General features: G+C 31.6%; 1 protein-coding gene and 1 long non-coding RNA gene across 5 annotated transcripts; both read left to right on the top strand.

Moving 5' to 3' along the window:
• The first annotated feature begins 17,816 nt into the window (after nucleotides 1-17,816).
• On the top strand, nucleotides 17,817-20,072 carry LOC139895757 (uncharacterized). 4 transcript variants are annotated; one of them, XR_011776012.1, is made up of 6 exons: nucleotides 17,817-17,883; nucleotides 18,063-18,127; nucleotides 18,686-19,176; nucleotides 19,277-19,426; nucleotides 19,572-19,742; nucleotides 19,823-20,072. It is a non-coding gene; the product is annotated as an uncharacterized lncRNA (long non-coding RNA). The 4 variants fall into 4 exon arrangements; XR_011776011.1 differs by having other exon boundaries at nucleotides 17,823-17,977; nucleotides 19,598-19,742; XR_011776010.1 differs by having other exon boundaries at nucleotides 17,823-17,977.
• Nucleotides 20,073-23,405: 3,333 nt separating this feature from the next.
• On the top strand, nucleotides 23,406-50,270 carry LOC139899684 (uncharacterized). The gene is made up of 5 exons (XM_071882531.1): nucleotides 23,406-24,115; nucleotides 36,033-36,825; nucleotides 36,900-36,992; nucleotides 47,074-47,214; nucleotides 49,764-50,270. Exons 1-5 carry the CDS (start codon nucleotides 23,406-23,408, stop codon nucleotides 50,268-50,270), a joined length of 2,244 nt encoding a protein of 747 aa, XP_071738632.1.
• Nucleotides 50,271-72,089: the final 21,819 nt, after the last annotated feature.

Raw genomic sequence — 72,089 nt, 5'->3', positions numbered from 1 at the left:
ACGAGGGAAATTAAATCCAAGGTATATTGGACCATTCAAGATTATTGATCGTGTCGGACCAGTAGCTTACCGACTTGAGTTACCTCAACAACTCGTGGCTGTACATAACACTTTCCACGTCTCGAATTTGAAGAAATGTTTTGCTAAAGAAGATCTCACTATTCCGTTAGATGAAATCCAAATCAACGAAAAACTTCAATTCATCGAAGAACCCGTCGAAATAATGGATCGTGAGGTTAAAAGACTTAAGCAAAACAAGATACCAATTGTTAAGGTTCGATGGAATGCTCGTAGAGGACCCGAGTTCACCTGGGAGCGTGAAGATTAGATGAAGAAGAAATACCCGCATCTATTTCCAGAAGATTCGTCAACACCTTCAACAGCTTAAAATTTCGGGACGAAATTTATTTAACGGGTAGGTACTGTAGTGACCCGAACTTTTCCATGTTTATATATATTAATTGAGATTGATATTTACATGATTAAATGTTTCCAACATGTTAAGCAATCAAACTTGTTAAGACTTGATTAATTGAAATATGTTTCATATAGACAATTGACCACCCAAGTTGACCGGTGATTCACGAACGTTAAAACTTGTAAAAACTATATGATGACATATATATGGATATATATATAGTTAACATGATACTATGATAAGTAAACATATCATTAAGTATATTAACAATGAACTACATATGTAAAAACAAGACTACTAACTTAATGATTTTTAAACGAGACATATATGTAACGATTATCGTTGTAAAGACATTTAATGTATATATATCATATTAAGAGATATTCATACATGATAATATCATGATAATATAATAATTTAAAATCTCATTTGATATTATAAACATTGGGTTAACAACATTTAACAAGATCGTTAACCTAAAGGTTTCAAAACAACACTTACATGTAACGACTAACGATGACTTAACGACTCAGTTAAAATGTATATACATGTAGTGTTTTAATATGTATTTATACACTTTTGAAAGACTTCAATACACTTATCAAAATACTTCTACTTAACAAAAATGCTTACAATTACATCCTCGTTCAGTTTCATCAACAATTCTACTCGTATGCACCCGTATTCGTACTCGTACAATACACAGCTTTTAGATGTATGTACTATTGGTATATACACTCCAATGATCATCTCTTAGCAGCCCATGTGAGTCACCTAACACATGTGGGAACCATCATTTGGCAACTAGCATGAAATATCTCATAAAATTACAAAAATATGAGTAATCATTCATGACTTATTTACATGAAAACAAAATTACATATCCTTTATATCTAATCCATACACCAACGACCAAAAACACCTACAAACACTTTCATTCTTCAATTTTCTTCATCTAATTGATCTCTCTCAAGTTCTATCTTCAAGTTCTAAGTGTTCTTCATAAATTCCAAAAGTTCTAGTTTCATAAAATCAAGAATACTTTCAAGTTTGCTAGCTCACTTCCAATCTTGTAAGGTGATCATCCAACCTCAAGAAATCTTTGTTTCTTACAGTAGGTTATCATTCTAATACAAGGTAATAATCATATTCAAACTTTGGTTCAATTTCTATAACTATAACAATCTTATTTCAAGTGATGATCTTACTTGAACTTGTTTTCGTGTCATGATTCTGCTTCAAGAACTTCGAGCCATCCAAGGATCCATTGAAGCTAGATCCATTTTTCTCTTTTCCAGTAGGTTTATCCAAGGAACTTAAGGTATTAATGATGTTCATAACATCATTCGATTCATACATATAAAGCTATCTTATTCGAAGGTTTAAACTTGTAATCACTAGAACATAGTTTAGTTAATTCTAAACTTGTTCGCAAACAAAAGTTAATCCTTCTAACTTGACTTTTAAAATCAACTAAACACATGTTCTATATCTATATGATATGCTAACTTAATGATTTAAAACCTGGAAACACGAAAAACACCGTAAAACCGGATTTACGCCGTCGTAGTAACACCGCGGGCTGTTTTGGGTTAGTTAATTAAAAACTATGATAAACTTTGATTTAAAAGTTGTTATTCAGAGAACATGATTTTTATTATGAACATGAAACTATATCCAAAAATTATGGTTAAACTCAAAGTGGAAGTATGTTTTCTAAAATGGTCATCTAGACGTCGTTCTTTCGACTGAAATGACTACCTTTACAAAAACGACTTGTAACTTATTTTTCTGACTATAAACCTATACTTTTCTGTTTAGATTCATAAAATAGAGTTCAATATGAAACCATAGCAATTTGATTCACTCAAAACGGATTTAAAATGAAGAAGTTATGGGTAAAACAAGATTGGATAATTTTTCTCATTTTAGCTACGTGAAAATTGGTAACAAATCTATTCCAACCATAACTTAATCAACTTGTATTGTATATTATGTAATCTTGAGATACCATAGACACGTATACAATGTTTCGACCTATCATGTCGACACATCTATATATATTTCGGAACAACCATAGACACTCTATATGTGAATGTTGGAGTTAGCTATACAGGGTTGAGGTTGATTCCAAAATATATATAGTTTGAGTTGTGATCAATACTGAGATACGTATACACTGGGTCGTGGATTGATTCAAGATAATATTTATCGATTTATTTCTGTACATCTAACTGTGGACAACTAGTTGTAGGTTACTAACGAGGACAGCTGACTTAATAAACTTAAAACATCAAAATATATTAAAAGTGTTGTAAATATATTTTGAACATACTTTGATATATATGTATATATTGTTATAGGTTCGTGAATCAACCAGTGGCCAAGTCTTACTTCCCGACGAAGTAAAAATCTGTGAAAGTGAGTTATAGTCCCACTTTTAAAATCTAATATTTTTGGGATGAGAATACAGGCAGGTTTTATAAATGATTTACAAAATAGACACAAGTACGTGAAACTACATTCTATGGTTGAATTATCGAAATCGAATATGCCCCTTTTTATTAAGTCTGGTAATCTAAGAATTAGGGAACAGACACCCTAATTGACGCGAATCCTAAAGATAGATCTATCGGGCCCAACAAGCCCCATCCAAAGTACCGGATGCTTTAGTACTTCGAAATTTATATCATATCCGAAGGGTGTCCCGGAATGATGGGGATATTCTTATATATGCATCTTGTTAATGTCGGTTACCAGGTGTTCACCATATGAATGATTTTTATCTCTATGTATGGGATGTGTATTGAAATATGAAATCTTGTGGTCTATTATTATGATTTGATATATATAGGTTAAACCTATAACTCACCAACATTTTTGTTGACGTTTTAAGCATGTTTATTCTCAGGTGATTATTAAGAGCTTCCGCTGTTGCATAGTTAAATAAGGACGAGATTTGGAGTCCATGCTTGTATGATATTGTGTAAAAACTGCATTCAAGAAACTTATTTTGTTGTAACATATTTGTATTGTAAACCATTATGTAATGGTCGTGTGTAAACAGGATATTTTAGATTATCATTATTTGATAATCTACGTAAAGCTTTTTAAAACCTTTATCTATGAAATAAAGGTTATGGTTTGTTTTAAAAATGAATGCAGTCTTTGAAAAACGTCTCATATAGAGGTCAAAACCTCGCAACGAAATCAATTAATATGGAACGTTTTTAATCAATAAGAACGGGACATTTCATACCTACCCGTTAAAGAAATTTCGTCCTGAAATTTGATTAGGATGGTCATGGCGGACAATAAGTATGTTTTTATGACGCATACGAGCTGAAAATTAGAGTTTTATCATCATATAGTAATATAGATAAAACAATTCGATTTTGTGAAGAGTACGAGTGAAGTTATCACAAAAGAGTGAAATGAATAAATGTAGATTCATCATATCTTTTGACGTAGATATGATTGATTTCCGGACTTCAAGGGATTTAGAGAAAATCTTCGTAATAAAATTTGATTTTTCGATAATTAAGGAAATTAGGATCTTCTTTGATTAAATGCGATAACCTGTCACGATTTCTCTGTCAGATTTTTCGCTATAAATCCACTCCCTTCGTTTCTTTATTTCCACAACTCACCTTCTATTCTTCCTCCCTCAACTCATACTTTAAAGTATTCGTCAATATGCTCCATCCAGTTCTGGTTCTTGATATACTCCTAACTTTCATATCTATCATTCTTCTTTTTCATCTGTCGCCGGAGGAATCTATTCACTTTTACTATACTCTTGGCTTTATAGTATTTTTAGTTCTCCCGTGTCTTTACGTTGCAATACTTATTGATATACACGGTTTGTAATTTATGTGTTGTCGTCGGGCTTTATATCTTTCCTTATTTTTCAGAGTCCCTGCTTCTGTCTTTCTATAATCATCGACATCCACAGTTAATGCTCTCTCCTATTTGCTGCGATTTATACTCCCATTTCTATTTTGGAGCTTCATGCTTTTGTTTTCTTCTTCTTCCCGACTTCAAGTCAAGCAAATAATGGTCCAGAATTCGTAGGTATGGAGTTTCGAATGATCATAATATACAAAGCAGAAAGGAAAGGTAATAGCATGATTTGATTTTTCAAATTACCAGAATATCCAAAAAAGACCGAATCATCAAGAAAAATATTTTCTTGATATGTTTAGAGGTAAAATAGAATGAAACAGTTATGTAACATGGTTCATGATGAGGGTATGATCTGTGAACCTTTATCACCTTCCATTAGAAACTCAGCATGACTTACTGTAATATAATCACGTTGATCAAGTGTCATTATATTATACTAACTCATGCTTCAGTTCCCAACACTACTTCAAAATATTCATAATTTAAACTCGAAGGTTTACAGAATATAGAAACTAAACAGTTTCCTTTATGATGTAATACTGATAACGCGAGGAGATAAATGATTTTAGATAAGAATAGTTATGAAAATATCTTCAGAAATATCGAGGATATTTATAATGAAAGATACAATGATATCTTAGAATTTCTAATATCGAAAGATGATAAAGAAGATTTGTCCGTAAAGGTTTAGAGTCAGGAGCAAGGTATTCGTTAATGACTTCAGCAGATACTGAATCATTTGGATTCTTTGAAGGCAGGTTTAGTCTTTGTGATTTGTCCACAGCCTCCTTCATGGTTTGCTCAATCCGTTTTCCAGTTCCAAACCTTCTCTTTTTCTGAGCTTTGCCAACACACTATTCTTTATCATCAAACTTTTGGCTATTAAGGTCGTTTACAGTTTTTGCTGCTTCATCAGCATTCAAAGTTATCATAACCGAATCGTCGGTTATCAATCTGAGGTGTTTTGAAAAGTTTGAAGGGTTTGCATGAAGATTGTAATTGTCAAGATACATATGATGTTCTAGAATTTTGAATGATACAAATATTTTTCTGGGTTTTATGAATAGAAATGATGTTCTAGCACAGTTTTGAAGTCAAAGTATAGCTTTGAAAGATGTAAGAATCTAAGAGTGATGTTTTCTGTTAAATCTTGGCTTGGATTCTGATTTTTCAAAATCAGAATATGTAATCAAATTTGAATGCGAATGGTTGTTTTGATTTACAGAAAAGAATGTATATCGTTATGAAAGTAGTGAGTATAGTTGATGATTTGTTGAATCAGAATCAAAGAATGTAACATATTAATTGTGAATTTATATATCTTTCGAGTATTGCCTACCCGTTAAAAGTTTCACAAGTAATATTTTGTACCAGAGAATTTTATTACAGTCTTTATGAAAATATATGTATGTATATTTTCTTCAGATGTAATACAGATTTATTGAGTTAATATCATATTAGGCTCATTTGATTTTCGGTTGGATTAGATATTGAATAATCTCTAAAACATTAAAGATTTCATAATCTTCGCAGAGTATTTCACTAATGTAATCAATACTTCGTTATTCTATTTTATTGATATTTCCTCAGTGAATCATGTTGGTGCTTATGGAACTCTTGCTAACTCTGCAAGGTACGAATGATGTTTTCTGGAAAGTTTCAATTACATCGAAAATAAAAGCATAAATCAAACATGTATTTGAATAATACACTTGATTTATTATGAAATGGAATCTATTAATTCGAAGCAGAGATTATAGTTAACGATTGTTAAGTCATTAACGAAGGATGTACATCATAGCATATTAATAACATGAACTAACCGAGTAGTTAAGATTCACACGTAATAGCTTAGTACGAAAAGATTTATTTTGATCTTAAAATTCATATATATATATATATATATATATATATATATATATATATATATATATATATATATATATATATATATATATAATATACATATAATTTCTTTAGAGGGAATGAGTTAATACTTCATAACTCGTTGATACGATATACGCGTTGTTGATTAGTGATGATGTTTGCAGTGATTATGGATCTGGCGGAGCTTGTGATGTTGTAGATGTTGCTGATGCTGACGATGCTGACGGTACTGTTGGTATAGATGATGGTAGTACTGTTGATGTCGGTGATGCTGCTGGTGCTTGTAACCTTTGCATCATATTCTCCAAAGCCACTACTCGAGCGCGAAACTCGTTGACTTCTTCTATTACATCGGGGTGATTGTCGGTTCGGACGGACGGATGAATAAGATCTAGAATTTGAGATACTATATAATCATGACAAGATACTCTGGAAATGAGAGAGAAAATGGTATTACGAACAGGTTCTCCGGTAAGTGCTTCAGGTTCTTCGCCAAGAGGGGAATATGGAAGGGATCACCTTCTTCTTGTCTCCAATGACTAAGTAAGCTACGAACCCATCCCCAATTTATCCAGAATAGGTGATGGCTAATTGGTTGATCCATTTCGGTTACACTGTCTTCAGAGTTCAGGTGAATATCCATATCGGAATAGCTGTCGGAGTTTAAGAAATTTGAACTAGATACAGGATCCATTTTGTGTAATCAGGGAAATGATTTTTGATGTGAAATAGATTATAGGACTTAGATTTGGTATTCTTCAATACATAATTTACATATGTATATATAATACCAAAATCCCATAAATTACGGAGAAATTTTCGAAAGATGTCAGGAAAAGTTTAAAGTAACAGATACGCTAAGATATGAATTTTATCGATACACTATCTATGCAGTAAATGCAGTAGGACATGTCTAGACTTAGGAATGATAAGCAAGTAATTTCCGACAATAAATGGTAAGCAAAACTCGGTAAAAACAGATACGGTCATAGTCCAGACTCACTAATGCATCCTAAAAATTACCAGTTAAACACACTAATGCAAATTCTGGTTCCCTAAGACCTCAAGCTCTGATACCAACTGTGATGACCCGTCTAAATCCACTTGGACGAAGTCATCATTCATTGATTTCATAGTGAGGTACTGACCTCTACATGATACATTTTGTAAAAATTGCATTCTTTTGAAAAGGCACACCATAAATGAATATCAATTTCCAAGGTTTTCGGCATCTGATGATTTCTACATATAGACAATCACCGTAAATAATAGTTTACCATAATACATCCTTTGACAGTACATTTAAAATAAGATACATGGTGATGATTTTGTGAATGCAAAGTTTTTTCGAATAAAGCATGTATGACTCCATACACATAGCTTGTATAACGTATAAGCAAACAGCGGAAGACTTCTAGGAACTTGAGAATAAACATGCTTAAAAGTGTCAACACAAAGGTTGGTGAGTTCATAGTTTTAATGTTGTGCATAATCTGTATATAAAGGTGGATCACAAGATTTCAGTTGTGTCATCCGAAACGTTTATCAAAATATTCTACAAGATTGAGCACCCTGGTAACTATGCTTTAACGTTATAATAAGTACCCCTGTTTTAACATACATGCAACCAACATGTACAATACACGCAATCCAACGTGTACTAAACTCAAATAGCATACGTATGTTTTATAGTTCAGGCTAGGGTTTCTATACCTGGAACAGACGGGGATGTCAAGTCCTATGGATCCATATATAACTACTCGCGCCCACCAGTACTTATAACCGGCAGTTACTAGTTACCAAAGCTAAGGGATTTTCGGTTCAAACTCGGTGTAGAATTTAGTATGTACTTGTATCCATTGCGTTTAAAATAAAGTGCATGTATTCTCAGCCCAAAAATATAAATTGCAAAAGCAATTAAAAAGGGAGCAAATGAAACTCACCTTAGCAGCACACAAATTCATTCACCGAAATGTGACTGAAACTCAAAATGCAAAGTAATCGTAGATCTCAACCTAGAGAACATATGTTGGTCAATAAATGTTTAACAAGCTAGGTCGAGTCATAGTGTATCACAATCTTAAAGCTCGTGACCGACATGTAAAAGTTAACAAAAGTCATCTCAAAAGTCAACCTGACCCAATATGATCTTTAAATCTATACATGTTTATTAACATAGTATAAGTCTTGATAATTGAATGAATTTATAGTTTATCAAACTCAAAATATTACTTATTTCAGGAGCTATATTATATTTGAATTATCATGGCAATCGAACATATTTTATTATTTCACATAGTTTTCCAATATTTGTAAAATCAGATTATAATGTTTATAAAGCTTTAAAACATGATAAGACAGTCAACTTTGACAATTGTTTAACAAAACGAGACGTGCTTTATATAGAAATTCATTTACTCGATTAGTAATATTTGAAAATCCAATTTATCAATCTCATAGACAAGTTGTTTAAATATTAATTTACAGTTTCAAACACAATTTCAATTAACGTTAAACATAATTCAGTTACCATATCTTTTAATCCGTTCATCGAAATCACGCGATTTCTAAATGAAAAGTTAATAATTTTTCGCCAGCTTTCAAAAAACATGCATATCATATACTTTATATCAGTAGCATATGTATCAAATTCGTGATTCATCATAAACTATCTAACGACAAAATTAAAGCATACAAGCATGCATAAACATATATACTCGAGCACTAGACATGGATACACTATTAATATAAAAAAGATAAGATATGAATGCTCACGTATCAATATTGTGATTCAATATTGCAGGATAGTACGTAGACGCAACGGAGATGATAAACACTAGTTTGACTCACGAGCTATACCCCCGAACCATACCCATAAACTCCATAGTTATAACCCATAATTTCATTATCTCTATTCCGCTCGAAAATTCATTTTGAAAATATGCGAGCAGAACTTCGCCGTAGTATTTTATGTATAAATAATAATAATACTAATACTACTAATAATAAGATTAATAATAATATTAATCTTAATAATAATGATAATAATAATAATAATAATAATAATAATAATAATAATAATAATAATAATAATAATAATAATAATTATTATTATTATTATTATTATTATTATTATTATTATTATTATTATTATTATTATACATATAGAGGGAGATATACGAAAGATAGATAGATTGAATGAATGCATCTAGCTAAAACTGATCGAGCTTTTATAATGTGGCCTGTCACCTCATCCCATGCGATCGCATGGATGGGAAGGCATAATCCCATGCGATCGCATGGCCTAAAAATCCAGCTCACAATGTTTTGTTTTCTTATTTGTCGACATATTTTTCGCTGTAGCAAATAGTGTTCACTGTAGCAAATAGTGTTCACTGTAGCAAATAGTGGCTTACTGTAGCAAATAGTATTTACTGTAGCCAAGTCTTTTTTACTGTAGCAAATAGTGTTTTACTGTAGAAAATAGTGTTTTACTGTAGCAAATAGTGATTTTCGAAAACATTGTAGCAAAATATTTTTTTACTGTAGCAAATAGTGATTTTCGAAAACACTGTAGCTTTTTAGGTACTGTAGCAATTCGAAAATACTGTAGTAAATTAGTGTTTTATTTGTTCATCTTAAACGTTTTAGTTAACTTATCTAAATATCAATTGAATCAATAAACAAATGTTACTATCGTTTACTAAATAACTTGAAATTATATATATAAATATATATATATATATATATATATATATATATATATATATATATATATATATATATATATATATATATATATATATATATATATCTTTATGTAATATGCATAAATCAGTTTTTAAATACACATTGTAAGTTATTTATGAATAATTAATATTCTAACTTATATATATATATATATATATATATATATATATATATATATATATATATATATATATATATCTTTATTTAATATGCATAAATCAGTTTTTAAATACACATTGTAAGTTATTTATGAATAATTAATATTCTAACTTATTGTATATATATATATATATATATATATATATATATATATATATATATATATATATATATATATATATATATATATATATCTATTTACAAATAGATGTTCGTGAATCGTCGGTCAATAGTCAAAGGTTAACTGAATATATAACATTAGTTCAAAAAGTTTGAGAATCAATATTACAGACTTTGCTTATCATGTCGGAAACATATAAAGATTAAGTTTAAATTTGGTCGGAAATTTCCGGATTGTCACAATAGTAATGAAGTAAATAATTGGTATTTGGTATAGAGTGTAAAAGTAGGTGGTGTCAAAATTTAGTGTTTGCGTCCGTTCCAACCAGTAAGGAGTCATAGAATCTGCACACATGACCTTTATTTTTTTAAAAGAAGTGATTAAGGAGAGTTGCGCGTGTTGTAGCGTTAACGTTATTGCAGTATTCACCTTTGATTATTCAATCAAGGAAGCAGAGTCAACGGCCTTTGAAGAAAGATGACTTCTATTTTAAGATATTGAGTTGGACAGTCAAAAAAAAGCCCAAAGGCCAAAAAGAAGAGCAAAAACAGAGGAGATGTCTTCCTCATAGGCCATTGACTATCTATCCCCGGAGTCTTTCTCTCCGTCAAAGGGACTCTCTCTTTCTTGAACAAGCATGGCGCTATCAGGACAAAATCCTAGCAGAAACAGAGAAAGAGGAAGAGAAAGAGGAGCGAACAGCCACTAGAACATCGTTAGATGAGCTTCAGTTGCGCCCCTTTGTGAACGAGGGGATCGAAAGGCCAGCCAAAGGAAGTACGGCTGAGTTTCAAGACTACGAGACTAAGAGTTGGGACTAGCCGCATGTCATCTTAGCCATTGTCTCATATTGTACTGTACCGTATCAGACCAGATACATCTATTGAGTGAGAGAAAGGTAATATATTTCATTCTATTTTCTTCATTTTGATATTGATAGGGATCCCCATTCATTCCTAGATTCCCAGATTGATTGTCCCTACCTAACTACATAGTAGTGGTCTAGGGAGCGCAAATGCTAGAGCACGGGAGAATGAAGAGTAATGATTTCAGCAAGAGCAGCCGGACGGACTACTATAGTGAGTCTAGTGACTACTAGAGTAGAGTTAAGTCAAAAGGTATGGTATAGCAGCCTTTCCGAGCGAGCCTCTGGGATCTCCTGTAAACCCCCATGATGTGGTAAAGGGAGGATATTAGGGGAAGCAGTGAGTGGAGATTCCCCTGCGGAGAGCCGGATGAGGGGAGACCCTCACGTCCGGTTCGGAGGGCGGGGATATCCCGACCCTACTATCATTATGCCTTTGCAATGTTACTTGGTTCAACTCTATTTGTGACCTTTTCTCGTATGTGGGGCATACATGGATTGAGACTTATATTCTGAAATTTAGGTTACCTGGGTCAAACTTTCGGATCGATTGTGTCTTGAAAAAAATTAAGCCTTGCAATGTAAAGCGAAACTTAAAAAAAGGTCTAATGATTTTTCTCCAATGTATAAAGTCCTATACAAAGAAGATGCTACTATTTTCTTATATATATACTAGGTTTTAGAGCCCGTGCGTTGTACGAGTGTGTAAATAATCGTGCAAAATCAATTAAGTTTATCAAACGATTACATAGTATTTTTAGAGTTAATATTTTCAATAAAATGATAATAATTGATAAAATTACTAAATTGCTAACACTTTATAAGAGAGTTAGTGTATGGAGTCCGTGCATTACATAGTAGTTTAAAAAAATAGTTAAATATCACTTTGCAAATTTGTTGTGATAGTTTTAGAGCCCGTGCGTTACACGGTGGAAAAAATAATGGTGCAAAATTAATTGATTTTTTCAAACAATTATTTTTTTGAATTCAAGAGCTCGTGGTGTTTAGAAATTTTAAAAGTTCTTTTGAGTTTAAGAGTCCATGATGATATATTAGAAATATATATATTATTACATCTAGTCCCAATTTGTTTTACGTCCCCATCCTTAATGTTAATATGAATCATTTAATGATTATATTGCATTCATACTTCAAATAATATGTGCATGATACGTGATTCTGGTCAGAGGCGAAGCCAGAAATTCAAGATAAGGGGGGCTCTAATTATTTATATATCGTAACTTATAACAAAGGAAAGTGGTCACATCTTTTGAACAATACTATCGATAAATATTGTATGTTACTGAATAAAAGAAACAAAAATCATAATAATCCCGAGTATTTTTTCGAATTACAGAGTATTCTTTTTAAATTACAGAGTATTTTTCTAACATTAAATCATCCCAAACTAATATCACCTGTACTAAAATTATAGAATAATAATAGTTTAACATTAGTTTTTGAGGGTGACTGAGCACCACATTGTCCCCTCTTGTCTCCACCATTGATTTTGGTGGTGGCCTTATACTCTGTATAATAAATGAATTTTTTCAAACAATTATTCTTTTGAGTTTAAGAGCCATGGTGTTGAAAAATTTTAAAAGTGATTTAGGGTGGTGTTAGTAAGTTAACGGCTACAATTTTAGAGCCCGTGCATTGCACAGTAGGTAATATAATCGTGCAAAATTAATTGATTTTCTTCTTTTGAGTTCAAGAGCCCGTGATGTCAGACACGAAGGTTGAAGATTAATACTATGGGGCCAGAAAAAGTTAACCAAAACATGTTGTTTCATATACACAATTATATTCAAATAGGTTAATTAATCATCCAACATATAAATTGTAAATCATTAAAACCGTATACCTCGTCTAAAATAAATAAACTTAGATTTAACTACAATTAAAAACACATACTCCCTCTGTCCTAAATTTATTGTCTCCGGACAAAAAATACACAATTTAACAAAAAATGACGAACACATGTATTTTTTTTTATTAATTTTCCAGTTTTATCCCTTATTTTTTACCAATCTTTTTGTCTTACATGTATAAAGTAGGGGCAGGAAATTTTTTTACCATATTATTTTTTCCATTTATAGAAGTGGAAGGATTACATTAACATAATCAATAGAGGAATAAACTAAGATTAAAACTACAATTAAAAACTAGTGAAATGACCTGTGGAATCACGGGTTTGTTTAAACGAAATAATTTAGTGACATGTTTTAGGTATTAACTGAATGTAAATGCTAAAGTTATTTATTTTAATGACCCGTTCGACTAAAAAACTTGTCGTTGTTTCTACAAATATATAGAGACATGTATTTTCGCATACATATGTAACGTAATTAATATCGTAAAGAGAATTCATATTTGAATATTAATAATATAATAATTATAATTATTATAATAAAAATAAATAGTACTCCATAATAATAAAGTTTGCTCAAAGTTGAGTATTTATAATTTTAATAATAATTATTAGTAATAATAAATGCTTTTTGAATTTTTTTTACAAAAATTAAAATACAAGTATTATATAAAGATTGTACAATATGCTTTAAAATTTGTAAATGTGTTGGTGTTATAGTATTTCCTTTTATAAAAGATTTCATATTATTTTTTTTAATTAAATTTAATATAATGACATGTTTTAGGTATTAACTGAATGTAAATGCTAAAGTCATTTATTTTAATGACCCGTTCGACTAAGAAACTTGTCGTTGTTTCTACAAATATATAGAGACATGTATTTTCGCATACATATGTAACGTAATTAATATTGTAAAGAGAATTCATATTTGAATATTAATAATATAATAATTATAATTATTATAATAAAAATAAATAGTACTCAGTAATAATAAAGTTTGCTCAAAGTTGAGTATTTATAATTTTAATAATAATTATTAGGAATAATAAATGCTTTTTGAAATTTTTTACAAAAATTAAAATACAAGTATTATATAAAGATTGTACAATATGCTTTAAAATTTGTAAATGTGTTGGTGTTATAGTATTTCCTTTTATAAAAGATTTCATATTATTTTTTTAATTAAATTTAATATAAAATAATGACATCATCAAAGATGTCTTAAAAATAATTATTAGTAATAATAAATGCTTTTTGAAATTTTTTTACAAAAATTAAAATACAAGTCTTATATAAAGATTATACAATATGCTTTAAAATTTGTAAATGTGTTGGTGTTATAGTATTTCCTTTTATAAACGATTTCATATTATTTTTTTAATTAAATTTAATATAAAATAATGACATCATCAAAGATGTCTTAAAAATTTTCTTTTTTATTTTGAATTATATTTATGCTTAGAAATTATTTATTTATGACATCATTAGTTTAGAGATTTAATATTAACTATAGATAGAAGTGCATATAAACTAAATTTGTACAATTACAAAAACGAATTTAAACTGTAATACATAAAAGAAGATACCTTCAAAATTGGTTGATATCCAGCCTTACTAATTTGTTTGAAGCAAAAAGAAGAAAAGTAAATTCTTTAATATTAGAGAGATCTAATGTTTCGCAAGAGAATAGTGAGTTTTTTTATTTGAGTTAATTATACCATTGGTCCCTGTGGTTTAGTTAAAATTATACCGGTAGTCCTTTTCTTTTTAAAATTATACCGATAGTCCTTGTGGTTTTCAAAATGAATAGCGATGGTCCAAAACTAAATGTCAGTTAATTGATTAACTGAATAAATTAACTGGCGTTATATTTAGGACCATCACTGTAAAAACAAATAGACAACTTCATTTTACTTTTATTTTTATTTATAAATAAATTTTCAATTCACTGGAACATCACCAACATGTGACGATGACTACCCTATTCTTCCCATTCTTTTATCTTTTTTCATACCATGTTCCTCCCCCCAAATTGTATAACTGAAATCTAAAACCCTTATTCAAGATCCAAATCAATCAATCACAATTAATCATTCATATCCAATAATCGTAAAAAAATAGAACCTTCGACATTGCAGCAAACATTCATTCATTTAAATACACAAAACCCACCTTCACTTATAAACTGTCTTTGTTCATTCCGAATTGACCACATCCGGTAACCTTCGAATCGATCAATCGATCACCTCCGTTACCTTCTCGTTCTTCAATTACCTCCGAAACAACGACCTCAATTATTGACTGCTACAGTTGATTTCAGATCTGAATCGTTCTTACCTTTATCTCGCCGCCACCGACGACCACCACGTTTAGAATCGTCGAAAGCTGTGCAACAGTTGGATTTTGTTTCTAGCGACGATGATGTTTATTATGAGCGTTAACTAAATTAATTGTTAAATGTTTTAAGCAACAGTTTAATTTTGTTTCTATATATTAATGGCGTACCAGCCATTTTTTTAGTTGAAACTGATGGTTGGGTTTTAGTTTTTTTAGTCAAGTTCATAGACTCCCTGTACTAATAATATAAGCTGTAACAATAATTACAAATATTAAATATTAATTTGGATTACTAATAAAAAATGAGTTTTTAATTTAAGTTTGAATTAATTTTGATTTAAGGATAGTTACGGAGTATAAAAAATGAGTTTTTATTTAGAATGATTTTTAGTATTGTTAAGGTTTTTTGTTTTTGGGTGGTTAAAAATTTTAGGTTTATGAATTAATGAAAATGGAGATGGAAATGAAGATGAAGGTAAAAATGATTTTTTGGAAGAGCTTCATCGTAACCTGTCATGTTACTTGTGAAATGAAAATTTATTATACACTCCGTATTATTTTATGAAGTATGAAGTATTATTATATATAATAAAAATGTAGTTGTCTAGTTTTTTTACAGTGATGGTCCTAAATATAATGCCAGTTGATTTAATCCGTTAATTAATTAACTAACATTTAGTTTTGGACCATCGCCATTCATTTTGAAAACCACAAGGACTACTGGTATAATTTTGAAAAGAAAAGGACTACTGGTATAATTTTAGTTAAACCACAGGGACCAATAGCATAATTAACTCTTTTTATTTTTATACCTTATTACTAACAATAAATGTACATATAATAAATAGGGAAATACTAATGACAACGGGGTTGTCATTAGCAAGTTTTTTTAATGTAAAAATAGTGGTATATTTGTAAGTTAGAGGTAGTTTTTTTTCATGAAACTAGATGATTATTTAAAATGTACAATCAAAAAATGCATGTACAAATCTCTTAGACCATCTTTATCCCTGAAGTGGCATGTTGGCGTGTTGCTGGGTGGGGGTGAGGTGCTTGATGAGCGTGCTAGTAAAATGGTAAATAATGGGGTGGAGTGTTAAGTGGCGTGTTGGGTGATGTGTTAAACTCTGATTGGAAGTTTGGTGAAATAGTGGATAAAAAACAATTAAAAATAAAAAAACTGACCAATAAAAAAAAAGGAAAATTGTGGCACGCTGCTTGCTTCTAAGTGCCAGTTTGACGCACGCCAGAAGCACACAAACAAACACGCTAGGGCTATAGGCGTGTTAGGCAAGCACGGGTACTAACACGCGTGCGTTAAACTCGGTCTTAATGACAACCCTTAGGGTTGTCATTAGCATTTCCCTAATAAATAATATACGGAGTAATATTATAATTTATGCTTTATATATACATTATCTATATATACGGAGCAATAACATATGTAATATATATATATATATATATAGGGAGCAATGACTGTTAAATAACCGTCATTCAAGTCGGAATTTTTCGATTTTGATCGGAAAATCTTTAGAGATGGGTGGCTGATGGATGGGTGTCGATTCAGCGAATTAAACAAAAGTTTCATGGGTCAGAAACTCCTGAAAACAACGTCATCACTTCGTTTTATGTTACAAATTTTCCTGAAACATGTGATACAAAGGATTTACGTTTGATGTGTGAATCCTATAGTGTTCTTACTGATGTTTACATAGCAGCAAAACAAGCCAAAGACGTTAAAAGATTTGGGTTCCTTCGATTCAAAGATGTGGCAAACGCTAATAGACTTGCTTCTATGCTTTCTTCTATATATCATTGTGGGTAACCAATATCTTTATGTGTCTGTAGCGAAATTTAGAAGGGGCCCACAAAAGAAATACATTGGAGAAATTAAGATACCCTATATAATCAATCTAAAATGATGTTCATCCCAGTCAAAAATAACAATTTCATTCCTAATGAGGGTGGTCAATCGTATGCTTCGGTGGTTAAAGGACAAAGACCAATTGTTAAGGAGTCTGCTATTTTGGATACAAAAATGATTGAATTAGTAGAAGACACTACAACAAATTAGTCAATTTTCCACGCTTTTTTCTTCACATTTGGTGAAGGTGTGAAAATTAATTATAAGATACTCATAAATATAAGTGTGTACGTTTATTTACACATCTGATAGTGTGAAGAACTTATATTCTTTAATAAAATTCATTTGTGTATGAATAAGTATTAGTCACATTTTAGAATGTGAAAAATTCTACCTAATTATTCATGTTTTTAGCTGTGAAGAATTGTAAATGATAAAAGTTAAGAATAAGAATCTAGAAGAAAATGCTCACGCTTTTAGCTGTTAGGAAACAAGCAACAAAAACTCACGCTTTTAGTTGTAACGAAAAAACTCACGTTTTTAGTTGTGACGAATAAAGCAATAAAAATCCACGTTTTAGATGAAGCGTGAACATATAAGAAATGTACAAATATAAATATAAACAGTTACTGATAATTGAAGTTCCAAATTCTAGGGTTTATTTTTCACGAACATCAGAGCTTGCTTATCGATAAGAATCGTAAGTCTTTTTTCAATTCTCTCGCATCACACTCTAATACTTCTATAATCTTCGTTATGTATATTCCGATTGAAGAATTCTTCTCATCTCACAGGTAAAAACAGTCGATTTATTTAATGGTTTTATAATTGTATCGTTAAACATCAACCTAATTGTCAATAGTATCGTATATGTATCAGGAATCCGATCAAGTTTCAATGATTATTGGATCTCTCCAGGTTGATCAAGTTATCATGATGTAAAGGTATGTTTATCGTAAAACCTAAATATCATTCTTCTCTGATTTCACAAATTGAGGATGCGTTTGATCAAGTTTTGTTGAGTTATGTGATAATTTCAATTTACAGTTCTTTAGATCTTGTGCATATTCATTATTATTATATAATTTGTTTATAAGAAAGGCAATTTAATTTTATTATAATTGTAAATTTAAATTGTAATCGTAATTGCAATGATCATAGTGTATCAATTAGTAGTTTCTAGATAGTCAACACAAGTGAGTGGCATCTGGTGTCAATTAGTTATAGATTTGTCCACAAGAGGCTTCAATGAATCTTGTTCTCATATGTAATTTGTTTATTGGGGATAAGTGACAGTATAATGCAGTTGTTATACTCAACTTAATATGCTTACATTGTTGCTAATAGTCACTGAATTTAGATTATCATTGTAGTATAATACTCGTGTTAACATATATACAACATTAGTATTACGTAGTAGTATAATATGCACTACCTGTACTTAAAATGATATTAGTGACTTGATTAGATTTTGATGTTTTAGAACAGCTTTTTCTTTTCAGGTCTGAAAGAGAATGAACATGCCCTTTTATGCAGAGCTGCAGTGTAACTAGTAGTTTTACACTCATTTGGTGAGGGATCCACAAGCCTCTTCTTCCAAGAGTTGTAAATGGGAAGACTTGTGAAATGGTGTTTCTTTGACACTTTAGTAGTATAAATTGCACATTTTCGGTTATCTATAGTATTCAATTTCTTTTAGCAATTATATATACATGCTTTGGAGTAATATATGTCAAGAGCATGTTTTGGTATATCTCTAAATTGAACATTTGACATAAGGTTGATGGTTTAGTGATTAGGATGTGCTTTAAGAAGCTAAGGAATCTGAGGAACTCAATTGTTGGCATATTTCTCTAGAAAGTCTGATTGATTTTATTGAACACGACAAGGAAATAAAAACAATGGAAATTTGGAAGATTATAGGCACGATAAGGATGTGCTTGTAGAAGCTTAGGAATCTGATGATAGTTGAAATCGTCCATTTACATTTCAGGTATTGATGTCAACAGTATAAACTTTAAATTATCTTTGTTATATTGTTATTTCTGTTTTTACTAATTTCTTCTGTATTAATCATGGCAACACCTTTGCAGCTGGTTTTGAGCATGTATAGTTGGGTGGTTGCCAATGACTGTGGATTAAGTTCAATACCACGAAGAACTAAGGGACACAGTTTCCATGTGTATTGTTGAAGGGACTTACCTGCTTGGACCCAAACCCAGCCAACCCAACACAATTGCCAGGTATATTTAGTATAATATCAGTTTTAGTTAATTGACCTCTAATTCTGTACGCCATGTGAAGTTTAAGGTCATAACCAATGAATATAGTAGATACGTAGCGTTCATCACTGATTCAATCTTAATTTTTCTTCTTACAAAATTTTAGTGTTGATTATGAATCCTACTTATCAGACGTATAAACCGATTGCATAAAAGATCTCCATTCAGCATAGTTAGGTGGAGTACCTAGTTTGAAAGTTCTTGTCCCTTACTCTTCTAAAGATGTGGACTTCTAAAAGCTACAATTGGAGAGACCTGTTATTATCCTTGAAAATGAGTTAGTAAAATTTTAGTTCTCATTTCTCGTTTGCTCTTTATATTTTCAGTTCTTTTCAGTTTTGTATACATGTGATTTAGGTATGATGATTCGTTCTGAGATTCTGCTATTCTGCTGAAGCCTTTGATTGAAGCTCTGTTGTAGCTGCAGATTGAAGACGTTAATCGTCTTCATGGGTACATGGCAAGCTTGAGTGATAGGATTTATTAGTGTGAAAGGGTAACATGTTGTCTAGCAATTGTATGTTGGCCCATTGATGTGCATGAAAGATGTTGAATTGGGTTATTATAAACCTGAATAACCTGTATATATGTTAGATTGTGTATATTTAATGGATATTAATAATATTCGTTTTTTCTTAAACATTCCATTACTATTTATTTAATAACTATTCTATATATATATATATATATATATATATATATATATATATATATATATATATATATATATATATCAAAACTGGGAATAAGTAAAAAACTTCACACCTAGAAGTGTGAGCAACTCAGATGAGAGATGTCAAAAACTTCACACTTGGTGGTGTAAAACGTTATTCTCGCATTTACAAATGTGAACAATTTGATAAAGAGTGCCACATGTAAAAGTGTGAACTATTTTTACATGTCCTCACACTTGAAAGGGTGAACATTATTTAAGTATAATCACGTTTAAATATGCTGAAAATTTTGTAACGCCCAAATAGCTCACACCTTGGCCAAGTGTGAACTTCGATGTTCTTCACACTTTTGAATGTTAGTATACTTCTTAATAAGTGTGTATAACCTACCATTTTGTTGTAGTGAGATGATTTGCATCAAACATCTAATCATCAGGAGATTTTGGTTGTTAAATGTAAAGAATTGATTTCTATTCATAATGTTCATCGTGTCTGTGTCAATGAAGGATTCAATGATATCAAGGTAATCCATATTGGCGGTCATTTGTTATGGTTAACTTTTTCTAACCCCGCCTCGTGCATTTCTTTCAAAGAAAATCAATTCATGAATTCTATGTTCTCGATAATCAAAGATATATCAGGAGAGTTTACTATCGACGAACGCATGATTTGGATAGAAATCAATGGACTACCATTATCTGCTTGGAAAGCCGAGACATACAAAAGGGTCGCAAACTTGTTTGGGAAGTTCATGTTCTTCGAAAGTGAACAGTACGGTCCACTAAGTGTTGGTAAATGTTGCATTTCTACTAACATAAAACACCCTATTATGGAAGATGTTGAAGTTACAATTAGTGGTGTTACTTACAAGGCATTTGTTCATGAAAAAAGTACTTGGTCTCTTAATTATCCTCTTACTGTTGAAGAGGATGATGATGATTCCGTTGATAAACTTTCAGAAGATGGTGTGAATTATTTTGATGAAGAAGTGGATGGAGGTTATAAGGAGAATGATTTGCTTCATTAAAAGGATGGTGTTCAAAGAGATGTATCCACAGAATCTTCTAAGAATTCAAAGTCTTCACTAGGCAAACCTCCAGGGTTTGAGTGTCATTTACAGAAAGATGTTGCTGGTAACAATTCATCATCTTCTTTTGGTTCATCTAAAGAATATGAATTAAATAAGATGGTGGAATTGGGAATTAAGTTGGGTTATAATGAAAGTGATTGTAGACGTTCATTTGCAGCTTTACTTGCGGATCGAGGAGGTTTCATAAATTTACAATGAATGTGTTATCATTGAATTTATGGGGGAGCAAAATATGGCGAAAACGTAATTGGGTTAAGGAATTGTGTCGTGAAAATAATGTCCAATTCTTATGTATTCAAGAGACCAAAATGATCCGGTTAGAACTTTTTCGAATTAAATCAATGTGGGGAAATTTTTTGTTTGATTTTGCTTGTAGTCTATCTCGTGGTATGTCGGGTGGAATCATTTCCATATGGGATCCTTTTTCATTTGTTAAAGAAAGAATTTGGTGGGATGATAATTATGTTATTGTCAAAGGTAAATGGCGATTTTCGGATGACGATTTTTACATGATCAATGTATATGGGCCACAAGATTTGGGTGCTAAATCTAGACTTTCGTTTAATTAATTGGATTTCCGTAACTCTCATATTGGTTATTATGTTCTTGTTGGTGATTTAAATGAAGTGAAAAATGAAAATGAACGTCTAGGATCGTTATTTAATAGTGTAATGAAGCTGATCTCTTTAACTCATTTCTTACTAATTCTGAGTTATTTGATATTCCATTATGTGGTGCCAAATATACATGGATTAATAAAACAGGATCCAAGTTAAGTTACATTGATAGAGCCTTAGTCTCCCATAATGTGCTTGATTTGTTCTCGGATTTGAGACTAACGGCTTTGAAGAGAGGTTGGTCGGATCATACTCCTATCCTTCTCCATAGACAAAAGATTGATTTTGGACCGACCCCGTTCAAGTTCTTTCATTCATGGATACAATATGAGGGGTTAGATGAAATTGTTAAATCTGTGTTTGATTCTAATGCAACGTTTGGGAATTCTTTCCAAGAGAAGTTGAAACTTGTTAAAGCTAGAGTTAATTCTTGGATAAGGGATAAGAAAGCAAACAGTATTGCTCGTTCAACCCAAATATTGACGCAACTAAATGTTTTAGAATTGTTGAAAATGTATTACATTTTAACAAGCTTAGTTTGTTTCTTGTTAAGTTTAGAGTTCTTATTTGTTGTTGCAAGAATGTGCAGGTACTTCCTGCAGCAGTTTCTTATTGTGGAAGGACCAGTTTTTGCTCACTTTGAAAGTTGTTGCTGTATTGGGCTTAATGACTTAGTGGACTCAATGTTATTGGATTTATCAAGAAAGAAACCCAAGAAGCATGGCGGTTTGCTGGAGTATATAAGGATTTTATTATTCTTATTTTAATCATTCAACCATTTTTCATCTCAAATACACAGCCGATTTATCTCTCTCTAAAAACAATTTTAGGGTTTTCTGATTTCTGATCTATAACATCATCTTGATGTGTAATTTGTTTTATTGTATTTGATACTTCAATTTTGACACTCATTATTGTAATAGTTTAGGAGATTGGTTTCTGATTTGGTGTTTCTGTTCGAACGATTGAATCTTGGTTATTGATTGTTCTAGCTTCAATTATTGAAGTTATATTGTGGTTGAATAGAATTTTTACATGGTATCAGAGCGTCACGGCCGATCGTGGTGATTATTCTTCGTTTCTGGATTTCTAGGGTTCGAAGATTTTTTGGGGATTTTTTTCGATTTTATCTTAAATCGAAGGATTTCTTGGTGGTTCTTGTCTTACTGTGGCTGCTTGTGTTGGTTTATTCGATAGATTTCTCAATCTATCGTTTGTTGCTGAAAACCCTAATTTTTTCTCAAATTAGGGTTAGGGTTTAGTGTTTGTCTGCTTGTTGCTGTTCTGCCGATTTCTTGTTTTCTGTTCTCTTCCGATGCTACATCAATCACTTGTGATTGATTGGTTACATCTAAACCTTTCTTTTTTTATTATTATCTTTTTTATTATTGTTTCTTGTTTGAAAGATTACAACCCTGTGCCCAACTCTTGATCCCAATCCATAGAGATTGGTAAAAACCTGATCAAGCACAGTCAGTTTTGATTCTTTTACTGCTTGTTTATCTGCTATCTGCTATTCTTTTACTGCTTGTTTATCTGTTTACTTCTTATTTGTTAACATGGGGGATAAAACATTAACTTTGATTAACAATCTTCATTTTGGGGATCCTTTGTATTTGCATCCATGTGATACTACATCTGGTACACCTATCATTTCTATAAAATTAAAAGGTACTGAAAACTACAATATTTGGAGTAGGTCAATGCTTCTTCCATTGGGTACTAAAAACAAACTTGGTTTTATTAATGGAACTTGTGTTAAAAGTTTAACAGATGCTAATCTTGCTAGTCAATGGGAAAGGTGTAACACTGTTGTATTATCTTGGATGCTTGGTACTTTATCTGAAGAATTATATAATGGGCAAATCTTTAGTACTAGTGATTTAACTCTTTGGAATGATTTGAAAGAAACATATGATAAGATTGATGGTTCTGTGATCTTGAATTTACATCAAAAGATTAACAATCTAAAACAAAATGATAGTCCTCTATCTGAGTATTATCACAATCTTAATAGTCTCTGGAAACAATATGATTCTATGTTAATCACACCTGTCTGCACTTGTGCTAATGCTATTGCTAATCCTTGTAATTGTGATGCTAAAACATCTGTCACTAATAATAACAACAGACTCAAACTAATGCAATTTTTAATGGGCTCAAATGATGTCTATATGTCCGTTAGAAGTAATCTTTTATTAAGGGACCCTCTCCCTGATGTCAAAACTGCTTATGCTGTAATCTCTAGAGAAGAATTCTCACACCCCCAGTTAGGACCTGGGTGAAATGTGACTTAATATCAAATAAACCAACATATTATAATACGAGAACAAATAGTATATGATAAAAACAAACTTTATTGAGTACGCAGCGGAAAATGAAATGTCGATACAAGAATTGAAATTACAATAAAGTAAATGTTTCAAATGCAAGAATAATAAATGCGATAGTTCTTGATCCTAAGTCCAAGTAGCATCATCTAAGCAGTAGATAAGTAAACTTGATCAATCAGCACCTGAGACAAAACATGCTAAAGTGTCAACCAAAAATGGTTGAGTGAAATCATAGGTTAAACAAATATGTTTGACCGTTGTTTTAGACCACAAGATTTTTATTTATAAAGTTGATCTCGCAGATCAAAAAGTTATGCCATTTCGTGATATGTAGACTAAACGTTCAAGTTTGCCCCAATGACAAGTTGATCTGTCCTTGTCGGTTTAATTTCATTATCAAGTAATACAATGTAACAACCCAAACCATCCAACGACAAAACCACGTGAAAACAGAAAAATAAAAAAAATTTCCTGAACAGCATGTTGCGCGGCGCGCCATATAGGCCGCGCGGCGCGCCAAAGTGGACTGTCCAAAAAGTTCTTAAATGCGAAAATGTTTGACTAGTTCCCTACGTATTTAGACAAAACGCTTTTAGCCGCATGTTCAATATATGAAAACTAGCGCGTTCCATTAATAAAATTTAGTTTACGAAGCGGGGCCCACATTAACCCAAATTACCCTTTAAGTATCAAAATACAATTTTCGACCATAAGACTTTTAATACAAAACAAAGCCGAGCATGGCGATTGGGGATACGCTACCCAATCCTAATAAATCCAAAAGCAAGCCTTCTACGCAAACTATGCAAGTCCTCTAATCCTCGCGCTTACCCGAGCCACCATCCACATGCAATCTATAAAAAGAGTCAACAACGAGAGGGTAAGCTAACGCTTAGTGAATGATAATATACTACATACATATATATGTATAAAATGGACACGCCACAAAATAACAAATACCGCATACCGAGGCATCCATATAAGGCACTACACTTAGCATACCGTACGATCTCTAAGCAACGAGCTAAAGATACAACAACAATATAAGTTCACCAACGACGATGTGAACAACGCCAAATAGCTACACCCGGAGGGTTAGCTACAACACAACAATACATTAATATATAACAATATAAACGAACAAGGTTAACACCTTAACCCAATACCGAGAACCAAATACCACAATGAAGATTGGCCGAACTACACGAGCCTTAGTAATCCGAAACCACACTAGATTACTATCTTCACAACATCGAGTTTGGCCGAACTACACAAGCCTTAGTAATCCGAAACCACACGAGATTACTACCTCAATAAGATGACCGAACTACACGAGTCACCATGAATCCGAACTACACGAGATTCATTTCCACAATACAATAAGATGACCGAAACCACACGCGTCATCGTGAATCCGAATACACACGCGATTCACTTCTCAATATTATACCCTTCGCCATTGGGGTTATATCAACCACATCACAACCACGTGTGATAATGTACACGCGAACGCGTACTTCGCCAAAGATGGTCAACCAAAACGCACAACCGTGCCAATTGGACTCATACAAAAGTCCATCAAATCCATCTATATGTGAAGTGAGCTCTATAGCCGAGAATCACTTCACCCGACCCGCACCCATCCTACACATACATATGCACATAGGATATTATCACTCACCTTGAAGTCTTGAAGAATGCTTCCAAGTAATCCGCAACTCGCCAATGGAAAGTACCTATTCCATTATCACAATTACAACAATACACTTAGAGTGGATTTACAAATCAACCCAATTCGTCACTTAGTGCAATTTCGACCCAAATGCACTTTCAAGCACAAACCGTGCCCAAAACTAACCAATAATCACTAACACAAGTGAGAATGGTCCTAATACGCCAATTAAACCCGAACTCAAGTGTTAAACACGCGTCATACCCATTTTGACACTAAAACCCTAGTTTTGACCTATTAAGTCAAAATCTCACCATTTACAAGTTTTAACACCAAAACACATTTAACTCGGTTTAATACTTCAACTTAATCCATTTTAAGTTTATAAACCTCATTAAATCGCCAAATGGGTCATAATCACCACCAAACTCTAATTTGACCCAAAGTCACAATTAGTCAACCAAATAACCTTAAATGGGTTTCAATACTTCCATAATCACTAACTCATAATCACTAACTTAAGTGATTAAACTCAATTTCAAGTCCTAAACATTGCCAATTAGTTCACCAACCCAAAATCCACCAACAATTAACAATAAACCCAATTACTAGCATCACTAAACCCATTTCATCATCTAAAAGGGTTTTTCATCAAACTAACTCAAACCCTAACTTGAATATCAAATCAAATAGATGAAATTCGGAGTTTGAGCTTACCAATACTATCACCGCGTAGCCAAGAACGAGAGGAACAACTTTAGAACTCGAGCTTTGATGAGAATCCGCCTCCTTCTTCTCTAAATCCACCTCTCTCTCTAAAACTCTTACTCTCTCACTAGATAAGGTTGGGAGTGTTTGATGAGTGAAAATGTGATCCAAACTGATCAAAGGATCAGTTTTGATGACCCCAAACCGACCCCAAGTGAAAAGACCAAAGTACCCTTCATTTAGACCTTTTAAAAAGGCTAAAAAATTGCATCAGACGGGTTCGGCGCGCCGCGCCGAAAGGTGGAGCGCCGCTCCAACCTTCAGGTCAGTTTTCAGTTTCTTGTTTTGGCCATAACTTTTTGACCGTAGCTCCGTTTTTGATGAATCAAATATCGTTGGAAACGTGATAAGATTTCCTTTCCAATGGTAAGGCTTTGGAACATCAACACAAACTTTATTTGGGGTTGAAAGGATACGTACACACCTCGTCACTTCAGACAACGTCCAGTTTCCTTCGGCGTCCGAGCAAGCAACACGTAAACTTCATACACGCATCGTACACCATAAATACATTATGTACAATAAATATTTGGGTCTTACAACTCTCCCCCACTTAAAATCGATCACGTTCTCGTGATCTTCTCCACTTAACCAATTCGGAACTACTCAACGGTCCTCAATTATAAGTCCCAATCCGACTTTTCTAAGCAATTCTTCCCAATGAATCGCCTTTAACAACTAAAATCGTCACCCGCAATTTTATCGAAACTAAAACCCGAGCACTAAAACCTGCTCAATCCCCCATTCATCAGGAAAACTCAATCGATCTCGTACCGAGATATCAACCCTATAGTGTACCCTTTCCAAGTACAATGCTAAAAACAACCAAATATCGACCTAAGGTCAACAACCCGAAACGATGAAGACCGAACCAAACGAACCCTTACGGATTACACCAATCACTAAACATCCCTTGTAGTGCGCCATACGACCAATACACAACTACCGTAACATCATAATCCAACGGCTAGAACCGATAGCGCCCAAAACGACTATGGAAACGCAAAACCCAAGGTGTACGAAATCAACCATCGTCACACCCGTAACAAACATGTGATCGAAACACGGCTATCGCCTCACTAATCCCACAACATGGTCCTCACGACCCCACCATCGACGTATAAAACGACCGATAGTTCCCGCAACATGGTCCTTGCGACCCTACCATTGGTGTATCAAACAACCAATAGATCACACGACACGAAGGCTGGCCGAAAACACACGCGCCCTAGTGAATCCGAACTACACGCGACTCACTACCTTCACCACAACAACAATGGAGAATGGCCGAACTACACGCGCCATAGTGAATCGGAACTACACGAGAGTCACTATCCCGGAGGAATGACCGAACTACACGAGTCATTTGTGAATCCGAACTACACGAGACTCACTCCTCAATACAATGACCGAAACCACACGAGTCATTTGTGAATCCGAACTACACGAGATTCACTTCCACAACACAATGACCGAAACCACACGAGTCATTTGTGAATCCGAACTACACGAGATTCACTTCCACAACATCAAGGTTGGCCGAACTACACGAGCCTTAGTAATCCGAAACCACACGAGATTACTACCTCAATAAGATGACCGAACTACACGAGTCACCATGAATCCGAACTACACGAGATTCATTTAGTTAAGATGACCGAAACCACACGCGTCATCGTGAATCCGAAACTACACGCGATTCACAATCTCAACATAGGAATGGTACTCGCATTTCCCACCGGTACTCGTATTTCCCGATAGTGTTACACCATACCGACATAACACTACTCCCTTGATGAAGACAGCGGACCCCGAAGGTCATACTCCACCAATCTCAACACCGGATGAAGTCAGCGGACCCGAAGATCATGCTTCACCGATATAACACCACGCTCATGATGAAGTCAGCGGACCCCGAAAGTCATGCTCCACCAATCACGTATTCCCATGACGAAGTCAGCGGACCCTAAAGATCATGCTTCATCAAACAACCATACCATAATCGAGCAAGAACCACCTATACCAAACATAGGTACCAAACAATAATTCTCCACAAGAGAACCCGACACACACCTCCCTTAACCGGAGGATTTCACCTTGCTCGCCAAACACGTCCATTATCTCTCAACGAGATTTACCACGTTACCACCTCGGTGATGATTCAAATCCAAACCATAAGTACAATTTATCCGAAATTGTACTCTACCACAAATCGACCCAACCAGGTCTCGACAACATTTTCCGGATCTACCAATAGCATCATCCGAAATCTCACACTAAAACTTCCTCGTGCGGGAGTGTAACTCCCTCACTTAGAACCACGTTCAATATCCACAACTCGTACAACCGCACAATGCTACCACAGGTAGACTTTACCAACAATTGGGCTCACACGACCCATTATCACATCTTGCTCCAACCTTGAGCACACGAAGGATTTTAACCAACCCTTAAACACTTTGTATGAAAAGTGTACCGCAACACAATCGGAGTCGAACACCACGCTAGTAGGTATAAAAGAGGCACCTAATGTCGCGTCATAAAGACTCCATTACCAACACACATCGAGATTTAATACACTCGATCTCAAGGGTTCCAACCAACCGACGAACCTCATGATTCGTCACTTCAACATAAAAGCGAACACGCGCTTAACAACCAAACACCAAAACCATTTCCGTGGCTTGGTAGAAACGTTTCTCAAATACTAAGGAATGCTTGGTTGCACCAAGTCTTATGCCCTTCGCCCGTCAATCAATCATCAACATAGGGTACTTCCATTAGGAACGTCACCCATAGCATAACATGCACAACAAAGGCACGCAACTCAAACTCAAACGGCATTTAATAAATAATCAGAAGACATATTTATCAAAATTAAACGTACCTTAACGTCTCCTGGCCGCACCCGTCCCCGCTAACTTGGGACATCCCGACTTACGATGTCCTTCTTTTTTGCAATTGAAGCACACCATACCATCACCCTTTGGTACCGAACATTCCCAAGACTTGTGACCCCTCACGCCACAATTGTAACATCTAGCCGCACTAGAATCCGACATACCCGTTCGCGTACCACCCGTGCTCACACTCGGACCCTTAGCCCTCTTACTCGGAGCACCATAAGAAAAGACCCTTCGCTCACTTGAAGGTTTACCCTTTTTCGATCGTGAATACGACTCGAAACCTCTAGCCAAGTCGAATAATTCCGAAAACGATTTCGCTTGACCCCGGCTAATTTTACTTTTCAAGTCATCATTCAAGGTCCGATAGAAATCTCCCATCAACAAACGATCATTCCCCAAATACTCCGGACAAAAACGAGCCTTCGCCATAAAGGTCGTCTTGAGAGTACTCAAATCCATAGATCCTTGTCGCAAATTTCGCAACTCATTACGCAATTCCCACAAATCGGTCGAAGTTCGAAACTCCTCGAAGAATTCCTCTTTAAAGTCGTCCCACGATAAAGCCATAAACGTCTCGCCACCGACAAGATCAATCTTACCATCCAACCAATCCCTTGCCCTACCCCGCAACAAACTCGTAGCGAGTCTCGTCTTTCTCTCGGGAGGGCAATCAATAGTACGGAAACACCCTTCGACGTCCGAAATCCAAGTTGTGCTTACCAAAGGATCCGGATTTCCATCATACATCGGGGGTTTAGTCCTCATGAAGCTCTTAAGATAACGCACCATTTCACCACTACTTTGAAGTTCGGAATACCTCCTTTCCATTCTTTCTTCTAACGCACCCTTTTGCTCCGCAACGGCGGCCGCAACCCTAGTGTTAAACTCCGCGTCATTCGCCTCGGTCTCGTTTCGCGTCGTCATTCTAAAGAATGCAAAACGATTAGTCCACGAACGTGTAAAACCGTACGCACGACACAGCCCCATCTTGCTAAACACTCATCGTACATCACTTGTTAGACACGATTTGCACCCGTAATAAGGTTTGCAAGTTCTTATTACGCACACATGCCGCATCGACTCGTTAATACAACGACCGTCTCGCTCGATGATATACACAAACACAACCAAAATTCTACGCGGTACAAACACACGCGAGAATTATTATCAAAACACGACAACATATTAATAATATCCGCATTACTAATATAAACGTTAGTCAACCTATAGCCAAGGCACTAACCAAACCCATTCCGAACCGTAATCCTACAAGTCCCGCAACAATTTAAGCACACACAAGTCTAAGTCTAGGCACCTATCTCAAGTCACCTAAATCCCTTAGACCATGCTCTGATACCACTTGTAACAACCCAAACCATCCAACGACAAAACCACGTGAAAACAGAAAAATAAAAAAAAATTTCCTGAACAGCATGTTGCGCGGCGCGCCATATAGGCCGCGCGGCGCGCCAAAGTGGACTGTCCAAAAAGTTCTTAAATGCGAAAATGTTTGACTAGTTCCCTACGTATTTAGACAAAACGCTTTTAGCCGCATGTTCAATATATGAAAACTAGCGCGTTCCATTAATAAAATTTAGTTTACGAAGCGGGGCCCACATTAACCCAAATTACCCTTTAAGTATCAAAATACAATTTTCGACCATAAGACTTTTAATACAAAACAAAGCCGAGCATGGCGATTGGGGATACGCTACCCAATCCTAATAAATCCAAAAGCAAGCCTTCTACGCAAACTATGCAAGTCCTCTAATCCTCGCGCTCACCCGAGCCACCATCCACATGCAATCTATAAAAAGAGTCAACAACGAGAGGGTAAGCTAACGCTTAGTGAATGATAATATACTACATACATATATATGTATAAAATGGAAACGCCACAAAATAACAAATACCGCATACCGAGGCATCCATATAAGGCACTACACTAAGCATACCGTACGATCTCTAAGCAACGAGCTAAAGATACAACAACAATATAAGTTCACCAACGACGATGTGAACAACGCCAAATATCTACACCCGGAGGGTTAGCTACAACACAACAATACATTAATATATAACAATATAAACGAACAAGGTTAACACCTTAACCCAATACCGAGAACCAAATACCACAATGAAGATTGGCCGAACTACACGAGCCTTAGTAATCTGAAACCACACGAGATTACTATCTTCACAACATCGAGGTTGGCCGAACTACACGAGCCTTAGTAATCCGAAACCACACGAGATTACTACCTCAATAAGATGACCGAACTACACGAGTCACCATGAATCCGAACTACACGAGATTCATTTCCACAATACAATAAGATGACCGAAACCACACGCGTCATCGTGAATCCGAATACACACGCGATTCACTTCTCAATATTATACCCTTCGCCATTGGGGTTATATCAACCACATCACAACCACATGTGATAATGTACACGCGAACGCGTACTTCGCCAAAGATGGTCAACCAAAACGCACAACCGTGCCAATTGGACTCATACAAAAGTCCATCAAATCCATCTATATGTGAAGTGAGCTCTATAGCCGAGAATCACTTCACCCGACCCGCACCCATCCTACACATACATATGCACATAGGATATTATCACTCACCTTGAAGTCTTGAAGAATGCTTCCAAGTAATCCGCAACTCGCCAATGGAAAGTACCTATTCCATTATCACAATTACAACAATACACTTAGAGTGGATTTACAAATCAACCCAATTCGTCACTTAGTGCAATTTCGACCCAAATGCACTTCCAAGCACAAACCGTGCCCAAAACTAACCAATAATCACTAACACAAGTGAGAATGGTCCTAATACGCCAATTAAACCCGAACTCAAATGTTAAACACGCGTCATACCCATTTTGACACTAAAACCCTAGTTTTGACCTATTAAGTCAAAATCTCACCATTTACAAGTTTTAACACCAAAACACATTTAACTCGGTTTAATACTTCAACTTAATCCATTTTAAGTTTATAAACCTCATTAAATCGCCAAATGGGTCATAATCACCACCAAACCCTAATTTGACCCAAAGTCACAATTAGTCAACCAAATAACCTTAAATGGGTTTCAATACTTCCATAATCACTAACTTAAGTGATTAAACTCAATTTCAAGTCCTAAACATTGCCAATTAGTTCACCAACCCAAAATCCACCAACAATTAACAATAAACCCAATTACTAGCATCACTAAACCCATTTCATCATCTAAAAGGGTTTTTCATCAAACTAACTCAAACCCTAACTTGAATATCAAATCAAATAGATGAAATTCGGAGTTTGAGCTTACCAATACTATCACCGCGTAGCCATGAACGAGAGGAACAACTTTAGAACTCGAGCTTTGATGAGAATCCGCCTCCTTCTTCTCTAAATCCACCTCTCTCTCTAAAACTCTTACTCTCTCACTAGATAAGGTTGGGAGTGTTTGATGAGTGAAAATGTGATCCAAACTGATCAAAGGATCAGTTTTGATGACCCCAAACCGACCCCAAGTGAAAAGACCAAAGTACCCTTCATTTAGACCTTTTAAAAAGGCTGAAAAATTGCATCAGACGGGTTCGGCGCGCCGCGCCGAAAGGTGGAGCGCCGCTCCAACCTTCAGGTCAGTTTTCAGTTTCTTGTTTTGGCCATAACTTTTTGACCGTAGCTCCGTTTTTGATGAATCAAATATCGTTGGAAACGTGATAAGATTTCCTTTCCAATGGTAAGGCTTTGGAACATCAACACAAACTTTATTTGGGGTTGAAAGGATACGTACACACCTCGTCACTTCAGACAACGTCCAGTTTCCTTCGGCGTCCGAGCAAGCAACACGTAAACTTCATACACGCATCGTACACCATAAATACATTATGTACAATAAATATTTGGGTCTTACATACAAAGACTTAGTCAAATGTATCGGGGACATTACTCCCGATATGCCTACCCCCAATAATTAAGAATGCATTTAACGAGCAATTAAAAATATCACTGTAGGGACTTAGCAGGACACAGCCAGGTATAGCATAGTTCAACAGTTGGTACTTGTGTCTAAATTGTAAATAGTAAAAGTAGCATGTGTCTCACCCCAAAAAGTTAAATAAGTTGTGCACAATATAAAATGGGGCTATGAAGTTCACCTTAGTAAGTAGAAGAAGAGTTGCTATTCCTTGGAATAGAAGAGTTGGATGAATGTGAGCAGAAAGTCAATCTAATGACATTTAAGAGTAGTTAAATGTTTTGCCAAGTTTAAGTTTAAGTATGCAAGTGTTTAAGTGTAGTTTGTTTCACTAAGTTTCCATTCTTAGTATGTTTCCACTTTTAGTAAGTTTCCATTTTTAGTAAGTTAGTGTTAAACACTAGTGAGTTGTCCTTAATAAGTCTACCACTTATTAAGTGTGCAAGTGAGTGTATGATCACCATAGTCGGGTTTGACATTGTGCACCATACCCGAACATCTATTCCACCGTCGAGTCACCAGAATGATCAATTGTTACCAGTTGGCCCAGGATTTCTTGACCAAAATCTAAGTTTGGCATTCGAGATCCACAAGCGTCCCATAGTGGTACCAAGGATCACCCTAGGCCTTAAGTAGCGTTGACGTTCAAGTAATCCTCACGCTACCGTGAATGACTATTGTAATCGTATGTTATACTATAAGTAGTATATTATAAGTGTTAGTAGTAGTATAAGTGTGTAAGTATTAAGTAGTAGTATAGTATAAGTAGTATTAAGTAAATGATTAGTAGTATTAGGGTTTATTAGTTAAGTAGTATTAGTAGTTAGGGTTAAGTAATAAGTAGTAGTATTAATTAATTAGGTTTAATTAATTAAAGTAGTATTTAATGATTAGGGTTTAGGAAAGTAATGATTAGGTAATGATTATTAGGGTTATATAATTAATGTTTAGGGTTAAGTTGTATTAGGGTTTTAATAAATTAGGGTTAGGTTAATTAGGGTTTAAATATATATATAGTATATATATATATATATATATATATATATATATATATATATATATATATATATATATATATATATATATATATATCGTGTATATGTATATAGTTTTTATTTTATTTTTTATATATATATAACCGTATGTATATGTATATATATAAAAATATTTTTTTTATATATGTATATATATGTCGCATATGTATATATATTATGTGTATAAATTTTGTTTCCTTTTTAAACACTAACAAATCTCTAACAAATCTTTAACAAATCTTTAGGGTTTTTAAGATTTAACAAAACTTTTTTTTTTAAATCGGTAAGTATATGTATATACATATGCCGATTGTATATGTATATATGTATATGTATATTTTGTTACCATTTTTAAACATTAACACAATCTTGGTGAATCATTAAGGTTTTCAAGATCTAAACCTTTTCTCTTTTTTTTATAACCGTATGTATGTATGTATGTATGTATGTATATGTATATTTATATTTTTTTTACATGAACAATATGAATGTTAAGATCATGCATGAATATTATTATGAATATAAACATGAATTGAAACAAGAATTTTAAAAGATTTGGATCTAGGGTTTTTTTACCTTGATGAAGATTAACAAGAAAACAATGAGAAAACTTGGTGATGAAGATCAAAGCACTTGAATAACGAAGAACACACTTGAAGATCTTGATGAACACGAAGAACACGATGAAGATCACTTGAAGATTACTTGAAGATCACTTGAAGATGGTGGTGGTGTGGTGTGTTTTCTTGGTCGAAATCCAAGAGAGGGAGAGAGAGAGATTTGTGATTTTTGAGAGAGGATTAATAGAATGATTTGGTACATGAAAAGCATTAGCCTAGACCTCTATTTATAGGTGAGGTTAGAAAGATCTAGAATTAGGGATTAGTTAGGAGTACTTAGGGAACAAGTTAGGGTTTGCATGGGTGGTGATGGTGGCCGATTTTGGGAGGGCAAAAGGGTCATTTTACCCCTTTAAATTTCGGTTAGGGCATCAAAGGGATGGTTTGGAACTTTTTCGTTTTAGTCCTTGTACTTTAGATTAGCTTAAATGATTCCAAACTTGTTTAAGATTAATTAGTTACATACATTAAGTTTTAGTTTATTACATTTTGTTCATGGAAGTAAATTAACTTATTATTTTTATCTTTTATTAACTTGTCAATTATTGCACAAAGTTAATTAATATGTTTTATAATTCTTAATACTTAACAATTATGGATTAAAGTTTAATTATTAAGTTTTAATTATGTTGTTTGGGCAGTTAATATTAAAAATATATAGAATGGAAAAATGAGGGTCGTTATAAGAATCACACAGAATCGGTTCTATCAAAGATATTAGTAACAAAACTCAAACTACAGCCTTTGCAGTTCAAACATCTAATAATGTTAACAACAGAAATATTGGTAAAAGTGCTTTTAATAATAACAGAGGTCCTAATCCTAATCTTAAATGCACTAAATGTAATAAAATTGGGCATACAATTGATAGGTGTTTTGAAATTGTTGGATATCCTCAAAGGTTTAAAAGAAATTTTAATACCAATAACACCAACAATAATAAACCATGGAATAATCAAAGTAAATCTGTGTCCAATAATCATGCTTCTACTAGTAATAATTCTTCTACTAATGATAATGGCAGTAGCTCCTCTTCTGCTATTTCTTTTTCTAATGATCAGATGTTAAAACTTCTAAGCCTCATTAATGATGGACCTTCTGTACCTGTTGGCTCATTAGCCAATATGGAAGGTAACTTCTTTAATTCCAATGTCAAATTTAATCTAAACTTCAAAAATTTGTTCAATTCTATTCTATCTAAGTCAAAACAAGTTCATCAAGGATGGATTATTGACTCAGGTGCTAATCAGCACATGACTATCTCTGTTCAAGGGTTAAGTGATGTGGTTGATATCTCTGGTTTAAAGCTTACTGTTGGTCATCCCAATGGTACACAAGCTTTAATCAAAGGCATTGGTAATCTGGTTATAAATGAGTACATTATTCTTAACGATGTACTTGTTGTTCCAGAGTACTGTGTCAGTCTCATGTCTGCTCACAAACTCTCTAAAGATAATAAACATGTTGTTAGTTTTGATGATAATAAATGCTATGTTCAGGACTTGAGGAACAGACAAATAAAGGGGATTGGTAATCAAACTGGAGGTTTATACATTTTTGATAAACACTTTAACTCTGGTAAGATTAAACAAAATCTAAATCAAGCAAGTTGTTATTCTTCTGTTAATCTTTGGCATTCCAGACTTGGTCATCCTTCAGACCAGGTTTTGAATGTTCTCAAAAACAAACTTAACTTAAAAGATAAAATTTTTCTGAACCTTGTGATATATGTCATAAGGCTAAACAAAGTAGAAAACCTTTTCCTTTAAGTGATCATAAAACAGCAAATTTAGGTGAAGTTGTTCATCTTGAACTGTGGGGACCTTTTAAAGTACAAACCAAAGAGGGATTTAAATATTTCGTAACAACTGTTGATGACTATTCTAGAGTTGTTTGGATTTTTCTAATAAAAAGTAAAGATGAAGTTTTTGAAAACATTAAAACTTTCATTCTGTTGATTGAAAATCAGTTTAATAAACATATTAAAATTTTAAGAAGTGACAATGGAACTGAGTTTATAATCAAAGTTTAACCAATTTAACAAATAGCAAAGGAATTGTTCATCAAACTTCTTGTTCTTACACACCTCAACAAAATGGTGTGGTTGAAATGTGTGACGACCCTGAAATTTCCAACTAAATTTAAACTTAATCTTTATATGATTTTAATACGATAAGCAAAGTCTATAATGTTGAGTCTCGAAAATTTTAGAACTATGTTCATGTGTTCAATTACCTTTTACCAGTTTCGACGATTCACGAATAATTAATTGTAAATAGATATGTGTGTGTGTGTTTATATATATATATATATATATATATATATATATATATATATATATATATATATATATATATATATATATATATATATATATATATATATAAATGGTAATTGAAAATATAAATTGAAATATTATATGTTATTTCTATTAAAATTTAATTATGTAAAATAAAATAAAAATAGGATATTATAATAATTATTATTTAAAATATATTTATATATAGAAATAAAGTATATTAAAAATAAATATTAAATGATTGTAATACTCATTTGATGTCCCGATTGATATTAAGTAAGTTAAATTCAAACTTTTATGATTTTAAAATAATCGGAGATTCGAAAATGAGTTCTATAAACTTTAGGCTTACTAAAAATGTATTTAGGACCTAGTTATTAAATTTTAAAACTTTTTATATTTTACTTGGGATTGGGAGTGAATAATTAATGTAAATTTTATTTAATAGTTAATGATCGAATTTTATACCATAATAACCAAAATAAATAAATATAGTTAATTTAAAAATATGAGATTTTTCTGAATACTTTTATTCACCACTGATTTCGCACGATACACAGTCCGTAAAAACTGTCGGTACAAAACACCAAACATATGATGGCTTCACTGTGCTTTATCGTGTTATTACTTGCTTCTTTCATTCCCACTTGAAAATTTAATTATTATTATTAATTAATATTAATATTATAACTATATAATTAATATATAAGAGTAGGTATGCAGAGAATGGGATATATATATCTATACCCATCTCATTCTCCTTCTTATTTCTATTAGGAAAGTCTACCACCGAGAGTCACCTTAAAACCACCACGATGAACCACTTTGTAACACCATCGAACCACCTTCAACCGTCGGAGACCTCCATGATCACCTCACCACTTTACTTCACCTTTTAACGCCACCGAAAGACACCAAAAACTACTCATCACCATTTTGTTTTTCTACCATTCGTTTATGTTTGGACCGAGAATAAACAATCACTCACCACGATACCACCATCGGTTGCCACCGCAAACAACCATCTCTAATAATCTCTCTCTCTAAAAAGTTTATGTTGAAGATCATCACGAAGCATCATTTATGCAGTCACCATATAATACTGTTGCAGTCTTCAACCACTACCATCACAACCAACAACCATCGGCAATCACAACCCAAAACTGCCACCATCCCATCGCTATATATATTTTTCTCTTCTTCTGTTTTAACCGTAGACAAATCAACCAACACCCATTTATTTTCTTTCTGTTAAAGCTTCAAGAAAAACCAAGACAACCATTATAACCGCTGTCATGATCGAGTTTTACTACTGTTTCCATTTTTTTTTTTTGGAGGGAACCCTCGAAACCCGTCACCACCACAGTCACGTCCACTCTGCCACCACTACCATCTTATTCGCTGTCATGTTTAAACGAAGGAGCTGAAGCAGGGATGAGTTTATGATGATGAAGATATCGAGTGTAATAGTGATGTTTTAGAAGAAGAAGAAGAAGAAACAATTAAATATATATGTTATATTTTTATTTCGGAGTATTAAAACAGATATGATAGAGCAGAGGGATGGTTTGGTGATTTGTTGGTTAAGCTAGAGGTCCTGTGTTCGATTCTCGCGTACTGCAGTTTTCCTTTTTATTAAACAGCTGGGTCATTTATTTGATATTGAAGTTGGGCCGAAAATAAATGTAAGGAGTTCTGGGTCGATAGCTTGTTCGGTTAGCCTGTTGGGCCGTGACCCAGCTTCAATTTCTCTTGAGCTTGCCGTTGATTACTTGGAGAAAGAAGTGAGGAGAAACAGAAGTAGTAAATTAAATAAAACTAGGCTGTATTTAAAATAGGAAGACGAGGATGGATGGATGGATGGTTGAGGGTATTTGCGTGAAACGAGAGGTCTCGGGTTCGAGCCTCGTCTGGGGCAACTCTTTTTAGAAAAGCATTTTGAAAGGGTATACACTTTAATTTTCATTTCTACTATTATTATTATTATTATTATTATTATTATTATTATTATTATTATTATTATTATTATTATTATTATTATTATTATTATTATTATTATTATTATTATTGTTATGTTGTTATTATTATTACAAATATAATTATTATTGTTATCATTATGATTATTATTTTTGTTAGAATTAGTATTATAAGTGGTATTATAATTATTATTAAAAGTATCATAATTGTTGTTATTATTATAAGTATAAGTATTATATCTAGTATTATTAAGAGTATTAATTATGATAAAGCTATAATATTTTTTTCATGGATAGGTTTATTATTATCAGTATAAAATAATACAAATTATTATTATCTTCGTAAATACTAGTATTAGTATCACTCTTGTAACTACTAGTATTATTATTATTATTATTATTATTATTATTATTATTATTATTATTATTATTATTATTATTATTATTATTATTATTATTATTATTATTATTATTATTATTAAACAAAAGTATCATTAATAACAATATCATTATTATTATTATTAATACTATCAGTTTTAATAAAGTTATTATTATTATTATTAGTAAATCATTAATATCAAAACTATTTTTAAACAAATAAATATTTTTGTACATAAAACATACTTAATACATATACTACAAATATATTAATATTCCATATAACTATATATAAATCATATTAACATTACTTATATAAAAACTTACATATAACAAATTAAGTATTTTCAATATGTTACTAAATATATAGATATCAAAATAACTATATTAATCACTTTAAATACATATGCAAAATAAATATATACAACATATAATTTAAGATATAAAATAAAGTATATATTTTTTTAAAATGGAATCTAGTATAAATCTTATATAACTACAAATTATATATAAATAATATATATTAATAAATGAAATTTTGAGATTTCAATTATATGTTTTAATATATATAAATGATAAAGGTTCGTGAATCCGTGGCCAACCCTGCATTGTTCAATATCGTCATATGTATTTTTACTACAAAATACAATATGTGAGTTTCATTTGCTCCCTTTTTAAATGCTTTTGCAATATATATTTTTGGGAATGAGAATACATGCGTTGTTTTATAACTGTTTTACGAAATAGACACAAGTAATTGAAACTACAATATATGGTTGAATGATCGAAATCGAATATGACCCTTTTAGCTTGGTAGCCTAAGAATTAGGGAACTGGCCCCTAATTGACGCGAATCCTAAAGGTAGATCTACGGGAACTAACAACCCCCATTCTGAAATTTGGAATGCTTTAGTACTTCGAGTATATCATGTTCGATGGGTGTCCCGGAATGATGGGGATATTCTATATGCATCTTGTTAAGGTCGGTTACCAGGTGTTCACCATATGAATGATTTTTATCTCTATGCAGTTTGCGAAATGCCTGATATGAGATGTATATTTATGAAAAAATGAAATCTTGTGGTCTATTAAAATTATGAAAATGATTGTTTATGATAAACCTATGAACTCACCAACCTTTTGGTTGATACTTTAAAGCATGTTTATTCTCAGGTATGAAAGAAATCTTCCGCTGTGCATTTGCTCATTTTAGAGATATTACTTGGAGTCATTCATGACATATTTCAAAAGACGTTGCATTCGAGTCATTGAGTTCATCAAGATTATTATTAAGTCAATTATAGTTGGATGTGTTATGAAATGGTATGCATTCCGTTAACTTTCGATGTAAAGAAAGTTTGTCTTTCAAAAACGAGTGCAGTGTTTGCAAAATGTATCATATAGAGGTCAAGTACCTCGCGATGTAACCATATGTTATTGTATTCGTCCAGATGGATTAGGACGGGTCGTCTCATCTGGTATCAGAGATAGTATAACCGCGTCCATGTGTGTCGGGTTAGTCGTAAAGGAGGTTCTCACAGTGTGACCTGTGGCGAAGCATTGGCTCTTACTTCTTGCGATCCCTTACGAGGGTTGGCAGTAGCCGAGAGTCAGGCCCTAAAATCAGTATCTGAGGTACGCTCAGTGGTCGCCGGATAGTTAAGGCACTGGGTGGGACGGTGGTTGTCCCCACATGAGTCTCATGTGGTATCAGAGCGGTGGTCTTAGCGAACCAGGTCTTGCATTAGTGTGTTTAACTGATAGTTGTTTAGATGCATTAGTGGGTCTGGATTTCGACCGTGTCTGCATGTCAAAATTTTTGCTTATCATTTAGTGTCGAAAATTATTTGCTTATCATCCTTAAAGTCTAGACACGCCTTACTGCCCCTATTGAATAGACAATGTATAGATAAATTCATATCTTAGCATATATGTTATTGTTACCTTTTCCTGACAGCTTCCGTAGATTCCTCCGTAACTTATGGGATTTTAGTATTATATATGCATATGTAAATTATGTATTGTAGAGTACTAATCTACATCCTATAATCTATTTCTTATCAAAAATCCTTCATCTAATCGTACGAGATGAATCCCTCAACCAGTTCGAGTCCCTCAGATTTCGATAGCTATTCCGATAGTTATTCCGACAGCTATTCCGACATGGATATTCACCTAACCTCGGAAAGCGGTGTCACCAGAATGAATTAACCAATCAGCCATCCCCAATTCATCTGATGGGTTCGTAGTCGACTTAACCGATGGAGACGCGAAGAAGTCGATCCTTTCCATCCACCACATTCCCTCTTGACGATGAACTTGAAGCACTTACCGGTGAACCTGTCTGTAATACCATTTTCTCTCTCATTTCCAAGTATCTCATCATGATTATATACTATCTCAAATTCAAAACCTTATTCATCCGCTCGTCCGAACTGACAATCATCCTGGTGTAATAGAAGAAGTCAACGAGCTTCGCGCCCGAGTTGTAGCCTTGGAAAATATGGTGCAAAATGTACCAGCTTCAGCAATATCACCTGCACCAACAGTACCACCAACATCAATACCAGTACCACCAATAAACCAAATTTTAACATCACACGCCTCAACATCACAATCTATACCTCGAGTATAATCATCATTCTACATGACGTTCTACATCATTTATCTTCGTTCGACATGGCGATTATGTAATCTCTAATATTTTAGAGATTATATACGCTTGTTCTAACGGTAAATCAAATGAGATTAATATTATATTAACTCATTAAATCCATGATTACATCTGAAGAAAATATATATTTATATATATTTTCATAAGGATTGTAATAAAAAGTTCTTTTGTACAAACTGTTAATGGTGAAAATATTTTAACGGGTAAGTAATACCCGAAGAATATTTAAATTTCACATTAACAAGTTACACTGTACATTTTTTGAATCTGATTCAACGGTCATCTACTATCCTACTTACATCCACAGATATACGAATCCGTTCACTACAAAATAACCATTGTCATTCAATTTCATATTTGAATTTTGACTTATCAGAATCCAACAAGTGGCATAATGAAGAAAAACATTTGACAAAATAAAATTTGTTAGAAACAAACGAATTAACTATGAGAAAAATTTTGTTAAGAATCCACGTTAACTGTTTCCAGCTAACTGTTCCTAGCTAACTGATTACATTATATTTATCGCAGTTTCGAGCTACTGTTCCTAGCTAACTGATTACATTTTATTTATTGCAGTTTATTTATCGCAATTTTATTTATCGTCATTTAATTTCTATTATTTACTTTACGCACTTTATTTATCGTCATTTAATTTTTGTTATTTATTTTACGCACTTTAAATATCGGGACACGTATACAAGGTTTTGACATATCATATCGACGCATCTATATATATTATTTGGAATAACCATAGACACTCTATATGCAGTAATGCTTGAGTTATCTATACAGGTTTAAAGTTGATTCTCAAATAATATATATACTTTGAGTTGTGATCGAGTCTGAGACATGTACACGGGTCACGATACGTATTAATTAATTCAAATATTATATATTAAACTATATATGAATTATTTGACTGTTAACTGTGGACTATCAACTGTGGACTAATAACATTGGACAATTAAAATAAATTAAAATAAATTAAAATATTGATTATAACATATGAAACTAAACATTTCTTCAAGTTTGCCACTTGATTTCATCTTAAAACTCATTTGTATCTTGACGATTACAATCCGCGTTCAAACCTATTATGATTCTTGACAACACCTCACTCTAGAGGATGAACCAACCGCACTTCATCTACGGAAGAAAATATTCATACATATAGTTATGCACCTGAAAACTCTCGGAACCTGAGTAAACGTTCAACACGTATCTGTGCTAGCTTCTTTGGCATTGCTATTGTCGAAAATAACATTGAAATTCTTTTTCAAATTAGTCAATTTTGTCACAGCTCCAACAAATCAAACTTCGACTTTCATTCGAATTAGCCTTATTATAACTTTTATATATAAAGATTACCTTCATCATCGTTACCGGAGAACCATTTATAATCCATCACATTAGCGATAAACTTACCAGCAACCTCGTTGCTCCTTGACTTAAATCTCTCCGACCAATCACAATATTATCTGTTGGAGTCTTATCATGAACTCATCCACATCTTGTAACGATAATTACCATACCTAATACCGGGAGGCATCAATCGATAATCTCGAATTTCTCAGCGATTCTACAACAACAATTATATATATTTATATATATATATATATATATATATATATATATATATATATATATATATATATATATATATATATATATATATATATATATATATATATATATATATATATATATATATGTATATATATATAACTTCTATCTCCTGGATTTACGAAACTTCAATTCTGAATTTCTGAAAAGCACTTAAGCCTATGAATCAAGTTTTCTGAATTTTGAAAAAGCTAATGAAATCTTTGGCGATTACTTTACTCTTTAATCATTCCAAATCATTGTGAATAAATTTCTTCATCACACTTTGGTTCTAAAATTATTAGATATCATGGTATCTCTCATTATAAATATCCTTAATATTTCCGAAGATATCTTCATAAATATTCTTGTCCTATATTAATTATCTCTCCGCGCTATCTGTGCTGAATCATAAAAGAAACTGTTTTAGTTTCTAAAAAATTCTGAAAAAAATTCGAATTTGAATTATGGATGTTTTGAAGTAGTGTTGGGAACTGATGCATGAGTTAGTATAATATAATGACACTTGATCAATGTGGTTATATTACAGTAAGTCATGCTGAGTTTCTAATGGGACATGACGATTCACAGATCATAACGTCATCATGTGCCATGTTACACGACTCTTACATTCTATCTAATCTATAAACATATCAAGAATATATTATTTTGATAGTTCTATCTTTTCTCTTGAATTCTGGTAATTCAACCAATCAAGATAGTGCTATTAAAATTTCTCTCTTTGAACATCAGTCATGTTCATTCGAAACTTCATATCTACGAATTCTGGATCATTATTCGCTTTACTTAAAGTAGAAAAGAGAAAAACAAAAGTATGGAACCCCAAAATATAAAGGAAACGAAGAGGGTGGATTTATAGTAAAATATCAGACAAAGCAATCAAGGCAGATGATCGCATTTAATTAAAGAGGATCATAATTTCTTTAATCATCTAAGAATCAAATCTTATATTGATTTCGAAGATTTGCTTTAAATTCAACCATGACTAGTCAAAAGTTATGATGAAACTTGTCTTTCTCATTTCACTATTTAGTGATAGCTTCATTTGTACTCTTCGATTAATCGAGTTGTTTTATCCATATTACCCAGTGATGATAAAATTCTATTTATCAAATCATATTTGTCATGAAAACATTTTTATAGTTAGCCATGACCACCTCACTCAAATTTCGGGACGAAATTTCTTTAACGGGTAGGTACTGTGACGACCCGGGAATTTGTGACTAAATTTAAACTTAATCTTTATATGATTTCGATACGATAAGCAAAGTCTATAATGTTGAGTCTCGAAAATTTTGGAACTATGTTCATGTGTTCTATTACCTTTGACCAGTTTCGACGATTCACGAATACTTAATTGTAAATAGATATGTGTGTGTGTATATATATACAAATGGTAATTTAAAATATAAATTGAAATGTTATATGTTATTTCTATTAAAATTTAATTATGTAAAATAAAATAAAAATAGTATATTATAATAATTATTATTTAAAATATATTTATATATAGAAATAAAGTATATTAAAAATAAATATTAAATGATTGTAATACTCATTTGATGTCCCGATTGATATTAAGTAAGTTAAATTCAAACTTATATGATTTTAAAATAATCGGCGATTCGAAAATGAGTTCTATAAACTTTAGGCTTACTAAAAATGTATTTAGGACCTAGTTATTAAATTTTAAAACTTTTTATATTTTACTTGGGATTGGGAGTGAATAATTAATGTAAATTTTATTTAATAGTTAATGATCGAATTTTATACCATAATGACCAAAATAAATAAATATAGTTAATTTAAAAATATGAGATTTTTCTAAACACTTTTATTCGCCACTGATTTTGCACGATACACAGTCCGTAAAAACTGTCGGTACAAAACACCAAACATATGATGGCTTCACTGTGCTTTACCGTGTTTTTACTTGCTTCTTTCATTCCCACTTGAAAATTTAATTATTATTATATTATTATTAATTAATATTAATATTATAACTATATAATTAATATATAAGAGTAGGTATGCAGAGAATGGGATATATATATCTATACCCATCTCATTCTCCTTCTTATTTCTATCAGGAAAGTCTACCACCGAGAGTCACCTTAAAACCACCACGATGAACCACTTTGTAACACCATCGAACCACCTTCAACCGTCGGAGACCTCCATGATCACCACACCATTTTACTTCACCTTTTAACGCCACCGGAAGACACCAAAAACTACTCATCACCATTTTGTTTTTCTACCGTTCGTTTATGTTTGGACCGAGAACAAACAATCACTCACCACGATACCACCATCCGTTGCCACCGCAAACAACCATCTCTAATAATCTCTCTCTCTACCTCACCCTCTCTCTCTAAAAAGTTTATGTTGAAGATAAGCATCATTTATGCAATCACCATATGATACTGTTGCAGTCATCAACCACCACCATCCCAGCCAACAACCATCGGCCATCACAACCCAAAACCGCCATCATCCCATCGCTATATATAATTTTCTCTTCTTCTGTTTTAACCGTAGACAAATCAACCAACACCCATTTATTTTCTTTCTGTTAAAGCTTCAAGAAAAACCACGACAACCATTATAACCGCTGTCATGATCGAGTTTTACTACTGTTTCCATTTTTTTGGCCAGAACCCTCGAAACCCGTCACCACCACAGTCACGTCCACTCTGCCACCACTACCATCTTATTCGCTGTCATGTTTAAACGAAGGAGCTGAAGCAGGGATGAGTTTATGATGATGAAGATATCGAGTGTAATAGTGATGTTTTAGAAGAAGAAGAAGAAACAATTAAATATATATGTTATATTTTTATTTCGGAGTATTAAAACATATATGATAGAGTAGAGGGATGGTTTAGTGATTTGTTGGTTAAGCTAAAGGTCCTATGTTCGATTCTCGCATACTGCAGTTTTCCTTTTTATTAAACAGCTGGGTCATTTATTTGATATTGAAGTTGGGCCAAAAATAAATGTAAGGAGTTCTGGGCCGATAGCTTGTTCGGTTAGCCTGTTGGGCCGTGACCCAACTCCAATTTCTCTTGAGCTTGCTGTCGATTACTTGGAGAAAGATGTGAGGAGAAACGGAAGTAGTAAATTAAATAAAACTAGGTTGTATTTAAAATAGGAAGATGAGGATGGATGGATGGTTGAGGGTATTTGCGTGAAACGAGAGGTCTCGGGTTCGAGCCTCGTCTGGGGCAACTCTTTTTAGAAAAGCATTTTGAAAGGGTATACACTTTAATTTTCATTTCTATTATTATTATTATTATTATTATTATTATTATTATTATTATTATTATTATTATTATTATTATTATTATTATTATTATTATTATTATTATTATTATTACTATTATTATTACTATTATTATTATTACTATTATTATTATTATTATTATTATTATTATTATTATTATTATTATTATTATTATTATTATTATTATTATTATTATTATTATTATTATTATTATTGTTATGTTGTTATTATTATTACAAATATAATTATTATTGCTATCATTATGATTATTATTATTATTAGAATTAGTATTATAAGTAGTATTATAATAATTATTAAAAGTATCATAATTGTTGTTATTATTATAAGTATAAGTATTATATCTAGTATTATTAAAAGTATTAATTATGATATTATTATTAAATTTAAAGCTATAATATTATTATGATGGATAGGTTTATTATTATCAGCATAAAAATGATACAAATTATTATTAACTTCGTAAATATTGTATTAGTATCACTCTTGTAACTACTAGTATTATTATAATAATAATAATAATAATAATAATAATAATAATTATTATTATTATTATTATTATTATTATTATTATTATTATTAAACAAAAGTATCATTAATAACAATATCATTATTATTATTATTAATACTATCAGTTTTAATAAAGTTATTATTATTATTATTAGTAAATCATTAATATCAAAACTATCATTTTTAAATAAATAAATATTTTTGTACATAAAACATACTTAATACATATACTACAAATATATTAATATTCCATATAACTATATATAAATCATATTAACATTACTTATATAAAAACTTACATACAAGAAATTAAGTATTTTTAATATGATACTAAATATATAGATATCAAAATAACTATATTAATCACTTTAAATACATATGCAAAATAAATATATACAACATATAATTTAAGATATAAAATAAAGTATATATTTTTTAAAATGGAATTTAGTATAAATCTTATATATCTACAAATTATATATTAATAATATATATTAATAAATGAAATTTTGAGATTTTAATTATATGTTTTAATATATATAAATGATATAGGTTCGTGAATCCGAGGCCAACCCTGCATTATTCAATATCATCATATATATTTTTACTACAAAATACAATATGTGAGTTTCATTTGCTCCCTTTTTAAATGCTTTTGTAATATATATTTTTTGAACTGAGAATACATGTGCTGTTTTATAAATGTTTTACGAAATAGACACAAGTAATTGAAACTACATTATATGGTTGAATGATCGAAATCGAATATGCCCCTTTTAGCTTGGTAGCCTAAGAATTAGGGAACTGGCCCCTAATTGACGCGAATCCTAAAGGTAGATCTACGGGAACTAACAACCCCCATTCTGAAATTTGGAATGCTTTTGTACTTCGAGTTTATCATATCCGATGGGTGTCCCGGAATGATGGGGATATTCTATATGCATCTTGTTAAGGTCGGTTACCAGGTGTTCACCATATGAATGCTTTTTATCTCTATGCAGTTTACGAAATGCCTGATATGAGATGTATATTTATGGAAAAATGAAATCTTGTGGTCTATTAAAATTATGAAAATGATTGTTTATGATAAACCTATGAACTCACCAACCTTTTGGTTGACACTTTAAAGCATGTTTATTCTCAGGTATGAAAGAAATCTTCCGCGGTGCATTTGTTCATTTTAGAGATATTACTTGGAGTCATTCATGACATATTTCGAAAGACGTTGTATTCGAGTCATTGAGCTCATCAAGATTATTATTAAGTCAATTATAGTTGGATGTGTTATGAAATGGTATGCATGCCGTTAACTTTCGATGTAAAGAAAGTTTGTCTTTTAAAAACGAGTGCAATGTTTGTAAAATGTATCATATAGAGGTCAAGTACCTCGCGATGTAACCATATGTTATTGTATTCGTCCAGATGGATTAGGACGGGTCGTCTCAAAAGGAAACATAGGCATTTGCTTAATTTAGCAAGATCCCTTACGTTTCAGGGGGGGGGGGGTTTACCTCTTAATATGTGGTATGACTGTATTCTAACTGCATGTTATTTGATTAATAGGACTCCTTCTGCTGTGCTGAATAGAAAATCTCGTTATGAAATGATTTATAAAAGTGAACATAATCTCTCCCATCTTAAGTGTTTTGGATGTCTTTGTTTTGCTACTGATTTAAATCCATCTAATAAATTTTCTAGTAGGTCTATTAAAAGTATTTTAATTGGTTTTTCTACTGTCAAAAAGGGTTATAAACGTTTAAGTCTTGATGATAAATTTTTTTTTTTATTCAAGAGATGTTACTTTTTATGAAACTGTTTTTCCTTTGAAATTTAAGATTAAAACTGTTTTTTCTGATTCTGTTGAAAATGTTTTAAACTCAAATGATTTGAATAAAGCTAGTTACTTTAATGATATTTTTGAAACTTCTGATAACACTTCAAGTCCCAATGATAAAGGGAGAGCTACTGAACAATGTGATGGCAGTAGTGATAGTGTTCATGAAAATGAACATCATCCTACAGCAACACATCATGAAGATAATACTTCAATCCCTGAGGGCAATTCAAATTCTAATGATTCTTTTGACAATACTGTTTTAAGGAGATCTTCTAGAAGCACAGCATTTCCAAAAAAATATGATGACTATGTTGTTGATGGCAAGGTTAAATATGGAATTGAAAGAGTTGTTAATTACAATAATCTTGAGTCTAAAAATTACAACTTTATCTCTAATCTTAATAAAACCTTTGAACCAAAAACCTATGAACAAGCATTCCTTGATCCTAATTGGACTGAGGCTATGAATCTTGAAATTGAAGCTCTTAACAGAAATAATACATAGATAATTACTGACCTACCTCCTGACAGAAAACCTGTAGGAAATAAGTGGGTCTACAGAGTTAAATATAATGCCAATGGTGAGGTTGAGAGATATAAAGCTAGACTTGTAGCCAAAGGCTACAGTCAGAAAGAGGGTATTGATTATGAAGAAACCTTCAGCCCTGTTGTAAAACATGTAACTGTTAGATGTTTTATAACAATGGCTGTTCAAAAAGGTTGGCCTCTTTATCAGTTGGACATAAACAATGCTTTCTTATATGGTGATCTAAATGAAGATATCTTTATGACCATTCCTGAAGGATATTATATTGAATCTGTAAAAAGTAATAAAGTGTGCAAATTAACTAAGTCTCTTTATGGTTTAAAACAAGCACCTAGACAATGGTATGAGAAATTAAATTCTGCACTTTTAGAAGATGGCTTTATTCAAAGCAAATCTGACTATTCTTTGTATGTTAAGAATTCTAAAAATGTTTTTATTGCTTTATTAGTCTATGTTGATGATATTGTCATTACTGGAAATAGTAAAGTTGAAATTGATAAGTTTAAAAGTTTTCTTAAAACCAAATTTATGATTAAAGATTTAGGTCTTTTAAAATATTTTATTTGAATTGAAATTCTTAATAATAAAGATGGTGGTATTTGTCTTTCTCAGAGAAAATATTGTCTTGAGTTGCTTAATGACTATGGTTTATTAGGAAGTAAATCTTTTGGCACACCAATTGAATGCAATGCTAATATTAATTGTGAGCAAAATGAAAAGGATAAATTACTTTCTAATAAAACTGAGTATCAAAAACTTTTTGGTAGATTAAAATACTTGACCTTAACCAGACCAGATATTTCTTTTGCTGTGCAAGTTTTAAGTCAATATATGCATGCTCCTTTACAGTCTCATCTTGATCTTGCTTTTAGAACTTTAAGATATCTAAAAGGTGCTCCTGGTAGAGGTATTAATTTGATCAAAAATGATAATCTGACCTTAAATGCTTTTTGTGATAAGTGCAAGTTAAATAGTAAGTCTGTTACTGGTTATTTGGTTTATTTTTGTGGTTCTCTTGTTTCTTAGAAAAGTAAGAAACAAACAATAGTTGCTAGGTCTTCTGCAGAAGCAGAGTATAGAGCTATGACAACTGTTACTTGTGAAATTATTTGGATTAAGAATCTTTTGTTGGATTTAAACATTAAAGTTCCTTTTCCTGAGAAAATTAATTGTGATAACAGTTCTGCTATACAAATTTCTGCTAATCGTGTTTTTCATGAGAAAACTAAACATTTTGACATTGACTTACATTATCTTAGAGAAAAAATTTGTGCGGGAGTTGTTAAAGTTTCTAAGATTTCTTCTTATGAAAATTTAAGTGATATTTTAACCAAAGGTCTTATAATTAAACAACATAACTATTTGGTTAAAGGGCTGAGTCTTGTAGACTTGTTCCAAACTAAGCTTGAGGGGGCATGTTGAAAATGTATTACATTTTAACAAGCTTAGTTGGTTTCTTGTTAAGTTTAGAGTTCTTATTTGTTGTTACAAGAATGTGGAGGTACTTCCTGCAGTAGTTTCTTATTGTGGAAGGACCAGTTTTTGCTCACTTTGAAAGTTGTTGCTGTATTGGGCTTAATGACTTAGTGGACTCAATGCTATTGGATTTATCAAGAAAGAAGCCCAAGAAGCATGGCGGTTTGCTGGAGTATATAAGTATTTTATTATCCTTATTTTAATCATTCAACCATTTTTCATCTCAAATACACAGCCGATCTATCTCTCTCTAAAAACAATTTTAGGGTTTTCTGATTTCTGATCTATAACATCATCTTGATGTGTAGTTTGTTTTATTGTATTTGATTCTTCAATTTTGGAAAGCATTATTGTAATAGTTTAGGAGATTGGTTTCTGATTTGGTGTTTCTGTTCGAACGATGGAATCTTGGTTATTGATTGTTCTAGCTTCAATTATTGAAGTTATATTGTGGTTGAATAGATTTTTTACAAGAATCCCTGTTGGAACAAGGTCTACGTAAGGAATGTGAAAATTCACCATGTAGTGGGGTGTTATCATTGATAGGTATATATAGGATACATGTACAAGAATTTGAGGAGATATCAAATACAATACGCTAATATACACATTCCTAATTTAAGTGATCTTGTCCTTGGCTCCAAGTAATCGATTATCTCGATTATCTCCAATACCCCCCTCAAGCGATGTGGTGGGGGACCAACGCAAAGCTTGGATCAAAACGACTCAAACAACAGATGAGGAAGGCTTTTAGTGAATATATCAGCAAGCTGCAGTGTTGTAGTGAGACGACCCGTCCTAATTCATAAAGACGAATACAATAACATATAGTTACATTGCGAGGTATTTGACCTCTATATGATACATTTTTACAAACATTGCATTCGTTTTAAAAGACAAACTTTCATTACATCGAAAGTTGACAGGCATGCATACCATTTCATAATATCCAAACTATAAATGACATAATCTGTCATTTACTTAATAATAATCTTTATTGAACTCAACAATCTTGAATGCAACGTCTTTTGAAATATGCCATTAATGACTCCAAGTAATATCTTTAAAATGATCAAATGCACAGCGGAAGATTTCTTTCAATCCTGAGAATAAACATGCTTTCAAGTGTCAACCAAAAGGTTGGTGAGTTCATTAGTTTATCGTAATTAATCATTTCCATAATTTTAATAGACCACAAGATTTCATATTTCAATTTCTCATAAACATCATGCATGCATATAGCCATCTGCATACAAAATCATTTATATGGTTTAAAAACACCTGGTAACCGACATTAACCATAATGCATAGAATATCCCCACACACATCTCGTCTGTATAATAATAATCTCGAAGTACTAAAGCCATCCATAGACATGAATGAGGGTTGTTAGGCCCAATAGATCTATCTTTAGGATTCTCGTCAATTAGGGGCCATTTCCCTAATTCTTAGGTTACCAGACTTGAAGGGCGATATTCAATTTCGATAATCCAACCATATAATGTAGTTTTTGATTACTTGTGTCTATTTCGTCAAACATTTATAAAAGCACATGTATTCTCAGTCCCAAAAATATATATTGCAAAAGCATTTAAAAAGGGAGTAATGAAACTCACGATACTGTATTTTGTAGTAAAAATACATATGACGGCATTGAACAAGTGCTAGGTTGGCCTCGAATTCACGAACCTATATTAGTATGTGTTGGTCAAATAAATGTCTAACAATTTAGGTCAGGTCATAGTGTATCAGAATCCTAATGCTCGAGATCGATATGCAAAAGTCAATAAAAGTCATCTTGGCCCAAAATGACTTCCAAAATCTATACATGTTTATTATTTAACATAAATATAGTCGTTTTATATATTTAAATATATTTATCAGATTTTATTAGAATAAATAATACAAGTCATTTATTAATAAATAAAAATTTATATTAAAATTTAAATATGATAAAAATACACTTTTATATATCTTAATTACTAAAATTTATAACGTTCACTTAATATCATAAAACACAGGGTATGTATTATTGATGTAATTATATTACGTGTGGTAAAATATCTTTGTATCACATATCCATTTGATAAAATAATTTTGATAATAATAATAAGTAAAAGTGTATTATTTTGTAATAATAATAATTATTATTATTCTACTACTAATAATAAAAATATTTATATTTACTAATGATGATATTAATATTAGTTTTAATGATAATGATACTAATAAGTATTATAATAATATTAATGATAATACTAATAATTATAATAATAATAATAAAAATAATGATAATATTAATAATAACTTTAATGATAATAACGCTAGTAATAATAATAACAATAATAATTTTTAATTAATAATACTTATATTAATAATGATAATAATAATAATAATAATAATAATAATAATAATAATAATAATAATTAGATAATAATAGTAACGACGATAGTAATAATAATCATTTTAATAATAATAATACTAAAATTAATAATAATTCAGTTGACCATATCTTTTAATCCGTTAATCGAAATTGCACGATTTCTAAATGAAAAGTTATTGATTTTTCGTCAGCTTTCCAACGACATGCATATCATATATCTTATCCTAGTAGCATATGTATTAAATTCATGATCTATCATAGACTATTTAATGACGAAATTTAACACACAAGCATGCGTAATCATATCTACTCGAGCACTAGTCAGGGATACACTATTACTATATAAGAGATAAGATATGAATGCTTACGTATCAATATTGCGATTCAATATGGAAATGATAAACACTAGATTGACCTCACGAGCATACCCCCGAACAATACCCATAACCTCCATAGTTATAACCTGTAATTTCCTTAACTCTATCCAGCTCGAAAAACCCATTTTTAAAATCATGCGAGCAAAACCTCGTCGTAGTATTTTATGTATAAATAATAATAACACTAATACTACTACTAATAATAATAAGATTAATAATAATATTAATCTTAATAATAATAATAATAACAATAATAATAATAATATATATAGAGAGAGAGTGTGTAGAGAGAATGATTGATGAATTATGAAATGAATTCGGCAGACAAACTACGCGTTTTATAGAACCTGACCTGCTCCCCTCTGCCATGCGATCGCATGGGATTAAAGGGGCTGAGCCATGCGATCGCATGGCCTGTCATTCCAGCTCACATTCAATTATTTTCAGGCTGCCGATAGTTTTATTTAATATATATATTTATATATTTTATCTTAATAATTATTTATATATTATATTATATTTATATTTATAGTAAATTTGTAATTTTAGTTCCAATGACTCGTACGTTAACGCTCAACTAGCGTCTCGGTTCCGATTTCTCAAACGCATTTTCGTACGCCTAGAAAACTAATACTTTACGTTTCGCGACAGGTACCTTTATCAAAACATAGACTTAAATTATCAATAAACTATCTCACTCAAAATGTAACCTTAACACTCGAGTGTTTTGGTTATTTGCTTCTTTAAATTGACGTCTCGTTACTTACTAATATATATCTAAAAATATTCTTTTTAAATCAAAGCATTATATAACTAATTTAATATTGTGACAACCCGTAAATTTCCGGCAAAATTTAAACAAAAATCTTTATATGATTTCATTTAACCTCGACTAATTCTGACGATTCACGAACAATTATTTGTAAATAATTACGCATTAATTTAATATATTAATATTATTATTATTAATATCCTTTTTAAACAAGATATCAATAATTAATATCTTTATTATCAGTATTGTTATTATGAATATAAAAAAATATTGACAAATATTCTTGGAAAAGTAGTAAATCAATTTGTTTATTTTTTAAAAAATATATATATAAAAAAAATCTTAAAATAAATGATTTTTTTAATAAAATAAATAAATAAATAAATAAATTACTTTTTAATTAAAAATTATAATGGAAAACTACTTTTATTATTTTATTTTGTGCATTATCCCATGACCTAACATTTAATACTTTTGAATTTTAAAATCCCATTAAAAATTAAAATATTTCTTTTTCTTTTAATTATTTTATTCTTTTTACCTAATTTTTTCAAGTATAAATACCCCTCATTTCTCATTCAAACTCACACCAAAATTTCTCTCATTCTCTCTTTGAAGAATTACTACTAGTAAGTATTTTTTTTTTACTTTTTACTTTTTACTTTTTACTATTTACTTCGATTTATTATTGTTTTACCGAAACATGTAAATAATGTTATAAATTATATGCAATTAAAATTAAAATAAATAACATGTTATAATTAGTAATATATGTTACTAAAAATTATAAAAGTATTTTTATGAATTACTATATAGGAGTTATAATTAAAATCGAATTAATGAATATATATGTATATACGCACCTAACGTGAAGGTTATAATTAAAGATAGCGTACAAAGACTACAAACATCACCGCTACTTGTGGCCTAGGGTGATCCTTGTTACCATTATGGGACGCTTGTGAATCTCGAATGCCAAGACTTAGATTCTGGTCAAGAGATCCTGGGCCGCTCGGTAACAATAGATCATTCGAGTGACTTGCATGTTAGCGACGAAGTTTGGGCGAGATTGTACAACATCTTTGTTAAGAATTATAACCCGAACATTCTTAAACTAGAAGCTTACTATAAGTGGAAGTTTTTCATAAATAGTAGGTTTCCAAAAATAGAAACTATTGAGAAATATGAACTTTTCTCGAAAACCGTCACTGTCAATATAGCTGCTATATTAATAAACATACTTTATGTCAAGTTAGACATTAACTAATCAAATGTTATACCTCAAGGTTGATATCCAGATCACTTATTTGCTTTACTTTCCTTCTTGCGTGGAATACTTCAACTGCTATTTAATGTGAGTTCATCTGCTCCCTTTTTATCTATATTTTTGGGCTGAGAATACATGCGCAACTTTTATAACTGTTTTACACGTATCAACTATTAAACTGTAATATGTTGGGCTATGACCAGCAAGTCCCCAACCGACAAGTATAAACGATAACTTGTTACGGGGCAAACTTGAAAGTCTAGTCTAAATACAAGTACCAACTATTAAACTGTGATATGTTGGGCTATGACCAGCAAGTCCCCAACCGACAAGTATAAACGATAACTTGTTACGGGGCAAACTTGAAAGTCTAGTCTAAATATCAGTACCAACTGTTAAACTATGCTATACCCGGCTATGTCCGACTAAGTCCCTACAGTGATATTTTTAATTGCTGCGGCATTCTTAATTATTGGGGATAGGCCTATCGGGAGTAACGTCCCCGATACATTTGACTAAGTCTTTGTATTACTTGATAATGAAATTAAACGACAAGGACAGAACAACTTGTCACGGGGCAAACAACGTTTAGTCTAAATATCACGCACTGGCATAACTTTTTGATCCTGCAGGAGATCAACTTTTAGATCTACGAGATCTACTTTATTAAATCTTGTGGTCTATATCTATTATTGAAATCATTATTTATTACAAACCAATAAACTCACTCAACCTCGTGTTGACTTTTTAAGCATGTTTATTCTCAGGTACTTAAATATTACTTCCACTGTATATCTACTGCTTTGATGATGATTACTTGCTATGCTTGGAGTCTTCATTACATATCATATCAATTAAAGACATATTTATCTTCCGCTACAAAACTCAACAAAATGTCACATGTAGAGTCGTTCTCGTTTATACAACCGTGATTTGATATAATTAGACACAAATACCCCAGGCCCTATTTGGGGGTGTCATAGATTGGCATCAGAGCAGGTTGTTGTAGAGAACCAGGATTGCATTTTATGTGTGTCTTATACAATTAGGTACCTTAGCAATGTAGGACTACAACTTTCCTTGACCGTAGTGCCTTTACTTGTTGCCTTTAACTGTTAAATGCTACACTATACTTTAGAAACGTTACTTATCTTAGAATGCCGAGCCAACCTAAGAACTCTGCTCACTTTCCTAAGTACTATCCAATTCCGCCACCACATTTAAATGCGCATGTCATACTGCCATTATTACATACATGGAGTATATCTTATCATATCTTATCATATCTATCTCAATAGACTTTTTCTAAAACTTTTTCTAAATTTCCTCCGTAAATCACGAAAATCTTTTGCTATATATACGTATTCAAGGAGATGAATATATCATTCAATATTCGACACCCATTTCATATCAAACCCCATTCCAAACACATAATATGAATTTCTCGAACTCCTCGAGCTCCAACGGCAGCGTAACCGGAACAAACGAACCAATCAGCCATCATCTATTCTGGATGAATTGGGGATGGGTTCGTAGCCGACTCAATCAATGGAGGCAAGAAGAAGGTGATCCCTTCCACCAACTGAATTCACCTCTTGGCGAAGAACCTGAAGCACTTACTGGCGAACCAGTCCGAAACACCATTTTCTCTCTTCTTTCCAGGGTATCCCGTCACGAATATATAATATCGAAGGTTCTAGATCTTATTCACCCCCTTGTTCCAACCGCCAATCATCCCGAAATAGTAGAAGAAGTCAACGAGCTTCGTGCTCGAGTAGTGGCTTTGGAGAATATGGTGCAAAACCTACGAACACCAGCAGCAGCACCAGCAGCATAACCAGTACCACCAATACCATCAACATCACCACCAACAGCATCAGCTTCATCAACAACAATATTCGCATCCCACGCCTCAACATCACACTCAGTACCTCAAACATCAACATCATACGCCCACAGATACCAAGGAATATTAGTAATAATGAGCTAAGATGTATTGACTCATTCTTCATGAAGAATTATATATGTATACCTTATATATATATATATGATTTGGAACAATAATAAATCTTGTCGTACTAAGCAATTACGTGTGAATCTCAACTAGTATGTACTACTTGGTTAATTCATATCACTAATATGCTATGATGTACACCCTTCGTTAATGACTTAACAATTGTTAATCACTGCTTCAACACAATAAACTCCATTTAATAATAAATCAAGTGTAACGATGAATGTATTGATTCATAACTTCATTAGCGAAATATTTCGCGACAATTATGAAATCTCTAAGGTTTTGGAGATTATTCATTCTCGTTTCAACCGTAAATCAAATGAGTTTAATATTATACTAACTCATTAAATCCATGAATACATCTGAAGGAAAATATATATGTATGTATATTTTCATAAAGACTGTAATTAAAACTCTTTTGTACAAACTGTTAATTGTGAAAATATTTTAACGGGTAGGTAATACCCTAGAAATATTTATATCTCATATTAATATGTTACATTGTACAATCTTCAATTCTGATTCTCATGAATTGTATTCATTCATATTCTATGATGAATTATCATATCAAACCACCGAAATTATCATTCATTACTTTTAAAATCAATAACGCCTATTCGTTAACCATTAGATCCGTTGACGATTACAATCAGCGTTTAATCATCTAAAAATAAAATTTCTTGAAACCACCTCGGATTGATAACCAATGATTCAGATATGGTAGCATTAAATGCAGAGAAAACAGAAGAATTTTCCTCGTCATTGGATCTTAGAAATTCTAAGATATCACCGTATCTTTCGTTATAAATATCCTTTATATTTCTGAAGATATCTTTATAACGATTCTTGTCCGCAATTAATTATCTCTTTGCGATAACTTTATCACATCATAAAGGAAACAGTTTTAGTTTAAATTATAAATGTTTTGAAGAAGTGTTGGGAATTGAAGCATGAGTTAGTATAATATAATGACGTCAGGCCAACGTGATTATATTACAGTAAGTCAAGCTAAATTTTTAATGGAAGTTGATGATTCATAGACTTTATAATTATCATTTGCCATGTTACACGACTCTTACATTGTATTTAACCTCTAAACATATCAAGAAAATATTTTTCTTGATGATTCGGTCTTTTCCAGATATTCTGGTAATTTGACAAATCAAATCGTGCTATTACCTTTCCTTCTGCTTTGAATATTATGATCATTCGAAACTTCATACCTACAAATTCTGGACCATTACTTGCTTTACTTAGAGTCGAGAGGAGAATAAAAAGGCAAAGAGCTTCGACATATAAGGGAAAATATAAAGCCCGATAACAGCACGAAAATTACAAACCATGCATATCAATGCGTATAGCAATATAAAGACACGGGAGAACTAAAAACACAATAAATCCTAGAGCATAATAGAAGTAAACAGACTCCTCTGGTGGGAGTTGGAAAAGAAGGAAGATTGTGGCGATAACCAATATAAGGTCAAGAACAAGAACTGGATTGAGCATATTAAGAAACCTTTTGGAAGTATGAATTGAGGAAGAAAGTGTAGAAGTGGTGAAGATAATGAAACGGAAGAAGCTAATTTATAGCGAAATTCTAGACACAGCAATCGAGAAATTCACCGCATTTAATTAAAGAAAATCCTAATTTTCTTAATTACCGGAGAATCAAATCTTATAAAGATTTCTTTAAATCCCTTGAATTCCGAAAATCAACTTTAACCATATCAAAAGTTAAGGTGAACATTTAATTTCCTCATTTCACTCTTTTGTGATAGTTTCATTTATACTCTTTCTATAATCGAATCATTTTATCCATATTATTTAATGTCGATAAAACTCTATTTTTCAACTCATATTCATCATTCTTGTTGTAAAGAATGACGATCTCTATCAAATTTCATGATTATGATTTTCATGAACTCCTCTCTACTTTGTCTACCCTAATATTGTGGCATAAACGCTCAAGGTTTAAATAAGCTCACTATTATTCATCACACATTTCATGTATATTGAAATGCTTGTATAACGTCATCATCTCTTTCTGAGGAAAACCTAATCAATGACACTCTTGTTAAATCCTTTAGATAACCTCCGCATTAATAATAAAATGCACTTCGTAGAATTTATAGATAGTAAGATTTAATCGCTAGAAACAAAACAATATCCTATTAGTTGGAATTCACGAAAGGCCCCGAGCATACCTGGGAACGTGAAGACCAAATAAAACGAAAATATCCTCACCTGTTTACAAACAACGCCGACTGATGGCAACAACTAAATTTCGGGACGAAATTTCTATTAACAGGGGGATACTGTGACAACCCGTAAATTTCTGGCAAAATTTAAACAAAAATCTTTATATGATTTCATTTAACCTCGACTAATTCTGACGATTCACGAACAATTATTTGTAAATAATTACGCATTAATTTAATATATTAATATTATTATTATTAATATCCTTTTTAAACAAGATATCAATAATTAATATCTTTATTATCAGTATTGTTATTATGAATATAAAAAAATATTGACAAATATTCTTGGAAAAGTAGTAAATCAATTTGTTTATTTTAAAAAAAAAATATATAAAAAAAATCTTAAAATAAATGATTTTTTTTAATAAAATAAATAAATAAATAAATAAATTACTTTTTAATTAAAAATTATAATGGAAAACTACTTTTATTATTTTATTTTGTGCATTATCCCATGACCTAACATTTAATGCTTTTGAATTTTAAAATCCCATTAAAAATTAAAATATTTCTTTTTCTTTTAATTATTTTATTCTTTTTACCTAATTTTTTCAAGTATAAATACCCCTCATTTCTCATTCAAACTCACACCTAAATTTCTCTCATTCTCTCTTTGAAGAATTACTACTAGTAAGTATTTTTTTTTTACTTTTTACTTTTTACTTTTTACTTTTTACTATTTACTTCGGTTTATTATTGTTTTACCGAAACATGTAAATAATGTTATAAATTATATGCAATTAAAATTAAAATAAATAACATGTTATAATTAGTAATATATGTTACTAAAAATTATAAAAGTATTTTTATGAATTACTATATAGGAGTTATAATTAAAATCGAATTAATGAATATATATGTATATACGCACCTAACGTGAAGGTTATAATTAAAGATAGCGTACAAAGACTACAAACATCACCGCTACTTGTGGCCTAGGGTGATCCTTGTTACCATTATGGGATGCTTGTGAATCTCAAATGCCAAGACTTAGATTCTGGTCAAGAGATCCTGGGCCGCTCGGTAACAATAGATCATTCGAGTGACTTGCATGTTAGCGACGAAGTTTGGGCGAGATTGTACAACATCTTTGTTAAGAATTATAACCTGAACATTCTTAAACTAGAAGCTTACTATAAGTGGAAGTTTTTCATAAATAGTAGGTTTCCAAAAATAGAAACTTTTGAGAAATATGAACTTTTCTCGAAAACCGTCACTGTCAATATAGCTGCTATATTAATAAACATACTTTATGTCAAGTTAGACATTAACTAATCAAATGTTATACCTCAAGGTTGATATCCAGATCACTTATTTGCTTTACTTTCCTTCTTGCGTGGAATACTTCAACTGCTATTTAATGTGAGTTCATCTGCTCCCTTTTTATCTATATTTTTGGGCTGAGAATACATGCGCAACTTTTATAACTGTTTTACACGTATCAACTATTAAACTGTAATATGTTGGGCTATGACCAGCAAGTCCCCAACCGACAAGTATAAACGATAACTTGTTACGGGGCAAACTTGAAAGTCTAGTCTAAATACAAGTACCAACTATTAAACTGTGATATGTTGGGCTATGACCAGCAAGTCCCCAACCGACAAGTATAAACGATAACTTGTTACGGGGCAAACTTGAAAGTCTAGTCTAAATATCAGTACCAACTGTTAAACTATGCTATACCCGGCTATGTCCGACTAAGTCCCTACAGTGATATTTTTAATTGCTGCGGCATTCTTAATTATTGGGGATAGGCCTATCGGGAGTAACGTCCCCGATACATTTGACTAAGTCTTTGTATTACTTGATAATGAAATTAAACGACAAGGACAGAACAACTTGTCACGGGGCAAACAACGTTTAGTCTAAATATCACGCACTGGCATAACTTTTTGATCCTGCAGGAGATCAACTTTTGGATCTACGAGATCTACTTTATTAAATCTTGTGGTCTATATCTATTACTGAAATCATTATTTATTACAAACCTATGAACTCACTCAACCTCGTGTTGACTTTTTAAGCATGTTTATTCTCAGGTACTTAAATATTACTTCCGCTGTATATCTACTGCTTTGATGATGATTGCTTGCTATGCTTGGAGTCTTCATTACATATCATATCAATTAAAGACATATTTATCTTCCGCTGCAAAACTCAACAAAACGTAACATGTAGAGTCGTTCTCGTTTATACAACCGTGATTTGATATAATTAGACACAAATACCCCAGGCCCTATTTGGGGGTGTCATAAATATTATATTTTATCACTTTGTAAACTATATATATATATATTTTTATTTAGAAATATAAATTTATATATATTAGAAATACTTTCTCAAATTATTTATATTTCAAAGTTTATTATTTAGTTTAAAATCGTTTTCATAATATAACATAAATTGGTATGAATCATTTATGTACTAACGTTTACTCTAACTCGTCAAATGTTCTAATTACTTATTTAAATATTAATCGACTCACTAATCGAATACTAATATATTTTATTAAATAATTTGAAATATATATAAACACGTTTTTAATTACACGTTGCAAGTTATTTATATATTTATATTCAATTAAATCACGGACCGTTATCATTTGTAATTTGTCAAAAGGTTTCTAGAAAGATTCTAAATTTTAAGATAACGTTAAAACCTTTATCCTTATCATAATGACTCAATAACAATTTGTCAAAGGTGGTTCTAGATATTTATAAAATTATATTCATTTTAAAGAAGACGTGACACTCAAATCATTTTATATAATTTATAAAAATTTTAACAATAAAAGATAGTAGTATAACTTTAATAATCTTACAGTTTAATATGTTCCTACTCCTCGACATTTATATTATTTAATTTAAAACCTTATATATATTACGAAAAATTAATATTGTTCCCTTTTATATAATCAAAACGTTTTTTGTAACAAAGTCCTTTTAGATAGAAAAACGTTTTCATACATTTGAAACTAAATCGAGTAATTATAATTTTGGTTTTCCAGAATCAGTTATATTCTAAATTATCCTTTAAAAGATTTCATCTATATCGTAAAATGTTTTTCAATACTATGAAAACTAAATAATTAACTTATCAAGAAATACGAGACAATCATTGTAAAGCATGCATTAACATGAATCTCTACTAACCTTTGTCTAGTTCTCGTTAATTGACACTTTTATTCTTTCATGTAAATCACTTTACCATTTTCCGAATATTGTTAAAAAGAATAGATTTCTTAAATCATAGTGGACCTCATAATAGAGACTTGTAATCATAATCACAATGTGTCTAATAATTCAATCATTTGATATTATCTTTTAATTCCGTCGATAAATATATTAAATATATATTGAAACAAATACGTTCATGTAAAGTATTATACATCTAATACTTTGTTAACGTTTTAAATTAATATAACTATATTTATATAGTTATATATGCACATCAAGTTAAATATAATTGTTCGTGAATCATTGGGAATAGTTGAAGGGTAATTAAACATATGAACATAGTTCCAAAGTTTTCGAGACTCAATATTACAGACTTTGCTTATCGTGTCGGAAACATATAAAGATAAAGTGTAAATTTGTTTGGAAATTTCTGGGTCGTCACATGTAGGTACAAACTTAGTGTAAAGTTGACTAGAGGAGACGAGCTCACGAATGTAGTGGTAGTCAATATCAATATGCTTTGGGTGTTTTGTTGGAAACCAGATTTTGACTAAAAAATATAGCACTCTTGTTGTCACATAATATGGTCGAACGATCCGGTGGAAGTACATGAAGCTCGCGAAGCAAGTGAGTGATCCATGAGTGGAAGTAATCGGTGATGGACCCCATAAATTACAATGAACAATATCTAAAACATGAATGGATCGTTTCTCATTAATATCAAAAGCTAAACGCTTAATTTTAGATAGATGACATGAAGAACATAGTTTCGGTGTAGGTAACAAAGATGTAACAGACAACCGACCTAACTTATTCAATAAAGAAATAACATTGAAATTAACGTGTCCTAATCTACTATGCCAAAGTTCATAAGATCCACTCAATTTGCTATTATATAATTGAGAAATAAATGCTTGCCACCCTCGTTCCAGAATATATAGCTCGTAATGTCTTCTACTGGTTGCTAGGACCGCTTTTGTATGCCTGTTCTATATAAGAAACGAATTATTGGAGAACAAGATGTCCACTGGATTATCATTAGTAAGTTTGCTAATAGAAAGCAGGTTTTTGGTAATAAACGGAACAACGAGTACATCAAGTAATTTCATATCTTTAGAAAGATTAATATGGCTAAAAAGGATGGTTTTGTTTGTGCGGTGTCGTTAGGCCACATGGCATCAGAATCAATCACCAACATGATGGTAATGGTTTTAAATTTATATTTAGTAGGGCCAAAATCTTACTACTCCTTATTATGAGTAAGGGAAGTATGACCTAGGGTCGTATTTTTTAGATATCAGTAGAATCGAACCTACATTTAAAGCTTAAGATAATTCTAAGGTGCAGGAGTAGTGGTTTGTTACCTAATTTTTGGGTTTTCTAGTTTATAAGATAAAGTAAAGTAAATGTAATAAAATTTTCAATTCAGATAAGGTTAAAACAAGTGCATGCTATGATTTCTTCAGTTACTTTGCCGAGATTTTGGAATGCTGGCTCATGAATAGGCAGTGACCTTGTATTCATTACACTAGTCCTAAACGCCCCTGTCATAAGACATGTCACTAGGTAATGCGATAGGCTTTAAGATTCTGAATAGACAGCAACGTCCCTTACCCCTGATGCCCGTGCAGTCTGACTATAGGCATACACGTTCAGACGGCTCATCCAATTGAGCGACTCGGTTGGGTGACGTATTAACATTCCACAAAGGTCTAAACTTTCTTAAGCATAATGGAATACATGGTTTTCCATATCCGAGAGACGTGATATGCTTCGATGCTTTCATTAATGATTAGGTTTAAAAGATAGTTAGGCCCCTTAAAAAGAGTTCAACCATAAAGAACACCATGGCCAAGTCAAGTTTGACTTCCATGAACATGTTCGGTTATCCCAACGGTCTAATCCTTTATGTGGTTAAACAAATAGTTTCTTAATTAACCAAGAATCCCTCAAACGGGGTGCAACGCTTGAGACCGTGTTATGGTGAAGCGTACTAATCAGCACTGACCGGGTTCCATGGCCTTACTTAGCAGAGGTACAGCTTACAACAACCGATGTGCTTCAGCATGAACGTACAAAGTTTATATGCTTGGTGACTACACTAGCATGGTCTAGGACCGACAATGTACTATGGGTCTAGTTAGATGTTTCACTACGAAAGAGTCCTCAGTCAGAATCCAAGGCTCGGTGGACTTAATACAACCGGTGTGCCTCAATCAAACTTACGTCGTATCTGATAGACTACTCTTACCAAGGGGTGACACAGATAGTGTACTCTGAATCAGAGTTCGCGACTTTCCAATAACAGAGCCAATAACTACGTTCTTTTAGTTGGAAAAGCGATTGAGTTTAAAGCAGAATCGGAAAACATCTAGACAACATACACAAGCCATAATATTATTTCGGCATTATAACTGACTACGTCATAACATACACTAAAGATAACTACTCGCTAATCATGGCAACAATATAACAAGGGATAATAATGGAAAACATTATATAGAGATAAAGGATACAACTACCCGTAGATTAAACGAGTTCCGAATACAAAAGTGACAATTTCAAACTCCAGACCGCTCCTAATACAATCTTCGGCGTTCTCCTCCGGGTACTAGGTTTCCCGCACGGAGTTGAAGACCTTGGAAGTATGACTAATATTCTAGAGAGAAAAAGGAGTGAATTGAAGTGTGTGTTGAAATCGATGACAAAGAACCTTTAAATAAGCTTGAATTTTACCTGCAAACGGCTGGCAGGCCGTTTGCCAGGCCGTTTGGCAAGCTGTTTGCAGGGCCCGTTTGCCTTGGTCGCCCGATTGCCTTGGGTGTGTGGCAGGCCGTTTGCCATACTGGCAGGCCGTTTGGCAGCCCGTTTGGCTGGATCGTAACTTGATTTCTTATCTTTCACCGTTTTCGCTCTAGAATCTTTGTTTTAGCTCTGATTCTCTTGATTCTTTTTGCATCATCTTCGTAATCACTTGTTCTACAATTTTAACCGACGAAGCGGGTATTTTGACGATAAAGTTTTGAACTTTATTGTTTTTAGGCCTTAATACCGAGGTGAAAACGTGACTTTTTAGCCGATATCAAATATCCCACACTTAGACTTTGCTTGTCTTCAAGCAAACTTCTCATTTTTACTTTAAGAAATCTTTCCGTAGTTTCTTTTCTAATAGCCTAAGCGGTTTGCTTTTTATTATAAGAGCGGAAGATAAGGTGAGTCATCTATGTTAGGGTTGAAACTATCTCTGCAAGCATATGAGGAGGTTACATGAGACGACCCGTCCTAATCAATAAGGAGGAATACAATAACATATGGATACATTACGAGGTATTTGACCTCTATATGATACATTTTACAAACATTGCATTCGTTTTTAAAAGAAAAACTTTCTTTACATCGAAAGTTAACAGGCATGTATTCCATTTCATAATATCCAACCTATAAATGACCTAATCTGTCATTTACTTAATAATAATCTATATTGAACTCAACGACTTGAATGCAACGTCTTTTGAAATATGCCATGAATGACTCCAAGTAATATCTTTAAATTGAGCAAATGCACAGTGAAAGATTTCCTTAATACCTGAGAATAAACATGCTTTAAAGTGTCAACCAAAAGGTTGGTGAGTTCATTAGTTTATCATAATCGAGCATTTCCATAATTTTAATAGACCACAAGATTTTCATTTCCATTTTTCATAAATATACATCCCATACATAGAGACAAAAATCATTCATATGGATTGAACACCTGGTAACCGACATTAACCATAATGCATAGAATATCCCCACAGACATCGTCGTCTGTATAATAATAAACTCGAAGTACTAAAGCATACCATTTTTCAGTATGGGGGGTGTTAGTGCCCGCAGATCTACCTTTAGGATTCGCGTCAATTAGGGTGCCTGTTCTCTAATTCTTAGGCTACCAAGCTAAAAGGGGTGATATTCGATTCGATAATCCAACCATAGAATGTAATTTTCGAGTACTTGTGTCTATTTCGTCAAATATTTATAAAACAACGCATGTATTCTCAGTCCCAAATATATATTGCAAAAGCATTTAAAAAGGGAGCAAATGAAACTCACAATATTGTATTTCGTAGTAAATAAGCATATGATGGCATTGAACAAGTGCAAAGTTGGCCTCAGATTTACGAACCTATATTAAGTATATATATATATATATATATATATATATATATATATATATATATATATATATATATATATGTTAGTCAATATCTGTCTAACAATTTAGGTCAAGTCATAGTGTATCACAATCCTAATGCTCGAGATTATCATGCAAAAGTCAACAAAAGTCAATTTGACCCAAAGCGACTTCCAAAACCTATACATGTTTATATATAACATAAATATAGTCATTTTATATATTTAAATATATCTATCAATTTTTATTATAGTAAATAATACAAAATATATATAAAAATTTATATTAAAATCTATATATAAAAAAAATATACTTTTATATAAAATTTATAAAGTTTTCATAATATCATAAAAATATTGGGAAATGTAATTATCTCGTGTGTGATAAAAATATCTTTGTATCACCTATTTATTTGATAATAATAATAACTAAAATAATATTAATTCTTTTTAATAATAATAATAATATAATAATAATAATAATAATATTTAGATTTAATAATGATAATAATAACCTTGATAATAAATAATAATCTTTCGTAGTAATACTATTGCTATAATAACAATATTATTTCTGATAAAAATATTATATTCATGTTAATGATAATAACAATAATAATATTGGTGTTATTAATAATATTAAAAAAATGATAATGAAAATATAAGTTTTAAGATTTAAAGTATTATTTTCTAATAAACATAATAAAAATAAATATTTTTAATATTAACGATATCAATAATAATATTTTAAAATAATACTTCTATTCAAAATGATAATTTTTAATAATAATGATTCTCTTTAATTTTATCTATAATGATATTAGTATTTTATATGAAAATGATAATTTTATTTAAACTGTTAATTTTAATAATAATAACACTAAAATGATAAAAATAATGATATTTTATAATAACAATGATATTTCTATTAAAAATGATAACTTTAATAAAAGTGATGGTTTTAATATTAGTGATACTTTTAATAATAATAATGATGATAAAAATAATAAATTGATAGTTTTGATAAAAAATATTAATTATTTTGATAATATTAATAATAATAATGATAATAATATTAATAATAATAATAATAATAATAATAATAATATTATTGATTATTAAATAAAAAATAATAATAACGATAATAATGACGATAATGATAACGATAACGATAACCATAACAATAACGATAACGATAACGATAATCATTTTAACAATAATACTTTAAAATTATAGATAATTCAATTGACAATATCTTTTAATCCGTTCATCAAAATCATACGATATCTAAATGAAAAGTTTATAGTTTTTCGCCAGCTTTCCAACGACATGCATATCATATACCTTATCTCAATCGCATATGTATCAAATTCATAATTTATCATAAGTTATCTAATGACAAAATTAAACATACAAGCATGCATAAACATATATATTCGAGCACTAGTCAGGGATACACTAATAATATATAAAAGTTAAGTTATGAGTGCTCATGTATCAATATTGAGATTCAATATTGCAGGAAAGTACGTAGACGCAACGAAGATGATAAACACCAAGTTGACCTCATGAGCAAACCTTACGAACATTACCCATAACCTCCATAGCTATAACCCATAATTTCCTTAGCTCTATCCCTCTCCAAAACTCGGTTTTAAATTACTCGAACAGCACTCCGTCGTAGTATTTTATGTATAAATAATACTAATACCACTAATAAGATTAATAAATATATTAATCTTAATAATAATAATAATAATAATAATAATAATAAAAATAATATTAATAATATTAATATTAATATTAATATATATAAATATAGAGAGAGTAGAGATTAAGAGATGGAATGCATTCGGGTACCAGAGTGATCGAGTTTTTATAACCTGACCATCATTTTCCTGCCATGCGATCGCATGGTTTGCCAGTCAAAAGGCTATGCGATCACATGGTCCTTCTGTCATGCACTCAATCGATCAATTATTCTGCTGACACTCTTAATTATTATTATATATAATTAATTATTTAATTTATATAATTATTTATATATTATATTATATTTATGTTTATATTTAAATTGAAATTTTAGTTCAAATGATTCGTACGTTGTCAATCAACTTATGTCTCAGTTCCGGTTTGTCGAACGAAGTTTTGTATGTTTATAAAACTGGCATTTTATGTTACGCGACTCGTACCTTTATCAATAATTGGACTTAACCATCTATAGATTAAATTACTCAAAGTATAACCTATACATTTGAGTGTTGTGATCATTTGCTTTTATAAATCAATGTCTCGTTGATTATCAAAATATATTATTATAAATTATACGTTTTATAACTTAATAAATATTAAATCTTATTTCATCGTAGATATATATATATATATACCTTCCTTTCTAAATATAAACTTTAAATATTTATTTAATAATATAATATATAATCTATCAAAACTAAATATATTCAAAGCTTATTATATATATTTTCAAATCGTTTAAATAATAGAAAGTATTATTTCGTGACGTTTGCATTTCAAAGCTTAAAATTTATATCACTAGGTTATGCCCAACGGTTTATAAAAACATTTTAATAATATAAAATCATTTAACTAAAAATATTATATTAGTAGTAGTTGTTATATCATAAAATGTTTCTAATAATAATAGTCTATTATATCAAAAACCATTTCGCTTAAGAAAGTAAAATCATATATGAATCATAACCGGTTTCAAGTTTTTAGATTACAGTTTAATCATGCATCGCAGGGTTAAGTCTAAAGGATAATCAAACTTATGAAATCATTCTAATGTAACATGTCAAATGGGTTTATCTAGTCGACGAACCTTATTCCAATTATTTCTTCTACACGATCAAATATTATGAAGGCTAAATTATTAACCTATCAAAAGACATAAGAACATATAGTGTAAAGCACATGTTAAAAGTTAATCAAGAATCTTCACTCACTTTTGTCTAACTCTCGATAATTGACATATTTGTTCTTACTCGTAAATTACTTTACCATTTATTTCGATTACCGTTAAAAAGGAAAGGTTTTCTAAATCAAAATGGACCTTACAACAGAGACCTATAACACTATTATAATCCTTAAGGGACTTGATAATTATCTTTTAATTTCCGTCTATAAACATATATTGAAAATAATACGTTTATGTAAAGCATTATTCATCAAATACTTTGTTAACGTTCCCAAGTCATATAACTGATCTAATAACTTATTTTCATATCAACCAAACCGTTAAATATTTTATTAATATTTATCAATTTAATAATCACTCATATGAATACATTCATACATATCTACTTACATGTAATTTTTCGTGAATCATTGAGAGCGGTCGAAGGGTAAATGAATACATGAACACATTTCAAAGTTTTTTGAGATTTCAACATTACAGACTTTGCTTATCGTGTCGAAATCGTATAAAGATCAAGTTTAAATTTGTTCGGAAATTTTTGGGTTGTCACAGTACCTACCCATTAAAGAAATTTCGCCTCAAAATTTGATTGGGATGGTCATGGCTGACAATAAGTATGTTTTCATGACACATATACGCTGAAGATTAGGGTTTTATCATCATTGAGTAATATAGATAGAACCATTTGATTTTGTGAAGAGTACGAGTGAAGCTATCACAAAAGAGTGAAATTAGTAAATGTAGATTCGTCATATCTTTTGACGTAGACAGGATTGATTTCTAGAGTTCAAGGGATTTGGAGAAAATCTTTGTAATAAGATTTGATTCTCCGGTAATTAAGAAATTAGAATCCTCTTCTGTTAACTTCGATGATCTGTCTTGATTGCTCTGTCTGATATTTCACTATAAATCCACTCTCTTCATTTCCTTATTTTCA

Source organism: Rutidosis leptorrhynchoides, chromosome 3 (assembly GCF_046630445.1).
Source record: "Rutidosis leptorrhynchoides isolate AG116_Rl617_1_P2 chromosome 3, CSIRO_AGI_Rlap_v1, whole genome shotgun sequence".
In the NCBI taxonomy this organism is placed as follows: domain Eukaryota; kingdom Viridiplantae; phylum Streptophyta; class Magnoliopsida; order Asterales; family Asteraceae; genus Rutidosis; species Rutidosis leptorrhynchoides.
The sequence above is the reverse complement of the archived record's forward strand: the minus strand, read 5'-3'. Positions and strand labels throughout refer to the sequence as shown.

Excerpts from the sequence above, each read along its gene's own strand:
- LOC139899684 (XM_071882531.1), top strand. The coding sequence starts at position 23,406 with ATGGGGGATAAAACATTAACTTTGATTAACAATCTTCATTTTGGGGAT. Across the intron at positions 24,116-36,032 it reads GAAGAATTCTCACACCCCCA|GTGTTTTGAAATTGTTGGAT; the intron begins GTTAGGACCTGG and ends TACAATTGATAG. Across the intron at positions 47,215-49,763 it reads TCGATTACTTGGAGAAAGAT|ATTAAAACTGTTTTTTCTGA; the intron begins GTGAGGAGAAAC and ends TTGAAATTTAAG.